Source organism: Trichechus manatus, unplaced genomic scaffold (assembly GCF_000243295.1).
Source record: "Trichechus manatus latirostris isolate Lorelei unplaced genomic scaffold, TriManLat1.0 scaffold00008, whole genome shotgun sequence".
NCBI classification, from domain to species: domain Eukaryota; kingdom Metazoa; phylum Chordata; class Mammalia; order Sirenia; family Trichechidae; genus Trichechus; species Trichechus manatus.
This window is the reverse complement of record NW_004443944.1, coordinates 19039681-19110140: the sequence shown is the minus strand read 5'-3', so window position 1 is coordinate 19110140 and position 70460 is coordinate 19039681. Positions and strand designations below refer to the sequence as shown.

The 70460-nt window shown below is 44.6% G+C and overlaps 3 protein-coding genes across 6 annotated transcripts in view; 2 read left to right on the top strand and 1 right to left on the bottom strand.

Moving 5' to 3' along the window:
• The first annotated feature begins 10354 nt into the window (after positions 1-10354).
• On the top strand, positions 10355-32604 carry YWHAB (tyrosine 3-monooxygenase/tryptophan 5-monooxygenase activation protein beta). Of its 2 annotated transcripts, none has more exons than XM_004370314.2 (6): positions 10355-10513; positions 25883-26185; positions 28364-28487; positions 29732-29895; positions 31335-31430; positions 31772-32604. In XM_004370314.2, the coding sequence occupies exons 2-6, from the start codon at positions 25886-25888 to the stop codon at positions 31826-31828; spliced, it is 741 nt and encodes a 246-aa protein (XP_004370371.1). In that variant the 5' UTR covers positions 10355-10513; positions 25883-25885; the 3' UTR covers positions 31829-32604. The 2 variants fall into 2 exon arrangements, with proteins under 2 accessions (XP_004370371.1, XP_023580279.1); XM_023724511.1 differs by lacking the exon at positions 10355-10513 and adding an exon at positions 25437-25741.
• Positions 32605-35631: 3027 nt separating this feature from the next.
• Positions 35632-64897, top strand: PABPC1L (poly(A) binding protein cytoplasmic 1 like). Of its 3 annotated transcripts, none has more exons than XM_023724501.1 (14): positions 35632-35824; positions 38272-38465; positions 45334-45449; positions 46930-47069; positions 47239-47333; positions 50060-50197; positions 52714-52809; positions 56974-57240; positions 59188-59278; positions 59895-60023; positions 60532-60638; positions 61921-62008; positions 63393-63523; positions 64392-64897. In XM_023724501.1, the coding sequence occupies exons 1-14, from the start codon at positions 35632-35634 to the stop codon at positions 64608-64610; spliced, it is 2004 nt and encodes a 667-aa protein (XP_023580269.1). In that variant the 3' UTR covers positions 64611-64897. The 3 variants fall into 3 exon arrangements, with proteins under 3 accessions (XP_023580269.1, XP_023580259.1, XP_004370370.1); XM_023724491.1 differs by lacking the exon at positions 64392-64897 and adding an exon at positions 63997-64385; XM_004370313.2 differs by lacking the exons at positions 59188-59278; positions 59895-60023; positions 60532-60638; ... (1 more) ...; positions 63393-63523; positions 64392-64897 and having other exon boundaries at positions 57032-57111.
• Positions 64898-67781: 2884 nt separating this feature from the next.
• The window catches only part of TOMM34 (translocase of outer mitochondrial membrane 34), a 13842-nt gene continuing 11163 nt past the window's right edge, over positions 67782-70460 (bottom strand). Inside the window, exons 5-7 of the mRNA XM_023724508.1 lie at positions 69920-70067; positions 68450-68576; positions 67782-68225 (exon numbers count right to left, since the gene is read on the bottom strand). Of these exons, the coding sequence (XP_023580276.1) occupies positions 68121-68225; positions 68450-68576; positions 69920-70067 (380 nt within the window). The 3' untranslated portion in view covers positions 67782-68120. The remainder of the gene's footprint in view (positions 68226-68449; positions 68577-69919; positions 70068-70460) is intronic.

The following is a 70460-nucleotide window of genomic DNA, read 5'->3' as shown; positions in this document are numbered from 1 at the left end:
GGGAAAAGTTGAACGGCAATGCACTCTCAACAGAGGCCTCGGCTGATGCCACAGGAAATATGGAGCTGCGATCACCCTTCAGAATTGTTTCAAACTGGGGCAAGAAGGCTGGACCTTGGACCCTCCCACAGCATCACTGGATGCAGACTGTCCCAGGAAGAGGGTATGACATTGGGCCAGGTTGCTCTCTTCAACTGAGGGCAAGGCCCCAAGAGGGACTCAGCTGAGACTTGTTGGCAGCCAATACTTCTAGCAGCTGGGAGAATGAGTGCCTCAGTCCCAGAGTGGGGGGTTTGAGCAGGGCACCACAGTATCTACTACAGAGCCCACACACCTGTCCCACACACATTGCTGCTCAAACAAGGGTAATGGCTTGTAGGTAGACAGCGTCAGTGTCATGGGTGGGTAGAGGGAGGATTTAAAAAGTGAAAATGGTTCTTCCTACCATTCACTCAAAGAACCTGTGACCTAGGCTATGCATGCCATCCAGCTAAAATAACCAGTGCATTTTGGCCAATTCATACACAAGTAATATATGGATTATTTTATGGGTTCCAAACCATTGACAAAGAAATAAAATACAATGTTCAACTGGTCTGGCAAGTGATGATGATGGATTCCTAGACATCCTTAAGTAACACAGTGAAGACCCAAGGGCCAGAAATTGACTAATGCATTAGAGTAACTGATTTAACAATCATTTTGGAGTAGATTAAATTGTTCAAAAACACATCACTCCCTCTCCCTCACCACACTCCAAGGGAGGAGTGCGTTTTTGATGTTGGGCTTCACTGATGTTGCACTTGATCATGTGACTTCTTTGGCCCGGTGGAGAGCAGAGCATATACTTTCTCACCTACTGGCATCAGGCTTTGCTATGTGACGTGCTTTGCCCAGTGGGCTGTTAGTAGTTGAGACTCAAGCACAGGCTTGAAATGTGCTTGAATGGGGGGAGACTCTTATGCTTCTACCATCACCACAGAACATGCTATGGCTGGCCTACTTGTCAAGGAAGGTGAGAGACACATAGAGCAGACCTTGACCCTACCTGCAGCTTGGAGCCAAGCCCAGCCAAGCTCTGCTGAGCCCAGCCTAGATTAGCTAACCTGCAAAGTGTAAGTGAGAATACATGATGGGTGTTTTAAACCACTGAGTGTTTGGGGAAGTTTGTTCTGCATCAATAGCTGACTGATACACATTTACAAAGCTATGTCATAGATGTGTCAAGGGTAATTTTAACTGTATATGATTTTTCCTTAAGAACTGTCTTTAGACCTAATCTCCATATTAGTTGTGACTCCTGTACTAATAGATACATGGGGGAAATTGGGACAGGTGTTTCTCTCAGCATCTGAGGCAGAGATCATCAAGTGTCCTCTAATATATATCTCCTTTTCTTCTGTAACACAACAAGAAATTCCGGGGTCCCTAAAACATCAGGAAACAGCGCTATAAACCTGTGCAGCCCCTAAGAAGGGGAAACACTAATCTCTACCAGATAATGCCCATGAGGATACTGGACAAGGAAGAGCCTCCTAGAGGGCAGAGCCAGGGGCCATGGAGGTCAGAGGGCAGGGACACTCCTCCCAGAAAGCAGGGACAACTCAACTGTCAGAGAAGGAGGTCTGTGCAATTCCTGCCCGGTAAGATATAATAGTGAACCAGTGATGGCCTTGGATTTCCCAGTCTCCCTTACACAGAAAGGAATCCTATCCCAGCCCTAGTTATTCGGTTCCTATTCCACCATTGTATATGGTGTGCTGGGGGCAGAGAACTTTGTCTTTTTATTCATAGGCCATCATAGTAGAGGAGCCACCTCCAGATCTGATGGACAGGACTCACAACCTAGATATCCTGGACTTTGAATGGTATTTGGAGGTCAGCTCCCTTGTGTGGGAGAAAGACTGCATAAAGGCAGACTGTGACAAAAACAACTCGTTTTCTCTATATACCCTGCCTCCCCTTGTTCCATAGTTAAGAAACCACCATTTTTACCTAGGCACATTGTCCCCTAGAATAAAGGTTAAATTGCACAGCCTCTCTTACAGCCAAATGTGGCCATGTAACTGTGTTCTGTCCAAAGAAATGTAAATTAGATAATCACATAGCAGCTTCTAGAAGCTTCCTTAAGACAGCTGGTTGCACCCTAATTCTCCCCCTTTTTTTCATGGTCTTTTCCTCCTTCCTGCTGGCTGAGGTGCAGATGTGGTGGCAGGAGCCAGAGCAGCTACTTTGGACCATGAGATGAGCTTAGAAATGGCAACTACACAGAGTAAAGTAACAAGACTGAAGGAGTCTAAGTCCAAAAGTCTTCATGGTACAAACGACCAAATCACCCCCAAACTTCCTATCTCCAACATTCACAGGAGAGGGGAAATAAAACATTTTCCAACTTGTTTAAGTCACTGGTATTTGGCATCTCTGTTATTTACAGTCAAACCTAATCCTATCTGATACGATATCCAACTATTAAGGATTCATAGTCTCTACATTTAGCTGGAAAGAAAGAGATCTTTCTTTTGTGGTTGCTGTAAGTAGGAACAATAACACTAAAATTTTATGTTTGGAAGTGATTCAGTGTACTTGAAAAAAAAAAAAAAAAAAGAATAGACTGGTGTTAGAAGACCCAAGTTCTAGTCCCAGTTCTGTTGCAAATTGTGTGCCCTTGCATAGTTCCTTCATCAGTAAAATGAGGGCTTGGGAGAGGAAGTAGAACCACCAATAAACATATGAAAAGATGCTTGCCTTCCATGGCAATAAGGGAAATGCAAATTAAAACAAACAGATAGTTTCACACAGATCAGATTGACAAATTCGAAATGGCTTTTAATTCCAGGTGTTGATGTTGATATGGGGAAAATAGGCGTTTTGCTACAGTGCTGGTGGGCATATTACTAGGTACAAACAATATAAATTAACCACTTTTAATAAAGCTGAAAAATGTGCATATCCTGTGATCCAGCAGCTCCACTTCTAAATATATACCCTAGAGACACTCCATGAGCCGCTTCAGGATCTTCATTGCAGCGTTGACCAAACAACCTATAACTTCAATGTGTATTACAGAAATACAATCGATAAATACACTGTGGTACATTCAGGCAATGGAGTAATATCACAACAGGAAAGTCAACCAGATTGGTAAATCCAAACATGTTTAGGTCTTAAGAACCTTACACTGAGTGAAAAAAGCCAAGTACTCAATGATCCATATAATAGGGTAGCATTCATATAAAATTGTAAAACCCACAAAGCAACTCTATGTATTATTCATGGATCTATACATATGTGGTAAAAATATTAAAATATGCTAGGAAAAGATACATAACCAATCTCCCTGGGGAGAGAGGGAGAAGAACGACGTAGAGAAGGATATAAAAGTGATTTCAACTTTACTAGCAATCGTGATGATTAAGGTTGTGTGTCAGCTTGGCTGGGCTATGAGTCTCAGTGGTTTGCCAGTTATGTAATAATATAGTTTGGCCGTGATGTAATGATGTAATTTGGCAGTTATGTAATGATGGAGTCATCCTCTATAATGTGATCTTATGTGATCAGCCAATCAGTTGTAAGGGGAGTTTCCTTGGGGGTGTGGCCTGCATCTACTATATATATACGGATGTTGTGGGAAAGCTCTCTTGCTTGCCCTGGATCCTGCACCTGGCTCATCGTCATCTGACCTCCAGTTCTTGGGACTTGAGCCAGTGGCCTGCTGTACTGCCTGCCAGTCTTGGGTTTTGTCACCCCCTGCAGCCTGTGAGCCAGCGGCCTGCTACCTGACCTGCTGATATTGGGTTCATCAGTCCCTGCAGCTACATGAGTCAAGACAGGCCTCCAGCCTGAAGCCTGACCCACAGACTTGGAACTTGCCAGCCTCTACCACTGCGTGAGCCATTTCCTTGAGATAAATCTCAATCTCTTTCTGTCTCTCTGTATATATAATTGATATAATTGGCCCTCTGTATCCATGGGTCCTGTACTGGCAGGTTTCAAATCCAGAGATTCAACCAACTGCAGGTCGAAAATATAAAAAAAAAGAAGTGTTGTGTAGGCATCCCCTGCTGTAGCCTCCAGCCATTTCACAGATCCTCAGTGTCTCTCCAACACTTGTTATTTGAGCGCTGTTCACCTCACGTCTGACATGTACTATGTAGTTAGGCCTATGATGCGTCTGTACTGAACATGTACAAATTTTTTCTTGTCATTTTTCCCTAAACAATACAGTATAACAACTATTTACATAGCATTTACATCGTATTAGGTATTATAAGTAATCCAGAGATGATTTAAAGTATACAGGAGGATGCATGTAGGTTATATGCAAATTCTATGCCATTTTATAAAAGGGACTTGAGCATTGTGGATCTTGGTATCTGTGGGGGGTCCTGGAACCAATCCCCCGTGGATACCAAGGGATGACTGTATATATGCTTCACTGGGTTTGCTTCTCTAGAGAACCCAGCCTAAGACGTTATATAATAAAAATACATTATTTGAAATGAGTACAGCAGGTGTTTTCCTACTTAAATGCTAAAAAATATCGCTCTTAAAATATACACATAAACACCCAATAAATTACTGGTTCTTTTTGCCCAGCTGGCACTCTGAAGAAGGAGACTGGAGGCGGATAGTTCTGTGAACTTTCCAAGGCTGGAGGAAGTACTGGAGTGTGACAAAGCCTTGTTGCTTTCTCCGCAGGTAGAAATTGTCAGAGCCTAGATACCTTGTGAAACTTATTTCTGGCTCAACTATCATAAAATTGAAATGCAGGTTCATAATATTTTCTCTTTTTTTACAGTAATGTGCCTACCTTTCCAATGACCTCATTTACATGAGAACAAAGGAGAGTATATGACCAAAATTCAGTTCAGTGAGTCCAGGAGAACTCTAGTACTCTTGACACAGCTTACCTTTGTCTGGCACAGTTAGTGAGAAGTATGGGAGCTCTGTTTCTGATTACACTTATAAACATTTCTGAGTCAGGATTTCAGCTCTGTTTCTTTAAAATGAAGTCAAAATTGGTTTTATGGATACCAAAGACCTCATGCGAGTTGCCATGTCAAAGACTACCCTGAAATTTCAACTTCTTATTCAAACCAAGCAACAGCCTTCTTGTCTTTGAACTTTATTTTGAGCAAACCGAAAGGGGCCAGACTCTGTGATTCAGTGCTCAGCCCCCAGCTTCACGTGTGCCAGGCAGTTATGGTGGCAGCAGTGGGAGTAGCAGTAGCAGCCCCAAGCTCTCAATCACAGCTATAGGGACTTTGAAACAAAAGTTCCGTCTGACTTCTGCTACTCTAGGAGCCCTGGTGGTGCAGTGATTAAGCACTCAGCTGATAACTGAAAGGTTGACAGTTCGAACCCACCAGCTGCCCTGTGGGAGAAAGATGTAACAGTCTGCTTCTGTGAAGATTTACAGCCTTGGAAGCCCCATGGGGCAGTTTTACTCTCTCCTTTCAGTCACTATGAGTCAGAATCAACTCAACACCAATGGGTTTGGTTTTTTGGTTTTCTGCTACTCTAGCTCTTCCAATCAGTTTGCAAGCGCCTAATTCCCTGTATTACCTTCTTTTCTGCTAAAATACCCACCATGGTTTCTATTTCTGTTTCCAGCACAGAACACTGACTGGATGCAAGTTTGAAAATAATATACAGAAAGTAGAGCCAAAGGCAAAAGATGAAAAATAGGAGAGAGTAAAAATAATAATAAAATTAAAGAACTAGTGCAGAAGGTCAAATATCTGAATAACTGGAGTTCCAGAAAGTGAAAATATAGAAAATGGGGAGAGGAAGGGAGGAAATCATAAAAGAAATATTTTACAACATCCCAGAACTGAAGAAAATTGGTTTTCTTGTTGAAAAGATCACTGAGGAACAATTAAGCATTATATGCCTCCTGATATGATGCAATAGGAAATATACAGTGACATCTATAAAATATGCTTGTCAAGAAAATTGAACCAGAATTTAATCAAGCCTCTAGATCTAAGTACCAGTTTATAGGACATATAAGAGATAATGTCACATTTTAAAAACACCGCTAGGATCCAATCAGCCACATCTACACTGTGGGAAACTCTGCAGAATACTCTACCCAGTTTCTTCAACAAATAAAGTATATGAGAAAAGGAGGAGCAGGGGAAACTATTACAGATTAAAAGAGAGTTAGCAACCAAATGCAACATGTAGACCTGGTTTAAATCCTGATTTGAATAAAACCACATAAAAAGATATTTTTGAGACAATCAGAAAAAAAAAGTAAGGAATTATCAATACTTTCCTTAAGTGTAATAATGGAATTGTGGTTATGTTTAAAAAAATTTATCTTTTAGAGCTACAAACTAAGGTATTTATGAATGCAATGATATGTTTGGGATTTGCTGTAAAATACTCCTGCCAAAAAAAAGGTGAGAAATTGATAGAATAGTAAAATGAAGCTGGATTATGGATACATCTCGGGGTTTACTGTACTTTCTACTGTACTCTCTACTTTTGTGTTTATCTGAAATTTATCATAATAAAAAGTGAAAGAAAGGAGGGAGTGAAGAAGAAAGGAAGAAAGATAAAGAAAGAAGGAAGGAAGGAAAAGAAAGGAGATTCACTGCCTGTCTCAAGATTATTCTTACGAGACAAGCTACTGACTGGGAGAGTATCTTCAGAGACCATATAACCAACAAGAACCTAAAAACCAATATATATATAAAACTTCGACAACTTAACAGAAAGACAAATAACCCAATTATAAAATGGGCAAAGGATTTGAATAGACATTTCACCAAAGAGGACATTCACGTGGCCACCAGCCATCAGAGTGATGCAAATCAAAACCACAGTGAGGTACCATTTCACTCCCACTAGGATGGCTAAGATAAAAAAAAAAAAAACACACACACACACAAAAGACAGAACAAATGTTGGTGAGGATGTGGGGAAATTGGAACTCTTATCCATTGCTGGTGGGAATGTAAAATGGTGGCGAGCTGGGTACATACTAACTGTTGTAAAACTGACTCTTACCTTTATGCCAAATGTTGTCATTTTTCTTTTTTTAAATTCTGCCTTAGACTGAATAAAAAAATCATTGTGGAATTTAAGGCTCAAGTATCACCTCTTTCAGAAAATCTTTCCTACCCTCCTAACACATCCCAAACTTCACCCAGGCTCCTATACCTTGCACATATATATTTCTATGATTTCATTTACCTCATTGTATTTTAATATATCTTTTATGTCCCTATCGGTTAATATGCTTTTAACTTTAAATTAAAAAAAAAAAAAAAAAACAACCAACAACAACTCTGCCACAGGTGACTTAAACTTTAAGGAAATTTGTTATTTCACATAAGAGGAAGTCTAGAAAGACTACAGTCTTTAGGGTTGGTCAATTCAGAAGTTTATCAATGTTAGCCAGTACCCAGATTCTACATCTCTGCTCTGCTTCATCATCAGGCTGGTAACAAGAAGGCAGCAGCATTTCCAAGCTTCATATTCAAACATAATAATGTCTGTTATGCATTGAACTGCATCCCCAAAAAAAATATGTTGAAGTCCTAACCCCAGGTACCTGTGAAGGTAACCTTGTTTGGAAATAGGGTTTTTGAAGATGTTATCAGTTAAATTAACCTGAGGTAATACCAGAGCAGGGGGATTCTAATCCAATCTGAGTGACGTCCTATAAAAGAGAAGAAACATAGAAAGACAAGAGGAAGACAACCATGTGCCAATGGAATTCTGCTGCACTTTCAAGCCAAGGAACGCCTGCCTGGGAGTACCAGAAGCTGAGAGAGACCAGAAAGGATCTTCCTCTAGAGCGTTTGGAGAACATGGCTCTTCTGACACCCCGAATTTGGACTGCTAGCCTCCAGAATTGTGAGACAATATATTTCTGTTCTTATAAGTCATCCAATTTATGGTACTTTGTTACATCAGCCCTAGGAAACTAATACCTTTCACCGAAAACACAACTTTTTCCATAAAAGGCCAGATAGTAAAAAGACTTTGTACACGATACCGTCTCTGTTGCAACAACTCTGCCACTGTAACACCAAAGCAGCCACTGACCATATATAAACAAATGAGAAAGCCGTGTTGCAATAAAACCTTATTTACAAAAATAGGCGCTAGGCAGAATTTAAGGGAACTTTGGAGGCACAGTTAAGTGTTTGGCTGCTAATCAAAAGGTAGGTAGTTCGAACCCACTAGCTGCTCCACAGGGGGAAAAATTTGGAAATTTGTTATTTTGATTTGCTCCCGTAAAGATTTCAGCCTAGGAAACCCTACAAGGCAGCTCTACTCTGTCCTATAGGGTAACTATGAGTCAGAATCAAGTCAATGTACACACAACAGGCAGAATTTAGCCTGCAGGCTGTTGTTTGCCCACCCCTGGCCTAGAATGCAGAGATGGTGAAAAGAGTTACTCCAGGCAATCCATTACCAGGCACCCAGGGATGCCTGGCAAAGGGCACTTCTGCTCCCTCAATGCATTGATGATGGCGTTTGTGGTGTAATCAGCATAAGCCTGCTGACCCACTAGGCTATTTTCTGGATGGGGACATGAGGCACAGTCATGTCACATTAAAACTTACTTCAATCTGAGCAGTCTTTGGATTACTGGCTGCCAAAGACTGATCATCAGGGAGAAGTTTTTGCACTTGGAAGCCTCACCACGGTTCAAATTTAGAGGTTTTGAAGTTAAATCCATGCTGTTTACATTACACAACGGTGTGTAACGTGGTGTAGTACAGGGGTCACTGACACAAATCCCTACAAAACAGGTAACATAAATGAGGAAAGCAGACTCAGGTGGGGAGGGGGACCTTTGGAAAGCCCATGCTCAGTATAGCAAGGGCAGCCACTCTTTGGCTTCAGCGAATTATTGCCACACAGAAATGTGGACACAGTGTTGTCCAACAAGGTAGAAATTGCAATGTCTGTGTGAAATCTGTTTGTAAAAACTGTTGGCAACTAATTCAAACTGTTTAGAAATATTGGGCATAGCATACTGGAAGGGTAAGGGGTCATCCAGTGGAACTGGGGTGTTTAGGATGGGGAGAAATAGGAGGTAAAGGCTGAGGTAAGGCAGCTTCTAGAGATGGTTTACTGTCACACTAAAGGAGTTTACATATTGTCTTCGAGGTCTGAGCAATCACCAAAGGATTTAAGCAAGGAAAGGACGCATTAGAATAGCATTTTAAAAAGATCACTCTGGCAGTTGATGAGAGCATGGCTGGGGGTAGGGTAAGGAATTTGGCGGCTGTTACTGTTAAGTTAGGTAAAGTCTATGGAGGATATAGAGGACAGTTCCATTCTGACTAGTTAATCAGTTAAGGGTAAGGGAGAGATGATGGGGGCCTAGTTACTTTTTACCTTCTCCTACCAGACTGTAAACTCCTGTGTATCTTATTCACTGTCACGTCCCCAGCGCTAAGCACCATACCTGGCAATATGGTAGGTGCTCCTTAAGTATTTGTTGGAAGAATGAACGACAGGGAGGGAGCGCAGGTGAGAGGAACTTTGAAGAACTAGGTGAAAGGGTCAACGGCCTTGGGAGGAAGAGAATGTTGCGTGAGAGCTGTCACGGGAGCTGGGGCCATGGGAGGCCCCTTTCCTTCTCTGGAGCTTCCTTCCAGAGCCTTGGGGAGGAATATCTCAGTGAAGTGATCGCGTGCACAGGCTTTAAAAAAAGACCTTCTCCATCGGAACCTGGCGTTTTACGTGGCCTCTTCAGTCTATGAAAGGGGGAATTAAGCACCTTGATGGACTGAAGGGCGGGTTAAGTGACAATTTAGGGGACGAGCAATTCCCGTTCTTCACTTAGTCCTGTCTTTCAAAAGCACTCAGCAAAAGGGGATGGGCCTCAGCTTCCGACCTCGTGAGGATTACTTTGAGGTGGAGTGGAAACCGATGACCGAGTCTCCAGGCTGGTCCTGGCGAATTCCCAGACTAGGCAGGCAAGAAAACCCTTATGCCCACATCCCACCTAAACCCAATCCCGTTTCCCAGTCCTTGTTCCCACAGATCCCTTTCTTGACCCCCGCCCTCAGCTTCGCACTCTACCCTCCCTCCCACTTCTTCTTCCCGCGCCCCTCTCCTCCCCCCATTTCCGTCCCCTTCACTTTCTGCCTCCTCGCTCCCACCCTCGACCCTCCGCACTTCCCCGCCCTGCAGGACCCCGCTCCTCTTCTTCCTTCCTCGAGTCAGTGCCCCTCTCGGAAAGCCGATGGAACCCCGTGCCCCGCTTGCCCAATGAAGAGACGGCGCAGCAGCGGGGCGGGGCTTGGGGCGGAGCGGAAGTGGTGACCGGAACGGAAGTGGAGGTGCCGCCACCCGCCGCCGATTCCGGAGCCGGGGTAGCTGCTGCCCCCGCCGTCGCCGCCGCCGCCACAGGAGTCGCCACGGACGCTGCCGCCGCCGCCGTCGTCGTCGCCGCCTGAGAAGCGGGGTTGGGAAGGAAGCGGTCATCGCGCTCTGAGCTTCGCTTGGAAGCGTCTTTGCTCCCTCCAGTCCGCCTACGGTGAGTGCGGTGCCGGGTCCGCCCAAAGCCCCTGGGAACCCAAGCACGAGGCTCCTCTTCGACTCCGGCGGCCCCGCGGGTGGGCTCCGGCGGGAGCGGAGCGGTGTTCTAGGCCCCGTGCGGCTGTCTGCGGCGCGGGCTTGGCCTCGCCGCGGCCCCTCCCTGTTTCCGGGGCCGGGCCCTTTGCCTTCTCGAGAGGCGCGGGCCTCCCTCGCCGCTTATGGCCTTGCCTGGCTGGCGGGGTGCGGTTCCTTACCAGGCCGGCAAGGACAGCCGAACGTGGATCCTGGGTCCTCCCTTCCTCTCACGCGTTGATCTCCGCACGACCCCTCCCTTCGTCTTAAGCGGCTAGAACGGTCCCTTTCGGCTCTATCACCCCCTCCTCCCTGTTTTCCGGTTTCCAGAAATTAAGATTTAACCAAATACGGGCGAGTTCTCGAGCCCCGGGGCCCCTGCTTGACTCTCTTTGGATGAGTAAGGGGGTTTAACCTTGGGAGACAAAAAGGGGAAAACCCCCTCCCACTTTGCAGTAAAGCCATTTCATCATCATTCATTGGTTATGGAGCCTGGGAGGACCCGAGATTACCTGGGAAGAACAGGGGTGAGTTTTGAATCAAGAAAATACATTTATTGGAACCGGTTACTGAGTTAGGCCGGATCCCCAGGGAAAAAAAAAATATCAAAGGCTGGGAATCGAAACATTTTCCCACAGCATTTACCTTCATTTAATGCGAGTATCTTTTGTGTCCTCTCCCGAAATTCCCCCATACTGTATCAGAGCAGATTTTTCGATCTGAAATTTGCTTGTTGGCCTCCCTAGTGGTGAGGAAGGGGTGGGCATGATTTTGTGCCCCTTTTTTTCAGGAAATGCATACACTGTTGTCTGTTGCAAATGGAGAACTCGTACGTAATGGGGCTTTCAAAGGTGTGGCAGTATTGGTAAGACAATTTGCCAACCTTTCTGTAAAAATCACGTCTCTTGTCCTAGCCCTCACTGCATTTCTCTTTGTTAAGGCTAGGTAGCATCAGCCTCTGATTTTACTTGCCCTATGGGGGAGATGGAATTTGGATGATGTTATGGTCATAGAATATCAGACGGCCACAGAAGCCAAAACAGAAAGGTGAAGGACGTAAGAATATGAAAATTACCTGGACTTCTCACTCTGCCTCAAATGTTCAGATGCAGTCTATAAACGTAATGCTGTTTATAGAATTGGACACATGGCTACTTAGCTTTTTGCGTTTTCTTGCTGGAAATTTATAAATAGTGGTTCTTAATGAATTTCTTCTTGACTGCTTCTAGTGCACCCATTTCTTATTTGGGGACGAACATCTTAGTTGTCTGAGCCCCTCATTTTTCTAGAATTCATGCCCTTAGCAGCCCATGTTGTGGTCAGGGGAAAACCTGTCAGTTTTATTGGACGCAAGTGAGAATTTAAGTGTGGCTTTCAAAACGGAAGGCTGATAATCCAGTAGGAACTGCTGAATTATTTTCTAACTTCTCCTTTCAGTGAGATAAGAAACCATTCACCCATCTTACAGATGCAGCCTTTATGAAAAGAGCAGATTGGGCCTAGACCACACACCTAGTTTTTAGATTGAATATCCTTATTCATCAGTAGCAAATATTTATGGACTGTCAGCCCCTGGAGTATGGCTCCTACCCTATAATTTTCTGTCCGTTTCCCATCATGCAGTGCTTGTGTTAAGTTGAAGCCATTTTAGAATTGGAGCTCTAGAGATCAGGGAGACACACTCCATAAAACCAGCCTGGGCAAATTCCCATAGTGCTACTTCCCAAGGCTGTGTCTCCAGAGATTTGGGACTGCAAAAAGTGCGTTTTGCCTGTTTGGCTGTGTGGATACAGAAGCGGAAAGAGCAGTGGACCTGGAGTCAGATAAATCTTATTCAGGTCTTGCCTGCAGCATTTTCTAGCTGTGTGGTCTTAAGCATATTACTTAAATCTCTGGTTCTTAGTTTCTCTTATCTCCAGAGTTGCCATGAGGCCTTTTTACAACCTGTCAATTGTTAAATACAAGCTTCTGATTTTATTTTCTAACCACAGTGTTCACTATTAATGGCTTTTTTCTTCAGTTGTAAACCGATGCAACCAAACCCTCTTGTACACATGTTGCTTTCAAAAAATGATATGTGATTGTAGAACTTTATTTTGCATATAGCATCTCTAGTCTTTCTGAGCCCATCTCCTCATCTGTACAATGGGAATGGGAATGTAGTCTTTGCTGGGTCGTTGTGACAAACTCAATAATTAAAATAAGCATCTGCCATATAGTGTTTGATGTTATTTGATTATATTCATGAACACAAACACAGATATAGATGTATATATGTATGTATGCATTCCATCCATTTGAGATTTATTTACCAACTGATGAGGTAGCATCAGGCAATTAGCCTATAATAATAATAGCTACCACTTGTCACTTACTATGTGCCAAGCTTTGTTGTAAGCACTTTACACATATCAACTCAGTCCTTGTAACAACGAACAATAGATAATTCTGTTAGCCTCATTTTACAGATGAGGAAACGCAGGCACAGAGAAGTTAAATAATTTCCCCAAGGTCACACAGATGGTAAGTGCTGGAGCCAGGAATCAAACCCACGCAGTCTGGCTCCAAGGAATGATAGATTTCGAAGTGTGGTAGAACAACACATGCATTTCTTTCATGTGAACACTTTTTAGTCCTTAGTTTGTCTTTACATGTATCCTATTAAAATAAATGTGTTTGAACAGGAATTTTAACTATTTTTGAGGATAGATATAATGTAATTTATTGGAAGGAAATATCTTCATCCTAAGGAGCCCTGGAGGCGCAGTGGTTAAGCGCTCGGCTGCTAACTGAAAGGTCAGCGCTTTGAACCTACCAGCTGCTCTGCAGGAGAAAGATGTGGCAGTCTGCTTCTGTAAAGATTACAGCCTTGGTAACCCTATGGAGCAGGTCTCCTCTGCCCTATAGGGTCTCTGTGAGTCAGAATCGACTAGATGGCAACGGGGTATGGGTATCTGCATCCTGGCATGTAGTGATTCCTTGATACTGCTGGTGTACATTAGGAAGCAAGCTTGTGAAAAATCCAGTACTTGCTTCAGACTAGGGAAAAAGGTCGTGAGTTCCTTTGTGGCATATTGATTTATCCAGCCCTGGTTTCTTCAGCTTATGGAATTTGGTCAGGATCATCATTATTAATTTCTATTTATTATATTGCTTCCCTGTAGACTTTTAGATTTCCCATATTTTGTTGGGGAGGAGGAATGAGGGACTATATCTACATAAGTAGAGAGCAAGTTCTAAGTTATAACATCCTGTTATGCCACCTGCTCTTTCAGTGGCATCAAACTAAGTAGTTGTCCTTTAAATGAGGATACCTGAGAGCATGAATGAAAATTTACTTCTAGAGGTGCTTTAAGTTGCTTGGTTTCTACATCTTTCAAAGGGAGGAGGCAATTCACACTAGCCCGGGGTAAGAAATTATATAATAGTAACTTTCAAGCTTTAAAACCATTTGGCTCCCTACATGAATATGATCCTAGTAGTCATCTACGTGGAGCCCTGATGGCGTAGTGGTTAAGAGCTCGGCTGCTAACCAAAAGATTGGCATTTCGAGTCCACCAGCTGCTCCTTGGAAACCCTATGGGGCTGTTCTACTCTGTCTTCTAGGGTCGCAGTGAGTCGGAATCGACTCAGCGGCAACGGGTGTGGTTTTTTGGTTTAGTCATCTTCATGTCTTGATGGAGAAACTGGCAGTTGGAGCTGCAATCTGAGGGAGTTTTTCTACGGTTAATACTAAAGGGGGAGAATCAGACTAATGTGTTGTATTTTGTGATGTGTATGCTAAAAACCACTCATCCTGCTGCTTTCTCTGCTAAAAGATCTAATGTCAGCATAGTTATGTAGTTTTAATACTTGTAATGAGATGAAAATGATCGGTGGCCTGTTTTGCCTCAAAAGAACAAGTCATTCTGAGCTGACTGTAGGTTAGTGAAGATGATTTAAAAAAAAAAAACCTGGCTAGTCCTCTATTATGTAAGTTTTTTCCTGTACTGATTAGTTTAGTTCATTGTTTTTCCAAACAGACCCAACAAGAAAAGTTACTTCTGAATGGCCTTGATGCCTTGACAAGGACGAGGAGCCCTCGTGGCGCAGTGATTAAGCTCTTGGCTGCTAATCGAAAGGTTGGCAGTTCGAACCTACCAGCCATTCCGTGAGAGAAAGATGTGGCAGTCTGCTTTAGAAATCCTGCGGGACGATTCTGCTCTGTCCTATAGAATCAGTATGAGTTGGAATCAACTCATTGGCAATGGGTTTGGTGTTTGTTTTTGACCAGGGCAAAGAGAGCCAAGGCTCCAATAAAGTAGATATGAGCCCTCTCGTTTGTTATTGTTTGCCTTAAAGCTTGTTTGACAGTTGGATAAGTTTTTGGCATATGCTATTTTTAACTTAATTTTATTTTGATTTTTTTAAAGCTAGTTCTACTGTCTTAAGGCCAGCTCTAAATCCTCAACTATACTAAACTTTATATGACTCTCCCAAAAAAATTGTCTAGTCTGTCTTTTCCTTAAGTAAGTATTGGAATTATAATTGCTGTTTAGGAAATAGTGCTGCATACAGAAAGGAGGATTAATTTTATAATGAATGTTGTTTTAGATCCCAGCTCTGCTGTATATGGCTGTGTGTCTGTGGGCAAGTTACTCCTGGCATCTGTAAAAGGGGACAGCATACGTCCCTCCTAGATGCTCAGGATTACATTATTTGATTGATATAAACCCCTCAGCGCTTTGTACATTTAGGCAGATCGTACATGGTGGATATTTTTGTTGTAATAATTACTAAGCCAGTTAGTTAATATGACTTTTTGTATAGCTATAGTTGAATTTGGTTTTAATTGTGGTAAAACATACATAACAAAACATTTGCCATTTTAACTATTTTTCAATGTATAATTTAGTGACACTGATTACTTTCATCGTTTGAGCAACTGTCACCAGATGTTTTCATCATCCTTGACAGAAATTGATTGGATTTTTGAATCTGTAAATATAAGGATTAGTAGCTGAGAAGTATTAGTCTTGAAAAAGTATAGTGTTGTCTCCTGACTAGAGCTGAGATGGCTCTTCTCAAAAAGGAGTCTAAGACAGACATTATATATAGTCTGTATTTTACTGATCAGCTGTGGTCTACCTATCTCTGTCTACATAGGAAATATCAGCCTTTTTCACCTTTTAAAAAAATGCATCGGTTAATCAAATAGTTTTATATTCAGCTGGGGCAGGCATTGTGCTACACATTGGGTGTTCAAAGATGTAAGTCCGAGTCCCTGCCTTAAGCCCACAGTCCAGTGTGGGAGCCAACAAAAACATTTAAAATAAACCGATAAGTGCTGTTTTACAAGTAGGCATAGATAAATTAACATGTGTGTCTTTTAAAAATCTTTTAAAAGTCTTTAAAGAAAGCAGTCTGGATTTACAAGAAAACGAGGTATGTAGTTAAGTGTCCCTTAACTGGGGCTGACCATTTGTTTTGTTAGCCTTTTGTGTGGAATATACTGTGGCTGCCATTTATTTGAGTGCTTACAGTGTGCAGAGACTGCATTAAGTGTTTCGCATCATGAACTCATTTACTCTTTCCAAGAATCCTCTTAAGTAGATAGGCCTGTTTTATGGATGAAAAAACTGAGACTCATAGAGGTCAACTATCCTAGGCTACCTGGGACTGCCCCATATAGAAGCTGGTGTGTGGTATTGGTAAATGGGACAGGGTCATTCCATTATGTTGGTGGGCCTGAGTTTTTTTTTTTAAATTGGTTACTCCCTCCCCCCCACCCCCCCATTACTGCACAGGGTTTATTTGTTTATTTGGGCCCTGAAGCTTTTGAAACCAGTTCACAAGGTCAACAGATGGGACTGTTTTATGGATCGCAATGAGCCTATTGTCTTTTTGGATTGATCACTTCAACCCAGGAGATCAATTTATTGTCATATCTGTTATTGATTCCCATTGTGTGACCTTGGCAAATCACTTAACACCTCCACCATTGTTTTAAGTTTAATCTTGACTATTAGGGCATCCTTTTAGCAATGATATTCAACAACTGATGTAAAAGAGGTCAAGGAATTTTGAAAGAGAGGTGCAGTTTGCCTCCACAATTAAGTATCCATTGGATATAAGTGCTAAATACTCTGTATTTCAAGTAAGTTGTATCTTATTTTCTAATAAAGGGCCTGCAGATGTTTGAATGGAACTAAATTTATTATTAAAAAAAACAAACAAACCCATTGCCCTCAAGTTGATTCCAACTCATAGTGACCCTATAGGACAGAGTAGAACTGCCCCACAGGGTTTTCAAGGCTGTGGATCTTCAGAAGCAGACTGCACATCTTCCTACTGAAGAGTGGCTGGTGGGTTTGAACTGCCAACCTTTCTGTTAGCAACGTAGTGCTTAACCACTGAGCCACCGGGGCTCCTCAGTTTTTCTGTAGAATGGCACACAGACATTTTTAGAGTGGACGTTTTTCAGTGAGTAGTTTTCTTTGAGAGCCAGGACTACTTAACTTTTTCTGGGTAACACCCACAAACCACCTGGTCCTACTTACTTTCTCAGTCCTCCTGCAGTAGCCTGACATCTGTTTTCTTTCAGCAGAGTGACTCCAGAACTGTAACTTTTTTACTTTAAGGCACTATGTATGCTCTCTTTGGAATGGTACGTCTGTGAATGCTGTTGAGAATTTACTGTCATCAGTTCCTTACCCTTTTGAAACTTTTGAGTCTGGGTTTTTAAGATGCCCTGTTCGGTTTCCCCTCTCCAGTTGATAATTGTTCTCATTTCTGTATTTACTTTGGGTTTTGATTTCTGTTCCATCTACAGCCACAAACATGTACTTTATTCATACATCTGTTTTTCCTGTCCCAATCTGGAACTCCCTTTTTCTCTCCTATACAGAGCCCTGTTGTTGGCGTTAGTTGCTGTCGAGGTAATTCCGACGCATGGTGACCCTGTGTGTGCAGAGTAGACCTGCTCCATAGGGTTTTCAAGGCTGTGTCCTTTCAGAAGCAGATCACCAGGCCTGTCTTCCGAGGTGCCTCTGGGTGGGTTTGAACTGCCAACCTTTCTGCTAGTGGTCAAGTACTTAACTGTACCACCCGGGGACTCCTATCCCATAAAACCAGGCACTTTTAACCTTAAACCTCTTCCCTCTAATTTTAGTTGGTTGCTTCTCCAAGGGAGAGCTTTGTAACCCTTAAATGGGTTTGTCTTCTCATGTTCCTGCCATTGGAGTATAAGCTTTGGGAGTGTGTAGGACCACACTGTTCTGCTTGTATTTCTTTTCTACTCCTCTCAGTGAATAATCGAAAGACTTCTTGGAAAAATTGGTAGCGTTTCCATTTGCAGTTATTTCAGCACACATTATATGCATTACATTTTTGTCAAGTAGCTTAAGAGTAAGAATATTTGCCTATTGAGCCTTTCTCAGACCAGCACTACATAGGCATTTTATGTACATTCTCTTAATTGATAGCTGTTAGTGTCCCCCCTTTAACTTTTGAAGAAACCGAGATTGAGAGAAGTTATAATATGAAGGAGCTCGGCTGGTAACCAAAAGGATGGCCATTCAGATCCTTGGAAACCCTGTGGGACAGTTCTACTCTGTCCTATAGGGTCACTATGAGTCGGAATCCACTGGATGGCAACAGGTATAATATGAAAATGTGGAGAAATCACTTAATTTCTCTTGAGAATCCAGATTTGTTACATACTGAGCTTTCCTAATGCCGGGTTCTACTCGTGTGTTTTGTACAGTGCTTGGGTAATTTCTGACGCGTGATTGATAATGCAATCCTTGTTTTAAGTTTCTGACAAATTATTAAACTCAATTAAAGCTCATTATTTTAGAATTAAGTGTGTTCTTTTTCTTGAAAACAAAATATAGCCAAAAGTTAATGCTCCAAAGGCTACAGCTGCCATTTCTTTAGCAGTGCTTTTAGAATATAAATTAGGAATGGTTAGTCTTTTTTTATCCTTGGATATTTGCTTCTGTCCACTGGAAAGTGGCCTCTGAGAACTTGGAGCCCTGTTAGGGAAACATCCCTTAGTCAAAGAGTTGAGAAAGAGGGGCTAGGTTGATTCATAGATACTCTTGGTTCAACAGTTACCGTGTGACTTAGGGTTTCATTTTTTTGAAGGAAATCCTATTATTTGGTAGACACCATTAGAATTATTTTTCATAACTTCCTGTTTATCTGCAGCAATGACTTCTCTTTAAAAATTTTTTATTAAAAAAATAGAAAAAAAAATTTTTTAAAGTAGTACTTAAAACCAGAAAACCAAACCCATTGCCGTTGAGTTGATTCTGACTCATAGCGACCCTATAGGACAAATAGAACTGTCCCATAGGGTTTCCAAGGGTGTAAGTCTTTATGAAATCATATTGCCACATCTTTCTCCTGTGGAGTGGCTGGCAGGTTTGAACTGCCAACCTTTTAGTTGGCAGCCGAGTGCTTTAAACACTGTGCTGCCAGGGCTCCTAAAATTCAGAAAATAAGAAAATGAAGATTATTATAATGTTATCACCACCACAGGGTTGGCGTCAACTTTTCTATTCATGTTTGTATGCTCTTGAGGGGATGTTTTACAAAAAAGAACTGTTGTGCAGCTTCCCCCTCCCCCCATCTCCTTAACAAATCTTTCCATGACATTAAATCCCTTGTTTTAGTGGCCGTGTAATCTTGTATCATCTATCTTTATTTTTTTTAAACCGGAGCCCTGGTGGCGCAGTGGTTAAGAGCTCAGCTGCTAACCAGAAGGTCAGCAGTTAAAATCCACTAGCAGCTCCTTGAAAGTCCTGTGGGACAGGTCTCCTCTGTCCTATAGGGTTGCCATGAGTTGGAATTGACTGACGTTCCCGTTTTTGAATAGATTGTTTCCAGTTTTTCATTAAGCAGTTGCTGTTTTATCAGCAAATGCTTCCCAGTCCTCTGATTTGCTGCGCCCAGTGGTTTAAAACAGATTGACACCCATCAGGTGGGTGTGCATACACTGTATAGAGCCTGGTCTCAGCCATAAAACGTGTCAGTGTCTTCCTGATGTACGCTCATATCAAGGAAAATCTCTTGGCTCACCTCAGGGCTAGACTCCTGCAGCCTCTAATGAGTATTTGTCTGCTCTGGTATCCTGACTCTTCGTGCTGTGTTAGCACCAGACCTGATTAGCAGACTAGTCTTTTACGACTTTAAAAGACAAAGACCTTACAGCCATTGTTTTTCTTGGTGGGATCTTCATTCAAAGTCTCAGAAGAAACTTAACAGTTACATTTACAGTCAACGTGTGTCCATTTTGAGGACATTCAGATCTGGAGTCTTATCTAGCAATGTTAACATTATAACATATTCACTTCCTGTACAAGATTAAGCTAGACTTTTGCTCTTCCTTTTCATGGAATTGGATATTAACAAAAATCCAAGCTCACATTTTGTGGGCTAAATCAGTGATGCTGTAGGTACTACAAGGGGAATAATAATACTTCAAATTTATTTTGCACTGTATTTTTTTAAAAAAGATTTCCACATTTACAATTCTTTAATTCCCTGTCCCCCATCTTCACAGCAACTCCTCTGAGGTAGATGCTGTTACAGTAAAACCTGCAAAAGCCGGCACTGGTGTAAGGTGGAAAATGCAAATATTTCCACTAATAGCGATAGAAAAGTGGTTAAAACCTTACTCTGTCAAAGGTGGAAAACTTAGGAGCCCCAGAAAAACAAGGCAGTCCCATCGAATTCCGGCTTTCACAGATTTCACTGTATCTCCATTTTATAGATTGAAAGACTGAGATTTAACAGGATTACTTGGCTAAGAAATGGTAGTTTGTGTTCTTACGCATAGTCCCGTTGCCTTTCTGCTGTACCAAATGAAAGTAGCCTGTGTTCTTTCTGCTCTCCAAGGAATGATTTGTTGAAAAAATTATCAGATACTTATTTGAGCATTAGTTTTGTGCTTGGGCACAGTTTTAGGTGTTAAGTGAGAAACAAATGTGACACTTTCCTTTGTGGTCATACACTTGAGAAACAGTGGTCAGTGGTACAGTCCTCACTGTAACATAGAACAGCATAAAGAAGCCCTAGACTGTGTAATAGGCTACAAGTGTGTTTGAATTCATACGCAGGGTAGATTACTAGGGACTGGAGTAGTCAGGGAAGGCTTTCTAGCCCTAGAAGGATGGGGAGGGCTTGCATAGATTGGCAGGAGGTAGATAGAGCATTCTAGATGAGGTAGACTCAGGTATGTTTGAGCGTGGTGTTCATAGAGCATGTGGTAATGGCCAGCCTGAGAGAACGTTACATGTTGGAAAACGGTGGGTGAGAAAGCCTAACGTTATGAAGGACTTTGAAAGCCAGATAGAGTTTAGATTTGATGGAGTAGCCAAAAGGGGAGTCATTAAAAATTATTGAATAACGGTGAAGGCATGAGTAAAGGAGTAGTTTAGGAACAGTAATTTTAAAGTAGTGTGCAAGGAATGAGGTATAAATGTAATGAGAATTTAATGTACTTTTAGAGAATAGGTGCTTTGAATTATTTGAGTAAAGAGAGAACTGTACCAGTGTTCAGTCATATTATTCTTTCATTTCGCCATTTATTCATTCAGCAGATATTTGTTCCTACCAATTAAATGCAAGGTACTGTGGGAGATACGCTTTAAAGGAGCTTATGGTGTAGTAAGTGTCACTGAAAACGAGGGAGACTCAATGAGATGGATCTACACAATAGCCAAAACAATGGACTCAAATGTACTGATGATCCTGAATGAAGAGCCAACTCGATGGCAACTAACAACAACAATAGTGTAAGAGAGGATACAGTAAAGTAAACTAACATATCAACTCAGGAAATTAGAAAATAAGGTTACGCTGAGTTGAAGCCAACTTGATGGCACCTAACAGCATCAACAAGGGACTTAAGATACATACAAATACTTGTAGTACTGAAGAAATGAGATAACACATTGAGAGGTATAGGTGAAATGCATTGAGATTAAATTTAGCTTAGAATAGTACTGTCCAATAGAAATAGAACGTGAGCCACATATAATTTAAAATTTTCTAGTAGCCATGTTAAAAAAGTAAAAAGAAACAAGTGAAGTTAATTTTAGTAATATGTTTTACTTAACACACTATATCCAAAGTACAGCAAAACCTGTGAAAGCCAGAACCTGTGTAAGATGGAAAACTGTCAGAGAAGGGGAAACCTCAAAAAACATTTTTCACTAAAAGGAACAATAGAAAAGTGGTAAGAGTGCATCCTGTCAAAGGTGGAAAACTTGAGACACCCAGAAAGACAAAGCAGTCCCATCAAGTTCCAGTTCTCAGAGGTTTCATTGTGTTACGATTTCAACATGTGGCACTAGCCGCATTTCAGGTGAATAGCCACATGTGGCTGGCTGGTGGCTATCAGATAGTGCAGACTTAGTGGTTTAAGAAAGGCTTCATGGAGGGGATGGCATTGGAGCTGTGGCCTGAAGAATTTTTTATGCAGAGTAAACGAGAAAAGATATTCCCGGTAGAGGGAGTGGCTCAAGGAGCAAAGACAGAAGAGCACACTTTGAGTGTAAGACAGCATTTTGGTAGAAGCACATTGTATGGAAGGCATTTTGTGGGAAAGTCTAGGGTGAGAGGTTGGTTGGGAAGCTTTCACTACAGGGAGGAAATCTGACACTCCATTGTAATGAAAACCCTTTGGATCACAATGGTCCAATTCATAACTGACCAGGAGGATGGCACAGGACCTGGCAGCGTTTTGTTCTCTTGTGCATGGGGTTGCCATGAGTCCAGGATGGCTAACAACAACTTCTGTGGGCAGCAGGGAACTTGGAAGAGGAAGTGTCTTGATCAGAGCTTTAAGAAGATGGTTCTGATAGCAAAGACCTGAAGGGGCTAGAGATGAGAGACTGAAAGCAGTAAGAAGAAGGAGAGTAGTGGATGGAAGATGTATTGTCCATGTAGACATAAGAACAGTTTCATTTCTCCCTTGCTTGCTGCCTTTCTCTAAACTGCTGGGTGTTGTGTAACCGATTTCCTGTTGAAATTGGTCTAGCTGCTTCAAAATCCTCGTTATATAAGTCAAAAGTTACATAAGTGGTAGGCGTCGAGCATTTAGCATGGATTTTGTTTATTGTGAGTTGTTTTGGTGTCTGTGTGTAATTAAAAAGAAATAAACCAATTATGGATACAGGTTTTTTAAGGTATGCATCTCCAAGAGTTCTTGTAATGATCCCAGAAAAGTTGAAACAGTTGGCCCCATACCAGAAAGGCCACATTTTATTTTGGGAAATAGGGTGTGTACATTTGGACAGTTCCAAGGAGTTGTCAAAATTCTTTGGAGAGGTATGATGTAACTTTTAATGTTTTGGAAGGAGAGAGGAAGTGGGGGAAGGATTTTTAATTTGGGACCTAGTAGGACCAAAGAGTTTCTTTGCATCTTTTAGCTGTGTTGATCCTTTGGTGATCAACTTTGTTGATCCTTTACTAGAATACTGCATGGGATGGCTTAGCTCTGAATTGATTTTTGGCCAGCACTTTATTAATTGGAACCTTTCATAGGTAGAGTTGCACAGGTGAACTTTGAAGAGGGCCACTAAATGAGTGCTAACATTGAAAAAGTCTATAGACTGGAAATTTTCTAAAGTTTATTGAGTTCTTGAAAGTTGACTTCTCTCTGCTGTTGCCTGGCACTTTCAGGAACAATGAAGTAGGGTTATTTAATGATGGAGATATTGTTCTGATCTCAAAGTCTTTATGGTCAAAAAAGTTAGACATAACTGAGAGAGTATATAATGTCAAGATGATAAATAATGCATTTTTTATATACTTGTATTAAAGTAGACTAGTTTGTGCTATGGTAGCATACAACCCCAGCATCTCTGTGGCTTCCCCCAGCAAAAATTTATTTCTTTTTCACATTGCCTGTCCAGTGCAGGTCTGCAAGAATCTCTGCATGATGTACTCAGGAACTCCACCGTTTCGTGACTGTGCCACCTAGAACACGTGGCCTTTTAGGTGGTGGCTGTAGAAAGAGACAGACTGGAGAATTGCACATAGGCTTTTCAGTTTTAGCCTGGAGGTAGCATCACTTCTGTTTATGTTTTATTGGATGGAACTACTACATGGTCCCTCCTAACTGCAGGGGGATTGCTGGGAAATGTAGGGGAGCAATTGGAATGTTTCATGAGGATCACTGTCTCTGTTGTAGTTTCAGTCTAGTGAAGTGAGTGAAGGCGTCAGATGGATCATGGTGAGACTTGCTTCGCTGAGTGTAAACTTAGAATTGGTGAGGCTTATATAGGACACAGCTCTGAATATGATTTAGCTAATACATGTTGGGAAGAAAAATTGTAGTTCTGAACTGGAGGACTCACTCTTGCTAAATTCCCAAATTTTGGGTGAATCTTATCATTATGGTCCATTTAATAAAAACATTTTTATGTGGTAGAGCCCTGTCTGTAAAATTTCTCCCTTGAACATACAGAAATGACTTTTGAGAAAAAACCATTTTGTGAGTAGGGGTTTTACTTTCTTTGCTATTTTTAAATTATTAATCATTTTTAGTCTTACGTAGCTAGTAGTGAAAAAATATGCTTAAAAATACCGACATTCCTACTACTGTTTAAAGTTGTATTTCATCTTTTTATGTCTTAAGATATTAGCATATTTTTACACTGTGTGGCACAGATGGATGTATTGAAATTTTAAACAGACAGTACATATAAACTGCCTCTGATTATTGGTTAATAAATAATTTTTTAGCTATGTATTATAAAAAAATTACTGCACTCTATAAATGGTGACTATTGTAATGGAGAATTGACTAAGGCGAAGTGAGGGATTTCATTGGTGTGGAAGAGATTTTATAAAATGATAAACTGAAGTCACAAAGATTTATTTCAGAACTTTTAAATGGAACTCAGTTATGGTTTGAAGTTCTGTTACTGTGCATCTTGTGGAGTATACACATATCTTTTGCAGCCTTTACCCATGTGCAAAATTATTGCCTGGTATTTGTATATAATACTTTGAACTTTTCAGAGTGTCTTCACTTCTGTCAGGTCATTTGTTCCTCACAGCAGCACCATAAGAGAGTTGGTAGTGTTCTCATTTTCTGGGAAGCAAACTGAAGCTCTCAGAGGTTAAGTATCGTACAGTTAGTAAGTAGCAGAACTTGTCCTAGACGGAGCTCAAGTCTGGCTGCCCTTAGTTTATGTTCTTCTCCTGCAGTGTGTCTTTGTAACAAAGTTAGCAAATTTCATAAGATATAATAGTAATGGCTCCCATTTTTCAGGTGCCTATTGCTTGATGGGCACTGTCAAATATACCATTTAAAATCATATCTTTTGTTTAAGATCGATTGAAGCCATAATCATATTTAGTATTTTTTTTTCCTATTTGATGGAGGAAAACAGATTTGGTCAAAATAAGACAAATTTTGAAAGCAGTAAAGGATGTACATTTAGCATAAGCTTCCAATGAAATAGTTATTAAGCTATCCCTGTGTGTTGGGGAGACAGATTAGGATAGTGGAGAAAACAAAAGCTTTAGAGCTAGACAGACTTAAGTTTGAATTCTGGCTCTCTACCATCTACTACCACAACCCGTCTGACAGTTTTGTTGTACTGTGGTGGTTTGCGTGTTGCTATGATGCTGGAAGGTATGCCACTGAAATTTTAAATACCAGGAGGGTCACTCATGGTGGACAGATACCAGTGGAGCTTCCAGACTAAGGAAGAAAGGCCTGGTGATGTACTTTTCAGAATTAGCCAATGAAAACTGTGGATCATGACAGAATATTGTCCTATGCAGAGCTGCACGATGAGCCCCCTAGATTGGAAGGCACTCAAAATACAGTGACCACAGCAGTGGACTTGAGCATACCGGTGATCAGTCATGAAGATGGTGCAGGACCGGGCAACATTTAGTTCTGTTGTATGCGGGGTCATCATGAGTCGGAGCCACCTCAACTCAACTAACTACACCACCATCTACTAGCAGGGTTGACCTAGGCACATCTCTTACCTTCTCTGAACCTCTATTTCTTCACCTCTAGAAAAGGAGAAGAGGTGGTTGTGAACATACTTACCCTGGAGGACTATTGGGAAAATTAATTGACCAAAATAATATAAAAGCCTTACTTAGCAACATACCTAACCCTGTAGGTGCCCAATACATGGTGAGTATTGTTGATGGCATTTGGAAGTAGAAGTAGATATGCATCTTTCCAGATGGTTAGAAAAAAATTCCCTCATGCATTTCTTGGGCCCTGCGTGACATTTGCTTTCTTTTTTTTTTCCCTCTCTTGCTCTCATTCTAGGGAATGACCATGGATAAGAGTGAGCTGGTACAGAAAGCCAAACTTGCCGAACAGGCTGAGCGCTATGATGATATGGCTGCAGCCATGAAGGCAGTCACGGAACAGGGGCATGAACTCTCCAATGAAGAGAGAAATCTGCTCTCTGTTGCCTACAAGAACGTGGTAGGTGCCCGCCGCTCTTCCTGGCGTGTCATCTCCAGCATTGAACAGAAGACGGAGAGGAATGAGAAGAAGCAGCAGATGGGCAGACAATACCGTGAGAGGATAGAGGCGGAACTGCAGGACATCTGCAATGATGTTCTGGTAAGAGGCCAGTGTTTCCATCTTAAACAGTGCTTTCTAAATAGTATTAATTTCATGTACAAATGCAAACTCTGAAACAGCTTATGAGAGAGAGAGGTGGAGGTGTCTAAATATACTGGAAAGCTACATACTATTTGCAACTAATTTTTAAGCATAGGATGTGATTTTCTCACCTGCTTCATCAGAGCTTACTCATCACTTACGGAGTATTCTCTCCCATTAAAGAGATCTGTGAGAAACAGGAACATTTAGTCATCATCCCTCCATCTTTTCTTCAGAAATTGAGGCCAGACGGGCAAGATTTTAGAGAGACGCAGCCACGGACAGGCTATTTATTCTAAATACTGGTCTAAGTAGTGACATCATCTCCAGTAAGGAGAGGCAGGATCGAGAAGCTGAGCTGCCTTCCAGCCTCTCCCCAGTCATACCTTCACTATAATTCACAGTATGAAGTCCTGTTTTTGTCTGAAAATTAGGCACATCCATTAGTTTGGGCATGTATCCCAATTCCAGATAAACGATTGAGGATTCTGCTCTTCTGTGTTTTATATATGCCTTTGTCAGAAGATTGATTCCTAACTGCTTTCCCCTGGCCACAGTCTGGGGTTGGGTGGGAGGGGTGCAGTCATACAGCAAATCATGATCATATTGTCTTTCCCTCACACCCTGAGCCCACTGGGAACTTTTTTTTTCTTCCAGGTGAAATCAGGTAAAAATGAACGGTAAGGCCTGCTTTGAAGGGAAGAGGAATTCACACTTGTGGATCCACCTCCTCCCCTGCTGGCTGCCTCTCTGAATTACTGCCCATGATACTTTTCTTTTGAAAACCAGTATAAAACTTGTCAGCAACCCAGACAGTATTCCTCATCCCTAACCCATAAGGAGTTACCCCTGTCTGTCTGCAAAGAATATTAAAATGACTACTGCTCCTTGCATCTTCTCACTGTAATTGATTAAATCCCCATATAACTAAGCTTTTGCATTGAGCTTCTTTTTATTAGACTGATGGTATAAGAGTGTCATGGCTAAACTTGTTTCCTGCTGGTTATTTGGGGGTTTGTTAATGGTGCACTAATTCCTGAATGTTAGGTACATCTGGTATTCAGATGAAGTATGGCATGCATTCCAAGGGCAAGAAAGTTCCATAATTCCTGAAATCTAGACCAGCTTTTAAGAGCATCTGAAAGAATGTGAAGAGGAGCATGGTACTTACTGCCTCTTAACCAGTTTTTCAGGATGCCACATTCTAAAACAACTCTTCGAAAATATTGCTCTGTATATGAAGCGTGGACTCCTTCAGAACTACTTGTGTTGTAAGCATAAATGTTTAAAGGAATTTATTATTAATAATAGTATTAGCTACTCTCTGAGTGCTTACTACATGCTAGGCACCTTTTGAGCACTATATGTATGTTAGCTCATTTATCCTCATAATTCTTCTAGAAGATGGCTGTTAAGATCCCCACTATATAGTTGAGGAAACTGAGGCTCGGGGTGACTAGGTAATTTGTCCAGGGTCATACAGAGAATAAGTGGCAGGAGGAGGATTTGAACCCAGGTCTTTTTGAATCTAAATGTAGTGCTTGGCAGTTTTGTTCTATTAGTATCTTTTATTCCACCCAAGATGGAAATCTTTTTTCCCCCCTCTAGTTACAGAAATAATAAAAGTTCATTTAAAAAAAAAAAAAAAAAGACAAGGTAGAAGAGTATAAAGTAAATACCACTTCTAGTCTATTACTCAGAGACCATTGTTAACATATTTGTGTGTCTGTCCTTCTATTGTTAAGTATTAGATATTAAGACAGGGTTCATGTGGCATTTATAATCTGCTCTTTTTCACTTGGATTTCTTGTGAGAGCCTTTCCGTGTTATCGGTGTGGTTCTGCATTGTCATTTTCAAGGCCTACATGGCATTTCATTGTCTGGCTACTTTTAATCAATCCCTTATAGATGGTCAAAGTGATTTTTAACAGAAGGATACAGGCATGTTTATTATGACCTGGGCTAAACAGCATTTAAAAGCTTTGGATGAAAAATACCTGTTTGGTTTTGATTTAAAAAAATATATATTATTTAGAAGTGGTAGTGTGTATTTTGAATCTCATAGGTTTTTTTTTAGCATAACAATTTAAATAATAAGATTTCCAAATTCTTAACAGAATGTTAATCACTTTTTAGGAGCTGTTGGACAAGTATCTTATTCCTAATGCTACACAACCAGAAAGTAAGGTGTTCTACTTGAAAATGAAAGGAGATTATTTTAGATATCTGTCTGAGGTGGCCTCTGGAGACAATAAACAAAGTAAGTAGTATTTTTTAAGGAAATTTGACCAAAATTTGACCAGTTTTCCGTCATAATGACTGTAACAGTTTTTGCTTTGTCTATTCACCGTAGACACTAGCAGCACAGCACTCAGAATTGAAAAGACCACAGCATTGTGCTGACCTGTGATGAACGGGGTTGGGGGTTTGACAAGTCAGAATGTTTCTGAGGGGCAAAGTATGGAAGTTATTAAAAGTCTAGTGTAGTCGTGCATTTAAGAAGATCTTTATTTTTGTTGTTGTTATTGTTGAAAATATACACCATGGTATTCACCAATTTCTACATGTACAATTCATTGACATTGATTACATTCTTCAAGTTGTGTGAGCATTCTCACCCTCCTTTTCTGACTTGTCCTTCCCCATTGACATAAACTCATTGAGGAGAACTTTAGCTTAAGGATTATTTGGTAGTTCTCTTTTTAAAGGTGAAACTTTAAATGTTTGATGGTATAAAACTACTACCATAATGATGTACTTTTATCACACATTATTGTGATAGTGATAATTATAGCTACACTTTATTAAGTGCCTAATATGTGCCAAGTACTTTAGAGCCTCATTTGCGTCTCATTTGTCCTCACACAGCCCTAGGAGGCTGCTCATTTTCTGATAAGGAAACCAAGGCTTATGGAAGACTTGCTCCAGGCCACACACCTAGTGATTAAGAGTTGGGAATTTAAGTTTAGGTTTGAGCCTTGTGTCTCTAAAGCCCATGATCTTTCCACTAGAACATAATGATTTTCACATTCTATCTTGTTAAAAGGAGCCCTGGTGGTGCAGTGGTTAAAGCGCTCAGCTGTCAACCAGAAGATTGGCAGTTAGAACCCACCAGCCACTCCATGGGAGAAAAATGTGACAGTCTGCTTCCAAAAAGATTTGCAGCCTTGGAAACCCTATGGGGCAGTTCTACTCTCTGTCCTGTAGGGTCGCTAGGAGTCGGAATCGACTCGACAGCAGTGGGTTTGGTTTTTGGTTTTTATGTTGTTAAAGTTTATTTCTGTATTTCTTAACTGCTTTAGTAGACTTACTGTCTTTGTTTTCCTCCAAAGCATACTTGGGTTGGAAAAAAGCATTTAACAAATGTGTTTTAATTGAATGGTGGAGACACTGACACCCCATTTGATAGGTCATTTGCTCCATCCCAGTGTGGTAAAACCATTCGATAGTAGAGCCAGTGTGCGATGCAGCTTATAGCCCTAACGTTGTTCATCTTTCCTGTAGCCACTGTGTCGAACTCCCAGCAGGCTTACCAGGAAGCATTTGAAATTAGCAAGAAAGAAATGCAGCCTACACACCCAATTCGACTTGGCCTGGCACTAAATTTCTCAGTCTTTTACTATGAGATTCTAAATTCTCCTGAAAAGGCCTGCAGCCTGGCAAAAACGGTGAGAAAGACCTTCTCTGTGGTTTCTGCTCTGAGTAAAACCATGCTTGTGCTTTCTAATGACTTCTTTTTATAATCTGAACATAACTCATTGTCTTGGACTTTTTAAAAGATTTTTATTGGCTTGGCAGTGTATCTCTTAGGCAATAAATACAGACCTATTACTTTTTTATTTAGGGGAGAGACTGTAGAAAATTCAGGGCAAAGGTAGAGTAGTGTGCTTTTTCTTGTCAAGCTTGGGCTGTGGGCCTTGGTTATATACTGTCATCCTTATATCAAGATTTGAGGTTATGGTTGGATAAATGAAAGACATCAGATCGCTTTTTTCTTTGTGTGCTGGATTACCTCCTATATTCTTTTTTTGGTAACCCAGCTGCCTTTTTAACATATTTTTATAGTTTTTCAGCATGTACACTTTTAATTTTTTTTATATTTTATTTTGTTTTTGTTGAGAGTATACAAGCAGAACATAACACCAATTGAACAGTTTCTTTCTACATGTACCCGTACAATTCAGTGACATTGATTACATTTTTTCAGTGTACAACCAGGCTCATCCTCCTTTTCTGATATGTTCCTCCTGCATTAACATAAACTTTTTGCCCCTAAGTTTCCTATCTGATCTTTCAAGTTGCTGTCATCAGTTTGATCCCGGATAGATAGATGTTAAAAGAGCTCAATGCTCAAGGCAGATTCTTTACTAGTTAAGCTAAACGGTTGTTTGGTTTTAAGACGACTTCAGGGGATATTTTTGGTTTAAGGTTTAAAGATTATCTCAGGGCAGTAGTTCTGGGGATTCATCTAGCCTCCATGGCTCCAGAAAGTCTGGATTCCATGAGAATTTGAAATTCTCTTCTGCATTTTCCTCCTTTTGATCAGGATTCTTCGATAGAATCTTTGATTAAAATGTTCAGTAATGGTTGCTAGGCACCATCCAGCTCTGGTCTCATAGCAAAGGAGGCAATTGTTACTTTAATGTTTTTTAAATGGAAATGGTGTCTTAAATGAATTTTCAAAGTTCCATCACTTAATCAAATCAGATTTAGTGATACGAGCTTCTCTTTCTCCCTTGATCCTTTATATCCAGAGCTTTTGATTATTAGTTTTTTTTAAAAAGTGATTACTTACGAGAAATGTCTTTGTAATTAAAAAAATCATGTGAATTTGCCTAGAATGTACGTTCTGGGTTAACAGTAGTACCTGCTGAGTTGTTGGATATAGCGAAGTTCTTATTTAGGAATTTTGTCATTGTTGGTGGGTGCTTTGTAAACATACATGATAATGTTTGCTGAAATAATTAGCAAGTAATTTAATGATAGCCTGTGTTTCCCTAAGTATTGTATAGAAAGAGAAATTACATTTACTTGTTAGTAGGAAAAAATTGGACTTATCTTGCTCCAGAGAACCTGTGAATTCTTTACTAAAGGTTCTTTGTTTTAGGCATTTGATGAAGCAATTGCTGAATTGGATACACTGAACGAAGAGTCTTACAAAGACAGCACCCTGATCATGCAGCTACTTAGGGACAATCTCACTGTAAGTATTGCTAATCTCAGGGACTACTTCTGGATGGTTTGTATTCTCTTTCCTGTTCACCTATTTAATAACTTGCTGTTATCCCAGGTTCTAGAGGGGATTTGTAGCCTGTTAAGTGTATTTATGAGTCAGAATCAACTTGATGGCAGTGGGTTTAAGTGTAATTAAAACTTTAAATTGTTTAAATAGCTTATAAATATGACAGCTAATGTTTTGACCAGTGATACAGGAAAAATTTTAAACAGTTGTGTGAGTTAAGACTATACCGACCTGGCCACCTCTCTCAGCAAATTTCAGTAGCCCTACTTTGATGATATTGTAGCTTTACTTTTCTCTTGCAGCTGTGGACGTCGGAAAACCAGGGAGATGAAGCAGACGCCGGGGAGGGAGAGAACTAATATCTACCGTGCTTCGTGAGCTGTTCGGTGTCACTCTGTACCTTCCACATATATCCCTTTGTGCGATAAAAAAAAAAAAAAAAAAAAAAAGAATCATATGTCGATTCTCGATTTTTCACAGCCTCAGCCTAGAAAAATGGTCCATGGGATAGATAGCTGGTATTTGTATCTAAAACTCAGATTGGTCACATAAATGCCACGGCATTCTGAAGTTTTGATTTTGATTAACATTGACAGGATTACCGTGTGTTTAATTTTTTTTTTTTTTTTAAACTGAACACTGTGATTATGGGGTTTTGTAACTTAGCAGAACTCTTACTGGTAGAAAAAACAGACCTGAATTATGTGTAACTTTTTGGGATGCTTAATCTGCTATCAAACAGTCACTGAAATACAATTCCATTGTAAAGTTGTACAGAAAGTTATAGAGATTATATTGTGACGCTGGGACTTGGAGTGAGACACCTATCATTTGGTATTTGAGTTGGTAACTCAGTAATTCTGCCTGTTGTTCAGGGCTTACAGACACTTGACCAGTCTGGGCTGTTGCCACTCACAATCGCAGATGTCCATAGTGTCGTCTTCTGAGGAAACTCGAAGCCTGAAATTGAAATTCTTTGTGGCAGATAACTGGGTTATGACACCCTTCAAAGGTCCAGTGCTCACATAACACACGTGACTAGACCCCTCTCCTACTGCACTGTGTTATCGGTTTGCAACTTGTGCTTCAGTAGTGGAAACTTCTCCTTGTAACCACTGAGCTTAAAAAAAAAAAACAAGCTGTGTATCTTACCAATGGCCTTATCTGTTTACTGGATAATTCCCTTAAGAATAATGTTCTGCAGAAATTGCCTTTCACTTGAGAAGTGCTCAAATCGTTGGGTTCTTCCTAGTTGGGGGCTTTTAAATTTTGAAATCTAAACATTCTTTCCCACTGTCCTTTTTTTGGGGGTGGGGGGCTGTAGACGTTGGCTTTCTCTTCCCTGTTTAAATCTCTGTCCTCCTGCCTCCTTTTTTTTTGAATTATCTTTGTCTTTTGTTTACTGTTTAATACTATATGGGCAGGGAAGGGGGTCTGGAGGGAGTAAGAGAAGTTGGTGAGTACCCTGGTGAGCAGGCCTTGCTTCATAGAGTTGAGAAGAGCTGCCGGCACCCTAGCTCTGTCTTCCTCCAGTTCTCAGCACGGTTGTTGCTCTTCAGTCATACCAAGATCTAAATCAAAAAAGTATTTTCAAACATCCCATGATTTCTTCCTATAATGCAGCCAGCCCTGATAATGCTTGTTAGTACTTGTCACTGGATCTCCCAAGTGTAGTCATCCAGCTAAGTTCCCAGACGTGTTTAAACAAGACCCTATAATGCAGGGGAGTTGCATGGACACTGCAGTGGAGAGAATCAAGAATAGCCAGGCCTATCTGTCTAACAGTGTCACCCCTCTACCCTTAACATTCCATGTACCTGTAGAGTCCATCTGTTTGTCCATCTGCTGAAACGAGAAAAGAAAAATTCATGCACTGATTTAAAACAAACCAAACAAAAGAAAAAAAAAAAAAACAGCGACAAAAAAATTCCCCCCTCTCCTTCCTAGCTGAACAAAAACGTGCAGTTAATACTTGGCGCTTGATAAATGCAGTAGTGAATGTGGAACCGAGCCTGTCTGTATATCTGGTAGCTCTTTCTTGCTTTGTTTCTCCTTACCAGTATTCTGCCTAACGTTTGCTTCTGTGATGGTTATATTGCCTAGCAAGCACACCCGTGGTTGTGAAAATAGTATAGCAAAAAATAAAAATCCCTGGTTATTGATGTACTAGATTTGTGTATGTCTTTAAACAGTTCTAGTTTCACCTTACATGGAATAATCAGGAAAAGTGTAAAAATTCAAAAGTGAAATAAAAAATTTTATCAGTTAGTTGCCTGTGAGTCGGTGTGTCACTCCGTCTGTCACTACGAGAACTAGCTAGCTATTCTGATCACACTTATTTTTGGCTCTGCCCTTTCTTTAAAAGTAGGCATCAGCTTTATTCCACCCTTTAGAACCAAGTCAAGGTGTTGTAAAGAGGACAAAATTACCGTCAGTTAACACAGAACCTCTTTCCACCTGATGGTGCTTCACCTTCCCCTACAAACCCTCCTGCTGTTAAGTCCTCTTTTGTGGCTTCTAAGATTTGGTGTGGTCAGTTATTTTGCATAGCATTCAAGAGCCCTACCTCAGGCTCTCCCGTGAGATGTAACCAAGCAGTGAAGATGGCTGCACAGCCTCAAGGCTTAGTCATCTCCAAGGTTATACCAGTCTGTCATAACGCTGCTTATGATTAGCTTGCAGCTCTGTTTCTTCATGGGATTTGCCCTCTCCTAAAGACATCCACTCCCATAAGGAGAGAAAAAACAAGATAGCTGCTGTTTTTTAGCCCAGGATCAGAACTGATTGATGCTTCCTTGCTGCTGTGAGGCTGGGCAGCCTGACCAGCTAGCTCTTCCTCCTGGCTGGGAAGCTGCCCAGCTGTATGGTAAGATCACACCCAGTGGGAGCCTACCTGTTGTGCTGCAGCTGGGAGCCAGGAGAGTTCCCCATGACAGGCAAGGTGAAGTATTGGTCCACAATGGATTAGAATGTTTAAAAATGGCCCTACACTACAGATAGTTTGAGGTGGCAAGTTTCTCAGCTGGCAGGGGAGTCTTGCTGCTCAGCCCTGGGGCCACTACCTCGGTCTTGCTCTCCTGTTGGGCTCCTACTGTTCCCATACAGGCTGGTTCAGAAGTAACTGGTGAACCTTTTTGGGTCCCCAAGTGGAATGAATGGCTTAGCCAAGAGAAAGAGACAGGGAATATCCCAGGAAGGTCTCAGCAATGTAAGAACCAGTGCTGAGGAAGGAGTGCTCTTGAATGCTCCTCACATAGAGACTTCTCCCCTTACAGCCCCAAGTCATAAAACTTTTTCCACGTTGGTACAGAAAGGTGGAACCGGATCTGGGCTCTCCACAATTAAAAGACGCCTTTCAGGGGCAGGATAAAATTATCTTTAACACAAGCTTTGGAAGGGTACCCATGTCGGGTTTCTACCTGAGCCCTGGTGGCACAGTGATTAAAGTGCTCCGCTGTTAATCAAAAGGTCAGCGGTTCCCACCAACCAGCTTCTCTGAGGGAGAAAGATGTGGTAGTCTGCTTCCAGAAAGATTACAGCCTTGGAAACCTTACGGGGCAGTTCTACTCTGTCCTGTATGGTCGCTATAAGGCAGAACTGACTCGAGGGCAGTGGGTGTTGTACTTAAGACATGCACAAAAACGACTGTCTCGTTTAGTCCTTGCGAAGAGTGAATCGTCCGTGTTTTACAGAAAAAGAAACGGGCCCAGAAAGGTAATGACGTATTCAAGGACTATAACCTCAGTCTCCTGCCGCCCCAGTCCCCCGCCCTTTCTGCGCTCTCTGAGAGGGTCTCGGAGCCCACCCAGGTCCCCCCCAGACCTACTCGGCCAGGCTGAGGGTTTTCCCCGCCTCCCCCGGCAGGGTCGGAGAAACCCCCACCTGAGGCTTCTAGAACGCAGAGGGGTCCCAGGTGCGGTAAAGGGGAAAGGAAGGAGTTCCGGGGCGGGTGCGCCCGTGATTGGCCTGCAGGCCCGGGGGCCTTAAAGAAGGGGCGGGCCAGCCCTCGCGAGGAAGAGCCCCCCGCGCCGCCCTGCGCTCCCCGCTTCCCAGGCTTCCGCAGGCGTGAGCCGACACGGGCGCCGTCGGGCAGGGGGCGGTCCCCGGAGCGCGGGGTTCGCTCGGTGACCCGGCGCCTCCTCGCCCCACTGCGCCGTCCGCCATGAACGCCAGCGGCCCGGGGTACCCGCTGGCCTCGCTCTACGTGGGCGACCTGCACGCCGACGTGACCGAGGCCATGCTCTATGAGAAGTTCTTGCCCGCCGGGCCCATCCTGTCCATCCGCGTGTGCCGCGACGTGGCCACCCGCCGCTCGCTACGCTACGCCTACATCAACTTCCAGCAGCCCGCCGACGGTGAGCCCGGGGGAGAGGGGACCGACCGACCGACAGACAGACGGCATTCGCGGCTGGCTTCCTGCCTGCCTCGGCCACTTGCATCTCTAGCTTCTCCTGCAGCTTCCATTTTGCAGCTAAGGAAACTAGGTCGAGATACCGGGCGTTGGAAGGGGCCCTGCTCCTGAGACAGGAAGTAGCAATTAGTGGGCTCCTACTGTGTGTTTTGTTGGTATTGCCCCATTTTACAAATGAGAGACAGGCCGACGGAAAACAAACGAGAGCGTCGGAGTCAGGCAGGCCTGGGATAGAGACCCAGCAGCTGTGTGAGTTTGGACGGGTTACTCGCCCACTCAGCCTTAGTTGCTTCTCTGAGAAATGGGGGCGTCGTAACTGCCTCGTAGAGTGGTTATGAGGGTAAGAGATGCAAAGCATCTGGTGAGGAAAAGGCCCAAGACGACACAGCTGGCGAGTGGGGACGCCAGGAGAGCTGGGCCTGGGGCCTTTAGGGGCAGGGTGACCTGAGAGCTGCACCTGGTGCCTCCACCTCCGGAGCCTCGAACAGCCTCCTCTGTGTCCGGGCTCCAAAACGCGTTTCTCAGAGCTGATAGAAGAGATTACAGTTTATCGCATGGGCTTGTCTACACTTCTGTTGAGAGTGGGAGGATAAAGATTAAGAGCACCCGTTTGGGTTCGAGCTGTACCGCTAGGGTGTGATCTTGAGACAGACTTTACTCTGGGCACCTTAGTTTCTTCATCTGTAAAAAGGGGCTATGACTTACTCCCCAATGACATGGGAAGAATGGAGAACTGGTGTCTGTAAAGTATCTCCTATATCATTTGGTAAGCTGTCAATAAATGTTAACCTCAGAAAAATAACAGTAGCTGTAATGCACAGACGACTAAAGATTTCAGAAACATAACCAAAAAAGGCTTGTCCAAGCCAAGTCCAAGAGAGGGCGCCCTAACTCCATGTCTCCTGGGTGGATGAGGAGGTTCCCCTGAGTTGGGTGCTTGCTGAGGGGAGGGGTTGTTCTGCAGAGCCTGTTTCCCAGCAGGTGACTGGATTGGATTGCAGGGAGCATTCCCCTTGGCTGTGTTTTCCCGCACCTCTCCCTCCTCCCTCCTTCAGAGCCCTGTGAGTGAAGCAGGACCTGACCTTTTTGCTCCATTTCATAGATGGGGAAACTAAGCTCCAGCAAGGAGGAGGGATTTTGCCCCTATGGTTTATCGCAGGACTAGGCAGAGAACTCAGACTCCCTGAAGCTGGCTCCACTGGGTTCCCCACAGCCCCGTTGCCTGCCTCCAAAACGACTGGAGTCCCTGGAGCAGGGAACAGCATATTTCCTGTGCTTACAGGGCAGTGGGAGAGGGGACAGGCTGTAGCAGTGGCGGAAGAATGGGCATAAGCTGCTGGTTTCAGACACACTACCTGGAGGCACAATGGTTAAGTGCTCGGCTGCTAACCTAAAGGTCAGCAGTTCGAACCTACCCAGTGGCTCGGTGGGAGAAAATAAGTGGTGATCTGCTCCCATAAAGATTACAGCCTATGAAATTCTATGGGACAGTTCTACTCTGTCACACTGAGTTACTATGAGTCAGAGTGGACTCAGTGGCACAGAGCAACGGTTTACCAAGAAGTCCCTGAGTAGTGCAAACAGTTCACACACTTGGCTGCTAACTCAAAGGTTGGAGGTTTGAGTCTATCCAGAGGCTCCTCAGAAGAAATGCCTAGTGACCCACTTCCAAAAAATCAGCCGTTGGAAACCCTGTGTAGCACAGTTCTACTCTGACACGCGTGGGGCTGCCGTGAATTGGTGTGGACTTGATGGTAACTGGTACCATTTACCTAACACCTACTCTTGTGCCAAGGTGTAAAGCACCTTGCACACCTTATTTCATTTTTAATCTGTCCAGCAACCTGGAGGTAGGTAGGATACCCTTTGGCAGATGTGGTAAAGTAGGTAATGTCATCGGCTCAACTTTACAGGTAAGGAGATAGGCTAAGAGAAGTAATGTTCGTGTCCCCAAAGCCACTACTTAGGATCGAATCTCAGCTCTGCTGCTCAGTACCTCTGAGCTTTAATTTTCTCACACTGCTGCCACCCCATGTCATGTAGCCCTTCCTATCTACTCAGTATGCTTTAGAGGGCAGAGCAGACCTAGTTTTGCCACTGACCTTTTGGCTCTCTGAGCCTCAGTTTTCCCATCTGTAAAATGGGGATAGGAATCCGTGCCCATGTGGCTACAGTGAGGAGTTGAATGAGATCGTAACTGGGAGGTGGGAGGAGCACCATATACATTAATTTTTTTTCTGCTGATCCTTCCTGAGCCTTCAGGCTCTTACCTCAGGTGAGACCAAAACAATGACTTTTTCTTGACTCCCAGTTAAGCATGAAGGATCACCTTGATGGCTCAAGGAAAGAAAATCCCCTTAACTTGCTCCTTTCTCTCCTCCTCCTGCCCAGCGGAGCGGGCCCTGGACACAATGAACTTTGAGGTGATCAAAGGCCAGCCCATCCGCATCATGTGGTCCCAGCGAGACCCAGGACTTCGCAAGTCGGGTGTGGGCAACATCTTCATCAAGAACCTGGAGGACTCCATTGACAACAAGGCCTTATATGATACCTTCTCTACCTTTGGGAACATCCTCTCTTGCAAGGTGGGTGTACCTCTTTGGAAGGTCCTCTGCCAGATACCCATACAATAGTGGGATGCCAAGCCACACCTCACTTTATTTTTCTCTTGTGGTTCTCACTTTCCTTTGCAGTGGTTTTACACTGTCCTTTGCAGTGGTTAAGAACTCGGCTGCGAACTAAAAGGTCAGCAGTTCAAATCCACCAGCCGCTCCTTAGAAACTGTATGGAGCAGTTTTACTCTGTTCTGTAAGGTCGCTATGAGTTAGAATGGATTCGACGGCAATGGCTTTGTTTTTTTTTGTTTGTTTGTTCTTTTCTGTAAAGCTTCAGGTATAGCAAGCGCTTGGATAGTAGTTGTTTTTTCAGTATTCATAACACTGTCAGAGGTTACCTGTGTATCAGTTAGCTCTCACTGTGTAACAAACCACTCCAAAACTTAGTGGCTGTACTCAGCAGCCATTTATTTAGCTCATAATTCTTTACTTGGCAATTGGGGCTAACTTCAGCTGGGTGGTTCTTTTAGTTTTGGCTGGGCTCTCTCATATATCCACCAAGGTTGGCTGGATGGCTGTGCTTCTAGGGATTGGCTGGCTGTCAGCTGGGACATTTGGCTTTCCTCCCTGTGGTCTTTCCTCCTCCAGCAGACTAGCCTAGACTATTCTCATGGCAATGACAGGGTTCCAGAAGACAGAGAGTAGAAGCTCACTAGGCCTCTTGAAGCCTAAGCTTGGAATTGGCACACCCTCACTTCCTCTGCATTCTGTTGGCCAACACAAGTCACAAGGCCAGCCCAAATTCAGAATGAGAGGGGAGTAGAAAGTTACAGGGCAAAGGATATGGATATAAGGAGCCCATTAATTGGGGCCATCAAGGCAATCAATGAACCATACCTTTTTTTAAATATTTCTCTTGTACTAGAACATAAGCTCCATGAAAGCAGTGAGCTTGTTCTTATTCATCATTGTATTGCTATACCTAGAATAGGACCTGACACATAGGAGGTGCTCAGTAAATATTTTTTGGCCAAATGGATGTGTTATCATTTGAGGAAAGCTCCTGTGATTTCTCTGACTTTGTGTATGAGGAAGGTGGAATCAGATCATATAGCAGGTTCGTCAGTGCCTGACCAGAGGGCTTAAACCTGGATATTTTGCCCATAGATGTTGTGAGAATGGCCAGTTCCCTTGTAGCCCTTGGAGTGCCCACCCTTCTGGGGAGGCCTGGGGGACTGATGGTGACCTCTGTGTCAGATCTCCTATTTGAGCACCAACTATGTGCCAGGCATAATTCTTAGAGTTCTCAGCTAGGCTTCACAGCCTCCCTTTTGTTTTTGTTTTGTTTTTTCAGCTGTTGACCAGATTTCTTTCTTTTTGTTTTTAAAATATTTTTATTGTATTTTTGGTGAAATTTTACATAGTAAGTTAGGTTCCCATTTGACAGTTTCTATACAAATTGTTCAGTGACGTAAGTTATATTTTTCACAGTGTCAACATTGTCTAATTGTGTCCTGTTTATTCCATTTCCAGTACTCTAGTTTCCCTGCCCCCTTATCTTCTCATTTTTGCTTTAGAGTAAATGTTGATCTGTTAGTCTCATGTAGATGGTTTTTTAGTAGAGTACTGTAGTTAGGGATAATATCCTTTATTTTGTGTGCCACTCTTATTTTGCTAAAAGGTGATCTTGGTTCAGGGTTTAAGGAGTATCTCAGGGTAATAGTCTCAGGGAGTCCTCTGGTCTCAACTGATCCAGGAAGTCAGGTCTTTTTTAAGTATTTGAATGTTGTTCGACATTTTTCTCCTGTTCTGCCTAGGACAATCTATTTTGGTTGGTCAGAACAGTCGATAGTGGTAGCCGGGCACCATCTAGTTCTTCTGATCTCGGGGTAGAAGAGGCTGTGGCACATGTAGGCTGTTAGCCCTGTATACTTGTTTCTTCTTGAGCCTCCGGTTTCCTTCTTACTCTTTTGATCCTGACAAATAGAAACCAGTAGTTGTATCTTAAGTGGCTACTCGCAAGCTTTCAGACCCCAGGCGTTACTCATATCACTAGAATGTAGAACATGGACTTTGTGAACTATATTATGCCAGTTGACTGAGTTGTCCCATGAGACTATGGTCCTAAGCTTTCAAACCTAGAAAGCCAATTTTGCAGGGTATTTATGTCTGAAGAGTATCTATGATTGTGTCTTCTATGAATGTATGTGCCTGCACACAGGTATCTGTACTTAACACGTACATATGGAAACTTCTGTCTATGCACACATAATGTATACACCTGTACCTACCCATATACCTATATGCCTATACATATTCATGTAACCATACACTTGTTTTTTGGTCATTGTTGGTGTTGTTGCCAGATGATATATGTCAAAATCTTTAGTATAAGCATCCTTTTCTTTTGAGTGCTTCTTAGTGACACCATTTACTTTGGTCAAGCTGTGCTTACTACACCCATATTCGATGCTACTTTTCCCATCACCAAAAATAGTAAGTATCTATGATCTAGAGTGTGATTCCTCTCCCCTCATAATCCTCTCCCAGGTAACCACAATGAACATTGGTCTCTATATATCTATTCTTGTCTTTCTGTGGAAACCCTGGTGGTGTAGTAGCTAAGAGCTATGGCTGCTAACCGAAAGGTCGGCAGTTCAGATCTACCAGGCGCTTCTTGGAAACCCTGTGTGGCAGTTCTACTCTGTCCTATAGGGGCGCTATGAGTTGGAATCTACTCGACGATAACAGGTTTGGTTTGTTTGTTTTTTTTAATCTTATAAAAGTGGGATCACACAATATTTGTCACGGCCTCCCTTTGAATGAGGGACTGTCCCTCTGACTCAGAGGAGGAGACTGAGGCTTGGAGAGGTACAATAACGTGTGAATGGTTCTCCGTGATAAAGAGACATAAAGGGCTGTCTCGTCTCTTTGAGGACCAAAGAAGAGAGAGACTCCTTAATTGGTAAGTTCTTAACAAAAATAGCAGATTTATCAAGTACTTCCTGTGTGCTCAGTTTTCTGCATACATGACCACATTGAATTCCTCACAACAGGCCCTTAAGATATAAATAGAAGGATCCCTGAGTTACATTTGAAGACCAAGAGGCTCAGCGAGGTGGAGTGACTTGTCCACAGTTACACGGAAGGGGTGGAGGAGTGGGAGTGGTAGAGCCAGGATTGGAACCAACACATTTGCTGGCTTGTTACTTGCCATCTAGTATGTACGTATGTATGTCATGTATGACAGAACAAAATGTTACCCAGTCCTGTGCCATCCTCATGATCCTTGGTATGTTTGATTCTAATTGCTGGCTTAGTTGAAGCCAGTTTAACAGGGAACAGTATTTCTTTTCCTCTCATCCAGGCCTTGAGGCTTCCTCTGGGCCATGGAGGGTTGGACAGAAAGCCCGCATTACCCAGGCAAGTCTTCGCAGGTCTGATGAGGCCCTGTTGCAGTTCCTACCCTTGAGGTGTTCTCGGGCAGATAGGAGGTGGCAGGACTTTTAGGAATAACCAGAAATTGGGCCCTGAGGGAAAAGCATAATGATGAGGGTAGTCAGAGGCACAGGAGGGAGAGAGCCATGTGGCTGGTCAAGAGAGGTTTCTGTAGCATAGTGGGAAGTGGACCAGACCAGGGGTCAGGCCACCCGAGTACAGATCCTAGCCACTTAGCAGAGAGGCAGCATGACATAATGGGTCAGACTGTGGACTTTGGGGCCAGACTTCCTGAGTTCAGATCCTTCTTCCACCGGCTGTGTGACCTTCGGTTAGTTTCACATCTCCATGCCACCAGTTTAAAAAAAAAACCTACCACTTGCTGTCAGGTAGATTTCAACTCATGGTGACCCCATGTGTGTCAGAGTAGAGCTGTGCTCCATAGGGTTTTTAATGGCTGATTTTTCAGAAGTAGATTGCCTGGCCTTCTGAGGTGCTTTTGGGTGGACACAAACCTCCAACCTTTCCTCTAAAAGGGGCAGTGATAGAGCCACTTTGTAGGGTTGTTGTGAAGCGATTACCTGAGTTAATCCACGTATAGCCCTTGAAAGGGTACCTGGAACACTGTTAAGCATCTAAAAAATAACTATCTGTGGTTGGCTGACCTTGGACAAATCATTACTCCCACTTTTTCACCAATAAGGCAGCTGAGGCTTAGAAGTTAGAATTGCCTGAAAGGGTTATTATGGCAAATATGACAAGATCAGTAAGTGATGCCCTTAGCGGGTGCTTGACCCAGAGTGGGGACTCAGCCAGCATGCAGTAAGTCTGAATAGAACAGCTAGGGCTTGGGTTGAAAGTGGGGCCCCTATGTGGGGCTGGAGAGGTGAAGGGGCATGTGATGGTGAGGGTTTGGAAGTAAAACTTGTTGTGTGGGAAAGTCTTGTCTGGCCAGTTGGTGAGCCTCGAATGCCAAGTTGATATAGTTCTGTAGATAGTACAAGCTACTAGAGGTTAAGTCTTAAAGGGATGTGGTCAGATTACATTTTGGAAAGGGGAGCCCAGGAGTCAGCGTGGAAGCTAGATTGGGAGACTGGTATGGTCTTCTAGGCAGAAGATGCCACTTACGTGAGCTAGGGCAGTGGCTGCAGGCACCGGTGGGAGCCGTTGACACATTGAAAAGTCACTGAGATTGGGGTTAGTGGTCTTAGTGCATGTTCAGCAAGAGGGATGGGAATGAATTACGTGAACTAGAAGGTCCTTGTAATTCTAACTTGAGTCAGGAGGGTTGCAGAATGGGAGTAGGATGTTTGCACATCTTTTGAAAAGTTGAGACAAATTTTTTGTTGAAATAATACATCAAGTGGTAAAGTTTAAACAACGTGAAAGGCAATAAAGTAAAAAGAAAAGGCTCTATCCCTTTGATTTTTCTTTTTTTTTTGTCCTTGTCCCCAGAAATAATTGCTATTAACAGTTTTGCATGTGCCTGTTTCAAAAGTTCCCACTTTAGCCTAGTTGGGCTTGATTTTTTTCTTCCATGTAACAGTAACCTGATAGATAACTCCACACCAGCTGTGTAATCGCATAGCCCTGTAATCACATTCTCTTCAGCCATGCACATACAGTAGAATAGTATGAATGTGCTGATATATAACCAGTCCTCTCTGGGTGGAGACTCAGGTTGTTTCTAATTAGCTGTTAAAAACAAGGATGCAGGGGCCCCGAATAGCCAAAGTAATCGTGAAAAAGAAGACTAAAGTAGGAGGACTCACACTTCTGATTTCAAAACATATTATAATGCTGTAATAATCAAAACAGCCTGGTACTGGTATAACGATAGACATATAGACCACCAGAATAGAGAGTCCAGAAATAAACCTATATGTCTATGGTCAGTTGATTTTTGTCAGGGGTGCTGTCTTAGTTATCTAGTGCTGCTATAAAGAAATACCGCAAGTGAATGGCTTTAGCAAAGAGAAGTTTATTCTCTCAAACAGTTTAGGAGGCTGCAAGTCCAAAGTCAGGGCATCCACTCCAGGAGAAGGCTTTCTCTCTGTTGGCTCTGGGGGAAGTTCCTTGTCGTGAATCTTCCCTGGTCTAGAAGTTTCTCAGCGCAGGGACCCCAGGTCCAAAGGATGCACTGTTCTCCTGGCTCTTGTTTCTTGGTGGCATGAGGTCCCCCTGTCTCTCTGGTCATGTCTTTCTTTTATATCTCAAAAGAGATTGACTCAAGATACAGCCTAATCTTGTAGATTGAGTTCGGCCTCATTCACGTAAGTGCCTCTAATCCTGCCTCATTAACATCATAGAGGTAGGATTTACAACACACAGGAAAATCACATCGGATTACAAAATGGTGGACAATCACACAATACTGGGACTCATGGCCTAGCCAAGTTGACACACATTTTGGGGGGACACAATTCAATCTATAACAGATGCTAAGTCCATTCCATGGGAAAAAGAGTTTTTTTTTTTTTTATGGTTGTAAAAATATATTTAAGATAACATTTGCCAATTCAACATTTTTAGGTGTACAATTTAGTGATATCAATTACATTAATCATATTGTGCAACCATCACCCATAACCATTGCCAGATGTTCCTTCACTATAAACAAATATTCACTGCTTCAGAAACAATGGCTCTCCCTTTCGCCCTCCCTCCTTTGCCTGGTAACCACTAATAAACTTTGGTCTCTGTACCTTTGCCTCTTCTTTTTGTTTCATACAAGTGAGATCATACAGTGTTTCTCCTTTTAATGATTGACTTAATTTCACTGAGCATAAGGTTTTCAAGGTTCGTCCATGGTGTATTATGGCTCAACACTTCATTTCTCTCGATGACTGAGTCGTATTCTGTTGTATGTATATACCACATTTTTTGTTTGTTGATGGACATTTAGGTTGTTTCCCACATTTTGGCTACTGTGAATAGTGCTGCAATCAACACTGGGGAACAGACATGTCTGTTTGTGTTGCTGCTTTCAGTAGAGTCTCTTTAATAAACGGCGCTGGGAAAACTGGATTTCCATATGCAAAAGCATGAAGTCTATCCATACCTCGCACCATATACAAAAACTAATTGAAAATGGATCAGAGATCTAAATGTGAGAACTAAAGCCATTAAACAGCTAGAAAAAACAAGGATGCAAGAATGTGGGAACTGAATTTAATCCTTTTGCCCATCGCCTGAGAGATATACCTGACTGTGGTCTAGGCGAGACCTGTGCTCAATGTGAGGGCTCTATCACTTTTTACTGTGTGATCTTAAGCAAGTGAATTGACCTGTCTGAGCTTTGGTTGCCCGTCTGTAAGTTGGGGTTGTTATACATGTGACATAGGATTGTTTTTCATGTGCACATAGTGAGTGCTCGGATACCTGTCATTATTCCCTTTACCACTGTTTTCTACCTGAACTCTCTGTCAGATGCTCTCCCTGCCCTTCTCCTGTGGCCCAGGTGGTGTGTGACGAGCGTGGCTCCCGGGGCTTCGGATTTGTCCATTTTGAGACCCATGAGGCTGCACAGCAGGCCATCAGCACCATGAACGGGATGCTGCTGAATGACCGCAAAGTGTGAGTGGTCGGTCCCAGGAGAGGGCCCAAGGCAGAAGGGACGGAATCATAGCACCACCGAGTGGGGACCGATGCCACCTGCCACTCTCTAACAGGCACCAGGCGCTGAGCAGCAGGTGGTGTGCCCGGGGCAGTGTAGCCTTGAATAAGTCACTCAATCGCCCCGGGACTCGTTTTCCTCACGGGAAAATGGGGCTGATATGCCTTGGAGGATGGCTCGAGTAGAAGGAATGGCTGATGGCTAGGTCATCAGGGGACACAGTGATTTCACCTGCTGTCCAGCCATCTCGACATGGCTGTGAAGTTTTTCTTAAACCTTTTGTGTCATTTCAAGGGATTTTGTGATGGGAAGAAAGCAGACCTATGCTCCGCCTGTCATCTTCAGACAGTTAACTGTGGTATCATCCCCATTTCACGGATGGGAAAATTGAGACGCAAATGCTCAAGGGAATCTGCTTTGGCAGTTCTCCCCCAGTTTTTATTTACTTTTTAAGTTTTATTTTTTTTCTTGTGCTAAAATATATTTAACAGAACGCTCCCAGCTTTGATTCTGCCCATGTGATGCCCAGCCTCATGCCCAGTGCTACAAGTGAAGGAGGCTTTGAGCTGGGAGAGGCTCCGAGAGTCATTTTGTCCAGGGTTTCTCAGGGGAGGCTCCTGTCCACTAACCTGAATCTCAGTGGGCTTTTTTCCCAGCTTTCAGGAGGACGCCAGCTTTGTGAACTGGAGTTTGCCCAGGCTTACCTTTGCCTCAGTTTCCTTCAGTTTTTGGTGGCTGCTACAACTTTGTGCTAAATGTGCTGGAGATAACCATGAAAATTTCTTAGGCTTGATTTTTGTCTTAATCTATGATACTATCCTAGGTGTGTTTACATGAACTTGGAAATTACAGACAATTTAAAAAATTAATGTTGTATTTAAGTGTTTTCAGGTCCCCCTTGCCCTTACCCTCATAGTAACGCTGGCATGGACCCTGTGTGGTTTTCTCTCTCCTGCTTCCCTAGTGTGCCCAGTACACATTCAATGAATAAACCAATCCACAGGATGTGAATTTGATTTCCAGTTTCGCAGGGATAAAAACTGAGGCTCAAAGAGGTTAAGTGACTTACCCAGGGCTGCACAGCTAGTCAGCTGCAGAGCCAGTATTCAAGCCCTCGACTGCCTGACTCCCAGGTTCATGCACCTGCCTCCTGCTCTCAGCTGCCTGGAGTACAGGAGGAGTTCTGTGTGCATTTGTCGCAAGAATGGAGTCTCCTTGACCTTATGCTGGGGGCAAGCTCTGCAGCATAGAATCCTGGCTGTTGGAGGGAGGTGCTTAGGCCTTGGATGTGCTCCCTGTAAGGAGGATTGCCCCTCTATCCAGTTTCCTCATGAGGGAGATAGAGGCCTGGAGAAGGGGCCGAGGGTGGCAGGGGTTGGAAGAGGGGGTGGAGATGGCAGCTGATGGCTGGCAGCTGCCCACCTTGTCGTTTGTTCACAGCTTTGTTGGCCACTTCAAGTCCCGACGGGACCGGGAGGCGGAGCTGAGGGCTCGGGCCATGGAGTTCACCAACATCTATGTGAAGAACCTCCAAGTGGATGTGGACGAGCAGGGCCTGCAGGACCTCTTCTCCCCGTTTGGTAGGCATGCTCCCTGAGGCCTGGGAGGAGGGGGCATCATTATCTCTTCTTCCACCCCCAGGTCTGGCTGGGAAGAGAGCCCCCTGTGGCTTCCTGAGGACTTGTGGGAAGGTGGGGAGACCTCCTAGGGCTTCCCCAACTCTCCTTTGAGCCAGGTTGATCTTCCCAGGGAAGCTGCTGAGTGTGAAGGTGATGAAGGACAGCAACGGCCACTCCCGGGGCTTTGGCTTTGTCAACTTTGAGAAGCACGAGGAAGCCCAGAAGGTAGGAGCCTCCCCGTGACCTTGTTCCAGGGAGGAGGCACCAATCCAGGACTAGGAGGAATGGAGATCAGGAGTAGGGTGCTCCAGCTGCCCATGCAGGGGAAGAAAGTCCCTCCCCAGCCTGGACACAGAGGAGTGGAAGACTCCCACACACAGCCAGGGCCCTTCCTGCCTGTGATGCCAAGCCAGCAGGCTTCATCCTCCTTTGGTTGCTACTTAACCCTACCCCTAAGGTTGGCTTCTTTTCATAACTCTTGCCACATGGGAGCTAGGAGGGCCTTTGAGGTAGCCATTAACCCTTTCCTTGGCGGGACTGAGGCCAGGGAGAGGAAGTGCCATATTATTTCTTGTTTCCAGGCCTTTGCAAATGCAGTTTTCTCAAAACACTTCCCTTCTCCTGCTTTTTAGACCAGTACAATTTAATAGAAATGTGAGTTACATATATAATTTATAATTTTCCAGTTAGTCACATTAAAAAAGGTGAAAAAGAAAACTGAAATTCATGTTACTAATATTTCTGAAATATTATCACTTCAACATATGGTCAGTACAAAAATAGAGATATTGTACATTCTTTTTTCTGTATTCATTTTTTGAAATCTGATACAGCATATCTCAGTTTGGACTAGCCACATTCCAAGTGCTCAGTAGCTGCCTACAGCTAGTGGCTAACATATCGGACAGTGTGTTCTTGGGTGCCATCGAGTTGATTATGACTCATGGTGACCCCATGTGACGGAGTAAAACTGGCCCATAGGATTGATTTGGCTGTAATCTTTACAGAAGCAGATCACCAAGTCTTTTTCCTGCAGAGCTGCTGGTGGGTTTGAACTGCCAACCTTTCAGTTAGCAGCTGAGCGCTTAACCGTTGCAGCATCAGGGCTCCTTATTGAACAGAATAGCTTTAAACTATTTAATGTCAACGCTTTGGGTCTCAGCTTATATTCTTCGTTCTGCAGGAATCTGTGCCTTCCTGTCTTCACACACTTCTGATGAGATGTGCTTTGTTTATCCCTCTCCATCATTAGCACAGATCACCATGTGTACAAGTGAGGGGAGGGGCTGTGTCTTGTTTCACCATTAAATCTCTCATACCATGCCTGCCACTAGGTATATTATTTGCTGAACAAGTGAATGGTTCAGGGTCACCCGGTTAGCAACAAAGCTGGGATTGGAATGTCAGCCCACCATAGGGCTCTTTCCATGGCTGCCATCCTATTAAGATCATTGGACACAGAGGGTCTCAGCTATGGTGGATTTGGCTGGAGACCTGGATCCTGCTGCCATCTTGATTGTAGCCCTTTCTCCTTGAGCACTAACCGTGGGCCAGGCAGCATGCTGCGTATCTTGTGTACGTTCTCATTACTGTTCCCACCAATGTGGGCTCTACTGTTATTATTGACCCTACATTATAGATAAGAAAATCGAGGTTCCACAAGGTTGCAGCAAGTAAGAGATAGCTGGGATTAGAACCCAGGTCTTTCTGACTCCGAAGCTTTGTTCTTAACTAGATGGCTCCTTTGAAATATAACTTCTTGTGTGTCTTTGGACAAGTCCCACCCTCTCTCCAGACGTTGGTTTTCTCAGCTGTAAAATGACAAACTGGAGGAGATGGGCAAAGCTGTAGGGGTCCACAGACTCCAAGGGTTTAGAGACTTCGGTAATGACCTTTTAGGACTAACGTAGAGCAGGCAGTCCTGAGTCAGCAGGCTTGCGTATGTGGGTAGGGAGGCAAAAAATCATCATATGAAAATAGTTACTAATGTGTTAATCACTTGAAAAAATCAGTTTCCCTGCAAATATTCCTCCTCACTACACCAATGTCTGATCCTAACCACTGAATTAGTGTGCATGTGGATCTACCTTTTGCTGATTTTGGCAAGTCGATGTAAATTCAGTTCAGTGAAAATTGATTGCAGGGAGAGGTGACAGGCTTTGCAGAAGATGCAGGATTTTATGCGGTCAAAACCACTGACAAATTAGGATTGGGCAGGGTTAGGCCGCTTAACTGAAGAAAAGAAAAATCAGCAAGGGTTAAGGCACAGATGTTTCTAAAAACATGAATTAAAACCCTGTGTTATTGTGTGCTGTCGAGTTGACTCTGACTCATAGCGACCCTATAGAACAGAGTAGAATTGCCCCATAGGGTTTTCTGTGCTGTCATCTTTACAGGAACAGATTGCCAGGTCATTTCTCCTGTGGAGCTTCTGGTGCATCTGAACCACCAACCTTTTGGTTAGCAGCCGAACGTTTAACTACTGCGTCACCAGGGATCCTTAATGAAAACTTAACAGTTTAACAAAAAGGATCTTTTGTGCTGCGAAATCAAACATGACCTGAAGGCTGTCAATTATGCCGTCAGGCAGTTTGGAAAGAACTATGCTTGCTGCTTCGTTCAAATCATCAGCGTGTAGTTATGGTTAGAACCTAAATCTTAAATATGGGGCATTTTCTGAATTCCAGAAAATTTCATTTTTTGAAGATGGAGCCCCATTCAAATGTTTTTATCTGCAATCTACTCTGCAATTTTGCCTCATGTTTTTAAAAAGGGGGTTCACTTTTTTAAGTGGCCCTTTTCCTGGTAGTGATGATTCTCAGTGAACAAGGCCATCTTGGTTTACAGGTGACCCCCTCTTGGTGGTGGCTAGGGCCAAGACTAGCATCCGAGTCAGAGCCTCGGCCACAGCCAGGGTAGTTACCAAGCACACTCTCCCCTCCTCACTGCAGGCTGTGATGGACATGAACGGGAAGGAGGTGAGCGGGCGGCTCCTCTACGTGGGCCGGGCCCAGAAGCGGGTAGAGCGGCAGAGTGAACTGAAACGCAAGTTCGAGCAGATGAAGCAGGACCGGCTGAACCGCTACCAGGTGAGGGTCAGGCCTCCTGGTGGCAGCTGCGTCTGTGTGAAGGTGTCTGTTTACGGACCACCATGAATGTGACTCCTTTCTCTAGCAGTCCCGTTTCCTGGAACTTGGCTCAGGACTGGGATCACACGAGCACTGGGATGTTCTCCGCTGTCTTATTTGTAACAGTGGGGAAACTGGACACAGCCCAGCTGCCCATCCACCGGGGGCTGGTCGGGGTTGCTACTGCCCTTTTATTTGGAATTATCCTTTGTGTGGGACCATTTAGCATCCCTAGTCCACACTCACTAAATGCCAGTTGCCGCCTCCAGTCATGAACAACTAGAGTGCGCTGTTGTTGTGTGCTTAGTGATCCTGACTCATAGCGACCCTAAAGGACAGAGTAGAACTGCTCCATAGGGGTTCCTAGACTGTAATCTTTTCAGGAGCAGATTGCCAGGTCTTTTCTGCCACAGAGCCACTAGGGAGTTTGAGCCACAGACCTTTCAATTAGCAGCCAAGTGCTTAACCATTGTGCCACCAGGGCTCCTTCAAAGCTCCCTACATATTTCTAGATGCCTCTAGGGAAAGTCCTACTCCCAGTTGACAATAATTAGGCCAAATAGGTTTAATCCAAAAGTCAGACTATTGTACAACTATTTAGTTAAAATAGTACATTAAATTAAAATATTGCAGATTAGTGATTTAACCTTTTTTCAGAAACCCTGGTGGCATGGTGTTTAAGAGTTACAGCTGCTGACCAAGAGGTTGGCAGTTCGAATCCACCAGCTACTCCTTGGAAACTTTATGGGGCAGTTCTGCTCTGTCCTGTATGGTTGCTATGAGTCAGAATCGACTTGATGGCAATGGGTTTGGTTTTGGTTTTTTGGGAAATGAACTCCTTTAAAATATTTGATAGAAGTTCCAGAGCTCCCATGGAGAGGTGTGTGTATACATGTATACTGTGTTTTTTTTATATATCAGATGGAGTCCCTGGGTGGTGCAAACAGTTAATGTGCTCAGCTGCTAACTGAAAGGTTAGAGGTTCAAGTCCACTCGGGTGCCTTGGAATAAAGGCCTAGCGATCTACTTACAAAAAATCAGCTGTTGGAAACCCTATGGAGTGAGACAGATGGGGTAGCCATGAGTCAGAATTGTCTCCACTGGTAAATTTATCAGATATCAGTGGTTCTCGATGGGGTGAGGGAGACATTGGCAATGTCTGGAATTTTTGCTTGTCGCATTTAGGGAGGGCGCTGCTGGCATTGAGTAGGTCTCTACCAGCTGTGGTTGCTGGTAAACATCCTACAGTGCACAGGACAGCCCCATACTAAAGTATTATCTGGCCCAAAATGTCGATAGTGTCAAGGTTGAGAAACCCCTGTACACACACACATACACACACACCCTGGTTTGCACGTACAGCATTTTCAGGGAGCTTCTAGACTTTCTTACAGAAGAAGACGCCTATGATGTGGCCTGTTGTGCCTCCCCACGTTTTCGTGCACTGGAGGCTGGGATTGTGCTGTGGCTAGGAACACGGACTCTCAAGTTAGACTGCCTGGGTTAGCCTTGTCTCTGCTACTTAGGGGCTGTGTCACCTTGTTCACCTAACCTGTGTGTGCTTCAATTTTCTCACCTTTTAAAATGGGGATTGAAGTTTTGTGAGGATTAAAAATTAAGTGCATAAAGGGTTCATAGTGGTCCCTGGCACCGAGTATGAGTAGCATACAGTAGCCCTTTCACCACCACCACCCCGCCCCCACCATGGTTTCACTGTCTGAGGTTTCAGTTACTTGCAGTCAACCATGGTCCGAAAATGTTAAATGAGTAGCATGATAAAATCTCACACCTTCCTGCTCTATCCTGCCCAGGGACCACATTCATATAACTTTTAAATACAGTATATTGTTACCATTGTTCCATTTTATTATTAGTTGTTGTCGTTAATCTCTTACTGTGCCTAATTTATAAATTAAACTTTATCATAGCTATGGCTGTATGTATAGGTCAAAACATAGTATACGTAGGGTTCGGTACTATCTGCAGTTTCAGGCATCCATAGGTGAGTCTTGGAAAGTGTCCCCTGCGAATAAGGGGGGGACTACCATACAGTGTGCCTGAGGTTAGTCAGTTGGCAGTCTGTGGAACGGCAGCTTGTGGTCAGACTCTGGTCCGGAGCTTGGGCTCTTAATTGCTGCTCTGTCCAACCTCCGCAAGACTTGGCCCAGGCCTGCCAGGAGCTCTGCCTGGCTGTGGGACCTTAGGCTTCTTCCTGTGGGTCCCATCTGTGAAATGGGCAGAGGCTTGTGGTGAGGCTAGGATGGGCGCAGGTGTCTGAGAACTGCCAGGGGTTTAGGGATGGTGGGGTGGTAGCTTCCAGGCGATGGGGTGTGTGGGCGCCATGGGAGACTGAGAGCAGGAGGCTTGGCTGCAGGGCTTCTGATGCTCTTCACATCTGCGTCAGCCCCCTGCTCTGCACAAGGCAGTCTGGGGCTTGGAGGGGGAGGGGTGTATCTAGCAATACCCCTACCTTCTAGGGCGTGAACCTGTATGTGAAGAACCTGGATGACTCCATCAACGATGAGAAACTGAGGAAAGAGTTCTCACCCTACGGAATGATTACCAGTGCAAAGGTGAGGGCCAGGAGCACCTGCAAGAGGACAGCCTTCCCTTTCTCTCCTGTCGCTGCCCCCCGAAACCCCTTGACACGCTCAGGGGCTTCCAGGGCGTTGATGCCAAGCTACCCCATGGGGGCTGTGTCTGAGCCAGCTGGAGCTCTTTGTCTACTTGCATCCTTATATGAAGCTCTGTTCTGGGCTGGAGGGCGAGCGGGTTGGGAATATACTACCAGTCACACAGCTGGAGTTGTTGGGGCTCACCGTAACCTTGGTTCATTCAGCAAGTGTTTATTGAGTGCCTACTGTATGCCAGGCTTCAGAAATTCAGCTCTCGGTAATTGCCACTGACTTTTGTTGTATGGCCTTGGCCAGCGACAGTCTCTCCATCTGGAACATGAGAGAGTTGGGCTGTATCATCATTCATTCTTCCCCATTTATTGAGCACCTACGTGTGCCCAGTCATATCTCACATTAGGCAGCTGAGATATGACCCTCTGGCTATTCTATTTAGTAGCTCTAACCTTGGGCAGGTGTCTTAACTTCTGAGCCTTCACTATAAAATGGGGGTGGAGGTTGGGCTCTCTGGATGATTCTCAACCTTAGCTGCTCAGTAGAATCCCCTGGGGAGCTCTTAAATACAGATGCTCGGGCCAGATAAATTGAATGTAGATCTCTGGAGGTACCAAAACCAAACCTGTTGCCGTCAAGTAGATTCTGACCAATAGCGACCCTATAGGACAGAGGAGAACTGCCCCATAGAGTTTCCAAGGAGCGCCTGGTGGATTTGAACTGCTGACCTTTTGATTAGCAGCCATAGCACTTAACCACTACACCACCAGGGTTTCCTCTCTAGGGGTAGGGCCTGTCATTTTATTTTTAAAAAGTGCCCCAGATGATTTTTAGATGATCAGTGTTCCTTCATTCCTGCTGTTTTACAGGCCCTGTGGGAGGCAGAAGGAACAAATCAGATGTGGTCCCTGCCCTTGAGTAGCTTATAGTCTAGTGGGGAAGTCAGACATATCACTAATTCACATGTATTCTAAGGTAGAAGGAATGAGTACTAGAGGCAGGGCTGCCGGAGCTCAGTGGAACAGTAGAGTGGGCCTCCTGGGAGGAGTGGCAGTGGCAGCAGCATTTGACATGGCTGTGACTGTAGGAGGTAGGGAGTTGCAGGTGAGAATACAGAACTTTCCAAAGAGATCAGTGTGGGTGATGGGGCTGGGAACCCGTGCTTGTGTTGTGACAGCTGGATTCTTAGGAAGTTGTCTGACATTCCTTTTTTGCCCATTTAATCCAAATGTAAATGTCCTTCAGGAGCCTGGTGTTTGAGGAAGAGGTTGTAACATTTTTTGGGCTGGGGGCCTTTTGGAAAATGTGACAGAAAGCTATAAACCAAAAAAAAACCAAACCCACTGCCATCAAGTCGATTCAGAGAGCTATAGGGACGTGTAAATTGAGCATCAGTAAATTTGATTAAATATTTTAAAAAACTGTGAGCCCTCTTGTACTTCGTGTAATGTTACAGTTGGAAGCTGGGATTTTAAAGTTACTCAGACCTAGATCTAAATCCCAGCCCTACCATTAACTAGCTTTAGTACCTGAGGCAAGTGATGTTTCCCTTAAGATCCTGTGCTGTCAAGTCAATTCTAGCTCTGACTCATAGAGACCCTATAGGACAGGGTAGAACTGCCCCATTTATAGGGTTTGCTAAGCTGTAATCTTTATGGAAGCAGATTGGCAGGTCTTTTCTCCTGCAGAGCAGCTCATGGGTTCGAACTGACGACCTTTAGGTTAGCAGCCAGGCACTTAACCACTGAGCTACTAGTGCTCCTTTACCCACCTGTAAAGTGGGAATAACATTACCTGCCTCTAGAGAGGACCTGGGAAGTACTCAAGAGGCTGCTGTAAAGCACCTGCACACAATGAGTAGTGAAATGGTGATTGTTAGAATTACTAGTGGAGCCGCTGGATGGCACAAATGGTTAATGCGCTCAGCTGCTAACTGAAAGGTGGGCGATTTGAGTGCACCCAGAGGCACTCCAGAAGAAAGGCCTGGCAATCTATTTCAGATAAATCAGCCATTGGAAACACTAATGAAGCACAGTTCTATGGCAATTGGTTATAATTATTAGTAGTCACACCAAAAAACTAAACCCATTGCCGTCGAGTCAATTCCGACTCATAGCGATGCTATGAGACAGAGTAGAACTGCCCCAGTAGGGTTTCCAGGGAGCGGCTGGTGGATTCAAACTGCCAGACCTTTTGGTTAGCAGCCTGTAGCTCTTAATCACTGAGCCACCAGACCGGGCTCCAGTAGTCACACAGGTGCATGTAATTTCACGAGATTCACAGACCTCAGATTAGAAACTCATGGAGACTCCTGGAATAAAGAGAATTGTATCAATCTGGATGGCTTTGAGTTGAGGCACACCTGACGGTGTGCCTCCTGTTAATGGGCTAAACAGGTTATAAACGGGGATTTTATATAACTTTATACATATTTTGTCTATGTAAAATAGATGATTATACAAACCAAGTTAGTTAATGTATGTAAGTGTTTATTACAGCACTTACAGTACGCTCTGCGTAAGTGTTAGCTGTGCTAGAAATGGACCTCTTTGTCAGAATATTTTTAAACGTATAAAATAAAACTCATACCACAACCCGTTGCTGTTGTGTCAGTTCCAACTCAGTGACCCTATAGGACAAAGTAGAACTTCCCTATAGGGTTTCCAAGGCTGTAATCTTTATGGGAGCAGGCTGCCACATCTTTCTCCTGCGGAGCAGCTGGTAGGTTCAAACTGCTGACCTTTTGGTTAGCAGCCAAGTGCTTAACCACTGTACCACCAAGGCTCCTTCATAAAATTCATAGAATTACAAAAAATAATTATAATGAAATACAATTATCAAAATACTAAAATGACAGCAGTTTGTGCTTTGTTAATGCCATTAAACAATAATTTCTGACAAAGTAGCAGTTAAGTGATATTTTGAGATCTGTTAATGCTGTAATGTTTTTATTGCCCACATTCGTAATCAAAACCCGAGTTAGAGGTTAGTGAAAAATAAAGATGTCACTTCTATCCCCATCAAAGTTCACAGTCCCCCTGGATTCTGTGAGCATCCCCAGATTAAGACTTCTGTATTAGTGGGTAGCAGAAGTGCAGTTTAAAAACCACTGATCAAGAGCATGACCCCTCGTAGGCAGATATTTTTATATCTCAGCTCTAGTTCTTATATACTAGAGGTAGGGCAGTGTCTTGACCCTAAAAAAAGACTAAGAACCCAAAGTGCAGTGTGGATTGGATCCTGAAATAGAAAAAGGACATTAGTGGAAAAACTGGTGAAATCCGAATGAAGGCTGGAGTTTAATGAATAGCATTGTAGTTAATAGTATAATAGTGTTGTACCGGTGTTACTGTTGTTGTGACAAATGTACCATGTTAACATTAGGGGAGGCTGCGTGATAGGTATATAGCCACTCTGCTATTTTTGCAACTTTTCAATACATCTGAAATTATTCCAAAATTTAAAAAAAGGTTATTTTAAAAGAAAAAGGTTTAAGACCCTCTTCCCCAAACACCTGACTAAAGAACTTGGCTCAGTGCCTTTCAGAGGCAGTATAGGCTTACCAGGAAGTAGTGTTGGGTTTGGAGCCCTGGTGGCTTAATGGTTAAGAACTCGGCTGCTAACCGAAAGGTCGGCGGTTTGAGCCCACCAAGTGACTCGAGGGAGAAAAGACCTGGCGATCTGCTTCCATAAAGATGACAGCCTAGGAAACCCTGTGGGGCGGTTCTCCTCTGTCCTACAGGGTCACTGTGAGTCAGATTCGACTCAATGGCACACAACAACATGGCTGAGTTTGAGTCATGGCTGATGTGACCCATTGGCTGGGTGACCTGGGACGGGTGACCATCTCTGGAGCCTCACTTTCTTCACCTGTAAGGTGGGAGTGGCAGTGCCTCCCTCATGGGTAGCTGTGTGTGTGAGGTGAGAAGGTATGGAAAGGAGCTGGCATGCAGTAGGCCTAAGTAAATGTGGGGCTGACGGTGCATCCTTCAGTCCCAGGTTCCTCGTGGGCTCGCTCAGTGCCAGGCTTTGCCCTGGGGGAGGAGGGGAGCACTGCCCCAGGAGTCTCCTTTCCCCACCCCCAGCAGTCCTTGTCTTTCTTGCTTTTAGGTGATGACAGAGGGTGGCCACAGCAAGGGGTTTGGCTTTGTGTGTTTTTCCTCTCCAGAAGAGGCGACAAAGGCCGTGACAGAGATGAACGGGCGTATCATCGGCACCAAGCCACTGTACGTGGCACTGGCCCAGCGCAAAGAGGAGCGGAGGGCTATCTTGTCCAACCAGTACATGCAGCGCCTCTCCACCATGCGGGCCCTTGGCATCCCCATCCTGGGCTCCTCCCAGCAGCCCACCAGCTACTTCCTGCCTGCCGTGCCCCAGGTCCGCCTGCTCACAACTCCCGCCACACCCCCTCCCTGGCAGCCAGGTAGAGCAGGAAGACTAGAGCTTCACAGGCAAACGTAGGTTCCCAGCTTGCATCTGCCAGTTAGTCCCTAGGCAGGCTGTGTTAACTTCCTAAGTCTCAAGTTTCCCCCTCTGTAAAACGGGGTAATAATGTTGCTGTCAAACAATATTTCCCAGTCAGAGAGATATGTAAATGTTACATTGAAAAAGGATCCTCTGTAATTAAATAGGAGCCCTGGTGGAGCAGTGGTTAAGAGCTTAAGAGCTCAGGCTGCTAACCGAAAGGTCAGCAGTTCAAATCCACCAGCCACTCCTTGGAAAACCCTATGGGGCAGTTCTACTCTGTCCTATAGGGTCGCTGTGAATCAAAATCGACTCAACAGCATCGGGTTTGGTTTTTGGTTTATGATCAAATAGAGGGCAGTGGTAGTTCAGTGATAGAGTTCTCGCTTTCCATGCGGGAGCCCTGGGTTTGATTCCCAGCCCGTGCAGCACATGCACACCCACCACCTGTCTGTCCGCGGGGGCTTGTGTGTTGCTTTGATGCTGAGCAGGTTTAGCAAAGCTTCCAGACTAAGACAGACTAGGAAGAGAGGCCTGGAGATCTGCTTCCAAAAATCAGCCAGTGAAAACCATGTAGATCAAAACGGTCCAGTCCGCAACCAATCATGGGGAGAGGTGCATAGGGTGTCATGAGTTGGGGGGACCACTCGATGGTAGCTAACAACAACAGCAACATGATCAGATAAGTTTGAGAAATAATTGTGATCAACAAAAACCCTAAATTTATTATATGTTGTTATTGTATGTATGTTTGCCATTGACATATGGGGACCCCATGCACAACAGAATCTGACTGTTGTGATCCACAGGATTTTCATGGCTGATGTTTTGGAAGTAGATCACCAGGCCCTTCTTCTTAGTCTGGAGGCTCTCCTGACACCTGTTCAGCCTCTCAGCAACACGCAAGCCACAGGTGGTAGCTGTGCTTGAGGTGTATTGCCTAGGAGTTGAACCTGGGTCTCCCCCTTGGAAGGCGAGAATTCTACCACTCAACCATCACTGCTCCCTATCACACATTTGGAAAAAAAAAACAGTGCTATTGAGTCAAGTCTGACTCATGATGACCCCATGTCAAAGTAGAACTGTGCTCCATAGGGTTTTCAGTGGCCGATTTTTTTCGAAGTAGATCACCAGGCCTTTCTTTTGACTTTCTTATACTTTAACCCAAAACAAAAAACCAAGCTTGTTGCTGTCAAGTTGATTCTGACTCATAGCAACCTTGCAGGGCAGAGTAGAACTGCTCCGTAGAGTTTCCAAGGAGCAGCTGGTGGATTCAAACTGGTGACCTTTTGGTTAGCAGCTGAGCTCTTAACCACTGCGCCACCAGGGCTCCGTGTTATACCTTACTGTACCCAAATATGCCAGTATGTATTATGACTCTCCAAAACAGTCATAGAGTATGTAGCACTTCCCAACTTAGATGGTCACCTTTTGTGGGATGCTTGTTACCATCTCTCTTGGATGTTAATGTTCTGAGGAGCCTGGTTTGGGAAAGGAATTCACACAACCTAGTAGAAGTAGGATGATGTAAGCCATTAAAGGCTGCTAGGATGGGCACGTTCCCTCTCCTTTTAGCAGTTGTCCAAGCTGGGACAAGTTGGAGTAAGGTGGGTCACCTTTTACAGTGTGTCCGGTTCAGTAGGCTGGCTCTGATGAAATCTGAGATCTTGCCCTGAATGAGTCACAGCTAATGGCCATTCTGAGATGGGAGGAACGAGCCTTTGTCCCAGCTTTGCGGGTCTTTACTAACCAGGCCCCTGGAGGGGACAGTGGAGTTCCTGCTGTGGTGTCCCCAAGAGGGTGCAGTTTCTCCCCTACCCCGCAGCAGACCTGCTCACTAGGTCCTCTTCTCCCACACAGCCTCCAGCCCGGCCTGCATACTATGGCTCTGGCCCTGTGGCCCCCATCCGGCCTGCCCCTAGGTGGACAGCCCAGCCACCTAGACCATCATGTGAGTGACCAGCCCCTTTCACCATCAGCACTTCGGTGTGGGCCTGCGGGGCAGGGTGTAACATAGCATTTAAGAACACAGGCTTGGGGGTCAAATCTAACGCTGCCACTTGCTAGGATGTGAATTCGGGCAGGTACCTTCACCTCTCTGTTGGTTCTTCTGTAATATGGGCCTGAAGGAAATGTGTGTAAAGCACCAAGCCTGGTGCTGGGCCTTCAGGAGACACACAGTGTAGCATCAGCTATAGCCCAAGACTTGTCTGATTTGTGACTCTGAAAATTCCTACAGAGCTGAGAAACAAACTCCTTTGGCACTACTGCTGATGAACAGCCCTTCTCTGTGAGAGTGCAGTTCACACGCCATCTTGGAGGACTGGGTGTATGATCATGGGGCTGTGTACCTCGGGGCTCTGGGTAGACACGAGTGGGCTTTGTAATCACAGCTTTCCATACCCCTATCCCTAGAGTTCCAAGTTTGCCTGACTAGGTGAATTCTCTCATCCTTGTGCTGTGAACTTTCTAGTTCCCCTTCCATGCCCCAGATCCTTCAGGGAGCAGAGTGTCACTCTGATTATTCTGCCCCCACCTCACACTCTCTATATTCTCCCCACCACAAGCTGCCTACCCTCCAACTGCCTCAATGGTTCGGCCACCAGCCACGCCTCGGCGCCCCCTGGCTCACCTCAGCACTGTCAGGCAGGCCTCCACCCAGGTGCCACACCCGGTGCCCCACACTCAAAGAGTGGGTGAGTGTGGGTGGGCCAAGAGGGATGGGGAAGTGAGGAGGTCCTCGCTGGGGTTGGCACTGGAGGGGTGATGGAGTTGGCCCTGTGGCGACCTTGTTATATGCCCTCTTTGGAGGCCATGTTGCATAGTGAGTAGTTTAGCAGAAGACTCGTTTCTGGGGGCTAACTCACTCTGCGGCCTTGCTGACTACAGTGTCTGATTGCCTTATCTTCAAAATTGAGATAAAAATTGTACTCCTGTTTTGTTGTGAGGACTGACAAGATCACACAGGCAAGGGCTTCTCACAGGACCTGGACCTTAGTAAATACTGCAGTGGCTGTGAACAAGGGTGTAGCTTTTGGCTGTGAGGCAAAAATGCATCCCTTCCTTCATATGGCAGCTATTTTGCACATCTACTACGTGCCAGTCCTATGCTCGGTGCTGGGGATTCTGCATGACCAAGCCAGACCCAGTCCCTGGCCCTCGGTCGCTGCCACATCCTGAAGTGGTTGTGCTTGTTTCTTACAGCCAACATTGGCACCCAGACCACAGGACCTGGTGGGGCAGAAGGCTGTACGTCAGGCCGGCCCCTCCTGCCATGCAGATACTCCTCAGCTGCACACAACACTCACCGGGTAAGGGTGGCTCAGCTGCCCTGGCAGCCTGGGCCCTGGGCGGGGGGCGGGGAGACTGCCTCCGAACTAAGGTGTTGACCCTCCCTGGGCCTTGGCTTTCCATCTTTCTTTTCTTGGCTTACGATGTTTTTTTTATTAACGTGCACCATCAGTCAACCACCCAAACAGGAGGGGAAAGGGGCCTGGATCACATTTCGTTGACTAATTTGCTTTGCCTGGGCTATTGCCAGAATTTATTTGGGTTTCCTTAATATTTATGTGTTTAGCAGCAAGGAAAGGTATTCTGAGAATCTGCTGAGCGGTAAACGGATGCGATTAATCCACAAAACAGCTGAAAATACCTACTGCAATTAAATAAAAAGGCTGGGATATTTTGTCACATATCCTCCCCCGCCCTCCCCGAAGAGTCTCAAGTTCAGCATTATTATGTCCTGTCTAGAATCTCAGTGCGTAAACTTCAAACTATTTCTCACAGTATTAGCAAGAAGCAGTCTTTTTTTTTTTTTTGATGGCAATATACACAACCATATATGCATTCACAATTTCTGCATGAACTGTTGAATGACGTTGGTTGCGTACTTAACATTGTGCCACCATTTTCTCTATCTCTACCCATACTGTTTCATCACTGTTAATTCAGACTCTGCCCCTTTTAAAGTACGCATCTGTGCTTTTAACTGTTGTCAGCTTAAACTCATAGATAGTTCTTTATAAGAGCACAATGCTAAAGGCAAACATTCTTTATTGATTGAAGGCAAACATTCTTTATTGATTGAGCTAGAACTGTTGTTTAGTTTAAACAATGGCTTCATGGAATAGTTTCAGTTCAAGGTTTAAAGATTATTTCCAGGCATTAGATCAGAGGTTTCCCCAGTGTGGATGGATCCAGTAAGCCTGGTTGCAAGAAGTAGTCTTTAAACAGCAAAACCCTTTTGAAGTTACCAAGATGTGAAGGGGTCAGAAGTATACAGGGATGTGGCCATAAAGCTACTGGATAAAAACTGCTTTATTTGGCACGAAGTGACTATGGTAGAGTGTGGCTTTCATTTGGTAATATTCATAGCGCCATGAACAACTTGTACATCATATCTTCACTTTGTCTCCTGTTCCACTGTGCCCTTCTTAGGGACTCTCTACCCTATCTGCTCTTCCAGCCCTTGCTCCTTGCTCCCCTCCTTCAGGGAGCCTACCTGGAAACCTTGTGCTCACTAGGGAGGGTAAGTGCTTTAAGGCCTTGCCTGTCCTTAGTGGTTGAGGACTGTGTCCCTGGCCCCGTGTGCAGGTCCTGGAGTCACCTCTGCATAGACAAGAGCCCCTGACCGCATCCATGCTGGCTGCAGCCCTGCCACACGAGCAAAAGCAGATGATTGGTGAGTGGCTGGTGCTCTTCCAGAGCGGCAAGAGGAGGGCTGGGAGGTGGCTAGTCCACTGGGAAACTCCGAGTGGAGGCCAGGAGGTGTGAGGACACGGTCCAGCTTTGCCGCTGACCAACCTGCTGAGTGACCTTGCACAGGTCACCTCTAATGTGCTAGACCCTTTGTCCCTATTTTTTAGTTGTTGTAAAAATATAACATTTGCCAATTAAACGTTTTTCACGTGTACATTACTCATGTGCAGCCATCGCTGATATCCATTGCCAAATTTTCCATCACTGTGTACAGAAACTCCGTGTTCCCTAAACAGTGACTCCCCCCCTTCCCTGTTCTCTTAAAACACTAGTCAGACCAGTGGTCCCAGGGTTCCTCCTAGCTCTAGTCTTCTTGGACTTGGCCTTACTCTGGGAGAGACCCCGGATGTGGGGAGATTGGGGACCAAAAGGAGAAGTGAGGGTATGGTCTTGGATTTCTGCTGGAAAATGGCCCATGAGGTGGGTATTGGCAGCTCCAGGCACCTGTCCTGAATGGGAGGAAGCTGTTACCAAATTTCATGCATCTCCCAGTGCCCACTGCAGGGAGGTGGGAAATAAGTGTGTGCTGGGTGAACAAATGTTTCCCACTGGACTCTGAACTTATCGCGCCATCTCTGTCCCCAGTGTCTAGGACAGGTCCTGGGTAAGGATGCCACTAACTGCTGAATGAATGAGCAGGCTTGTTACTGATTGGCAGATCATTTTCCCTATGGCCACCACGCTCTCCGGGCCCTTCCCTGAACGCTCCCATGGCTGCCACCCCCTTGTCTCAGCTCACTCAGGTTTTGCCGCTTTTCTGGCCCCCTGGCCCCTCCTCTTGCCCTCACCAAAGAAAATTTCTAAGTGGGCTTAATGGAGGTTAAGACTTTGATAAAAGCTCTCCATAAACTACTTTTGTCATGGGAAGACCATTCCTATCCCACCTAAGACACCCTGTCCTGGCTAGGGCCACCACCATACGTTGCTGAGGTGGGCTGACCACCAGCATCATGCCCTGCCACTAGAAATCCTTGATGGTGGAAGGTGACTCTGTCCTGATGGAGAAACCAACTTTGTGTCCGATCTTATGCATATTATTTCACATATGGTATCAAAGTCAGTTCTTTTTTTTTTTTTCCCCAAAATCGATTGTTTAGACTGTTCTCTAACGTGGGTTTCCTCTGCCCACTTTACTTACGGTTGGGAAAGAGGCCCCCAATAAGGGTAGGTGACACAGGCTTGAAAGAGCAGTTCTGGGACAAGAACCCAGATGTCCTCACTGCTGCACTCCACGATACCACCCTGGGATGCCAGGGTATCAGCCATCCCAGGTGTGTGCGAAAGCCCTCAGAGTTTGTTCTGAACAGGTGAGCGGCTCTACCCCCTTATCTACGGTGTCCACGCCCAGCTGGCCGGCAAGATCACCGGCATGCTGCTGGAGATTGACAACTCGGAGCTGCTGCTCATGCTGGAGTCTCCAGAGTCTCTCCATGCCAAGGTAGGCTGGAGCCTGGGCAGCGGGGAGTTACGAGTGTGAGTGGGCAGGAGGAGAGCTAGCATCTTGAGATGAGCTCATGTGCTGCTGCTTGGCCAGGTGAAGTTTATCTTCTTGCTAATACTGGACCATCTGCTGAATCTTGGCTTGGGAGAGGCCCTTAATTAAGGCTCTGCTACTTCAGCCCTTTAGCAGTTGGATTGTTTCACTCCAAGGTTTGGGTGCAGGAAACTGTGTTCTGACCCAGTGTAAGGGTTAAGTTTCTTCTAGCTGTACAGAAATGTATGTCTGTCTTGAGAATGTGACAGTGGATTTCTGTCACTGGAACTTGCAAGTCGTAGTTGGCTGATGGTTCTGCAGAAATGCCATGGAGGGAGGGGAGTCCTTGTATCTAGCGTGGTGGGTGGGGGTGGGACAGGGACCAGGCTCTCCTGGGACCCCACTGGGCAGCTGCACAAAGCCCCTCTGCCCCACAGATAGAAGAGGCAGTGGCAGTGCTGCAGGCACACCAGGCCATGGAGCAGCCAAGAGCGGACCTGCACTGAAGCCAGGTGGGTGGGGTGACAGAAGCAGCCGGGCACAGAGAACCAGGCACGGATGATTTTCACAAGTTCACCAAGCACCGTATCATGTCCCTGACTTTCCCTGAGGCACCGAGAGGCGTTTGGAGGAAGTGTGAGCATCAAAGGAGATGGCACTGTGCACTTGGGATGGCTTTGTTAGAGTGCAGAGGGGAGGGAGGTGCCCTGTTGCCAACTGTCCTGCCTGGCCTCCTTCAGAATGAGCTGGAGTTTCCCTGGGCTAGTCTACAATTGAAGACTGGGTATCTACTATATTTTTGAAATGTTTATTTTTACCATTTGTTCTCCAGAAAATGGAATCCTCATTCCCATGGCTGGCAAGAGAACAGTGTCTCCTGCTGTTGGCTATGGGGGCTGTGAACTGTGACTTGTTTCCCAGTTTGGCTGTATCTGTACTTGAGCTGTGTGTGTGGACTGAAAGCTTGTCACTCAGCCATGCTGTTATCTTTGCTTTGTGTATTAAAAGTGTTGCAAAATCTGTCTCATCTCCCTGGAGGCCTTGTGTCTGAGGTGGGTGGGGCAGAGCAAAGAGTACATTTGACTGGCTTGGTGCTTTAGCTGTAAGGAACAGAAACCCAGATGAGCTCAAGTATAAACGAAGGTATGTACACTAGATCAGGAACTGAGCAGGACTCTGTAAAAGCCCCAGGCTAGAAACTGCCCGCTCTCAACAGTGCAGTGGGTGAGTAAATGAACATCATCATACAGTGAACTCAACACTGCATCGAGAAAATGAGTGAAAGCTACAGGCGCCCAGATTGCTGGGCATGGGGTTCTAGACTCCAGGCAGCACCCTGCAGTGCAGGTAAACACCCTGGAATCAAGCAGTAGCTTCTAGGCCCCCAGCTTAGGAGTTGTGTAATGAATGTAATTAAAGAGGAACCTTCTAGAAATGCTTTAGAATACCTTCCCAGGTCATGGTTTTCCTCCCCTACAGGGAATGGGGGAGGCTCTCAAATAGGTTCTTCAGGTGAGTTGGTGCTCACTTCACATCAGGGTCTATGTCCCAGCTCTCCACCCTCCCCTGCACCTGAGCAGCCAAGTGACAGTGGAGAAAACCACAACCCAGCAGACTGGTCCTGCTAAGAAGTCACCATCCACAAAATTCAACTAAGCCCTCAAGGTTGCTCTGCCATCCCACCTCTACTACCCATGCTTCCCATTCTCCACAAGTATTATTTCAGACTCTTTGCCACTCAAACTTCATCCCATGGTCACTTAGCTCCCTGCTGCTTTTAACCTGTCCCCTCTGCAGACTCATCTTCCCCCCAAATGCTGAAAGCTGACGTTTCTTCAGGCTTGATCCTGGGCCCTCCCTCTCTCCATGTGCTCTTCCTAGGCTAATTCACCACCCCATCTTCAATTGGCACCTGTTCCCGGATGACTTGCGCATTTTTTTCAGCCCATTCTTCTGAGCTCCAGGCCCCTGTATCGCACTGCCTACCCATCACTGCCTCTTGGTTAGCTCAACATTTCAAACTCCTGTCTAAAACCAAGCTCATGATTTGAGTGTCCTCCCCCGCCGCAGTTTCTCTGGTCTTCCGTTGTCCCTGTCTCAGTAAGTAGCCTATCCCTCTAAGTCAAAACCTGAGCCCCACCCCTAACCCCACTTCACTTTCCCTCTCCTCTCCCTTGTGAAATCCCTCACAGTTTTACCTCCTGCTCTCAAATCGTTCTGCTTCCTTCCTAGTCAGAGCTCAGCTGGACACTGGTTTAACTGCATCTACTCTGGCTTGCTTCCAGTCTGTCCTCCCACTGCAGTCAAAATGCTTTCCTCAAAATGTAAATCTGATGTCTCACCCTTTTATAAATCCCCCAGAAGCTTCCCATTATCACGAGAGTAAGGACAAGACTTACACGGCTTACCAGACCCTGCGTGATCTGGTCCCAACACGGGTCCCTGTCATTAGCGTATGACTTTTTACCTTCCTTTGAGAGGAAATGGAATTCAGTCATGACCATGAAGACAGTTACATCAGTATCTGGTGCCCCTTTCCTAGACATGGTAACCTATGAGGAAGGAGAAATTTTAACACTCATAAAATGGCTTGCTCAAAGCCTCTGGAAATGACACAACTGTACTAAGTTTCAAAGATGGGTGATGGGTACAGGGAAGCTTGGTACACTATTTGTGTTTCTTTTGAAATTTTAAAAGTTAACAAAAAGCCTCTTCAAGGTGGTGCTGGCTCACTTGTTTTCATTAGTAAATCAAGCTACTTGTCTTCTTGGGCCCGAGAAGCCGAGGTAAGTTGACCGTGCCCGGATATCCCCCACTTAACCCTGCCTCCAATCAGGTGAGAGCCATGGCTGCACGTCACAGTGGTCCTCCTGCCTATTACTAAAAGGGGAACAGCTCTGACTGCCGTGGTCCCTTGGGCATACCCATGGAGTTTGTCTCTGGACTCAAACCCACTTCAGCTTGGAGGTCTGATTACTCGGACAGCAAGACTCATCCTCAGAGAGGTTGGGAGCAGGGTGGTTAACAGCTGAAGGTTGCTTAGCACTATGTGACAGGGAGCCAAGGGACAGTAAGAACTCCATCCACTTTAAAAGGACACAGCCCAGGAAGGGCAGGCAGCCCTTAATTGTGGCCAGATTGTAAACACTCTCGAGCCTCACCCCATACGATACTTTGTCTCCTTGAGCTGCACTTGGCCGCCTTTTGGTCCCTCATACTCATCCTGCTCTGCCGACCAGGGCCTTCCCGAGTTCTATCTGCTTGGAATGCCCCCCGCCCTCCAGCCAAGTGCACTCCTGCTTATCCTTTAGAACTCAAGCATCACTTCCTCAGGGACCCTTTCTCCTTCGACTGGGTCAAATCTCCCACACAGGCAGGTAAAGCGTTGACTCCTCCAAAATGCTTAAGCCACCGCAGTTCTGCAGTTTTACCTTTGTTTGTGTGATTATCTGATTGATTTCCTGCCTCAGCATCGGACTGTCAGCTCCCTGAGAGCAGGGACCAGGTCTACTCATTCACGCTTGTCTCCCCAGCACTATACATAGTGACCGGCCCATGCAGACATTTCAGTAAATTTGTTTAACGAACAGATAAATGCTCAAAAGCAGTAGCTTTCGTTATTTTTACTACAAAGTTCCAGGCACAGAGCTGAGAAAAGCACAAATGAAAGTACAACGGACATTTATGTGGAAGAAAGACTTTTAATGCAATAGCTTAAACACACAGTTCAACAAAATCAGAGTCAGTTCAGTTCAAAATAACATCAACATATTACAAAGAACTAGGAGGCCTGGAGGGGGCAAGGCCCTGCCCAGAGCGGAAGGGCACTGACCTCAGGGAGGCCCTCCTTCCCCTCCCACCTCCCGGGGGAGCAGCCACAACCATGGACTCTGGAAACAGGCACCTCCACGCAGGAGGCAGCAGCACAGAGAAGGTCAAAAACAAAACCATCAAGGGTCAGGGCTCTGCATACCCATCAAATGAGGGCCCAGACAAAAGGCACTGGGGCTCAGAACACAGGAGACTGCCAAGGGCAGGGTGGGGAGGGCAGCCCTGGAGAACCAGCTCAACCGGCTGCTTGGGAAGTGGTGGGCCAGGGTTTTCTAGCACATCCCTCGCCTCTAACCTGTACTCCTGCCCGGGAGCTCAGTGCTGCTCTGATGAAGCGATTAATCACAGTGAGGCGAGGTCTGGCGAAGCTACAAAGGTGCACTCAGCTGGAGCATGCTTGGGGCAGGGATAAAGCCGGGGCTTTGCTAATGAGACCTGTTTGTGTAACCTGCTAGCTGTCTGAGGTAGGGAGTGGGCGACAGAACATGGACCTCATCTATCAGCTCTAGTAGGGACCTTTTCCAGCAAAACTACACTGCACTTAATTTGAATAAGCAAAGCCTCTTAGCGGGGAGAAGGGGTAAGGAGGCTGTGGCCTCTTAGAGGGGAGGAGAGGGTGTTCAGAGCTTGCTCTGGGGCATGCTGGGTCCAGGAGCAGGCATACAGGAAGGAGGCCCCTGGCTTCTCTGGGTAAGGTCAGGCAGAGATTTCCTGCTGCCCTTCTGGGGTTTTATTTTAAGCTCTGGTTAACTTCCTGCTGCAACTTCTGTGCAGGGCCGTTCTTGGGCTCAATTTGCAGGAGGCTGCTGATGTCTGCAAGGCTGGATTTATAGTCCTAACGGAAGAGAGGAGAAGCTTGTGGGATCAAGATGGGGTGGGGACAGCTGCTGAGACAGCACAGGGGTCTCAAACCCCAGTCTGCAGGCCTTGCCTGAGCTACTCTGGGGCCCCTTATAGAAAGAAGTGGTGGATACCCCTCACTTTGACTATCCTTCAGAAATGCCACCACAGGCATACGATCTGTAGCTACATTGGTGCCTTTTCTCAGGATCTTTTTACCTTGAGTGCCTTGTAAGCTTGAGCCCGTCTGTAAAATGCCTTCACATTCTTTCCATCCAGCTTGAGGGCATCTGTGCAGTCCTTCACTGCTTCCTTGTACTGCTTCAGGGCCAGATAGCAGAGTGCTCTGATGGGGACAGACCATCTCAGAGATGTCAGTTGCTTCCCAGGGGCCACCCACAAGCCCCAGAGTAGTTGGAGGAGTGATCTAAGATTTGCTGAACACCTACTCTGTGCTGGTTGCTTTGTATGTTCTGTAAGCCCCAAAACAACTGCAGCCCCTTCTTAGAGGTGAAAACGCTGGCGCAGAGGAGGGGTGAAAGGACCTGCCCAAGGTACCACCACTAGGATTCAAACCAGGTTGTGTGACTCCGGATCGTATCTCATTTGGTTCTATCATTCTACTTCACTCTCACATACTGTGTTCTTTGAAGCAAAGGAAAGGCTTCCTGAAGCTTTCCCCTTAACGGATTAAAAAATTATCTACCTAAAAAAAACAAACACAAAAGCAAACACTGAACTCTGGTTTGTGATACGCATGCGGACATGTTAGGGGTGAAATGTAAAGATGTCTGCAACTTATTTTGAAATACAGGGCACAAAGAGAACTGAAATAAGTCAAAGATTCTGCACTGTTCCATACAGATACATACGCACAAGGCTGAGCATGCATTAAAACAGAGTCCCCAAGATGTGGTATAATTTCAGCCATAATGGACGGAAAATTCTGTTTTGTATGAAGTTATCAGTCCTCTAAATTAAATTTATTTCTAAGTTCAATGCAATCACAACCAAAAGCCCAACATGATAATCTTTTGGAACTTATCAAAATGACCCTAAGGTTTAGCCAGAAGAGCAAACATGGGAAAATGGGAGTCAAAGCTCCAGGCCCTCCTCTGACGGTAGGAAGAATCATGACCACTGACAGCAGCTCCCGGGGCGGGGCCTTTTACAGTCTCTAAGGCTAACCTCTCAGCCAGACTGGCCACCTCTCTCTTGCTCGCAGCCAGCAACAGGGACTCCACACCCCGGTTCTGGGCCAGTGCTCTGGGAGAAGAGACAGTGCCAACATTTCCAACAGGAGACTGTGGGACAAGCCATGGGGTGGGGAGCAGGGGAAAGTGGAGAGGCTAAGAGCCGTGTGTTAAGGTTGTGTCTGCACAGCAAGCCTGCTGCTTTTACCTAGATTTATGCTTATTTGGGTGGTTAATGAAAGTTCTGGGCAGGGGGGCCAACAAAACCCCAGGCTACAGTTTGACATCCCTCAGTTTCTACCCCTTTAAGAGAGCCTGAATGCCCCTGGCAGTACCTACCGTACCGTGACTGACACGGATGAGAACGCATATTTTGACTTGTAACATACTGAATAACTGCTAGGAATGGAGAGCCTGCCACAGTCCAAGTGAAGACCATGGGATGAAAAACCCAATGCCCTGGCATCCCCCAGGCCAGCAGCTGTGTAGACGATACCTGTTGGTATAGGTGGCGGATTCCAGGTGACTAAACGAGAGGCTTTCGCTGTACTTCTCAATAGCTTTCTTATGGTTTCCCTTCTTTACAAACTCATTGCCTTCTTCCTTCAGAACTTTGGCTCTCTCCACATCCCCAGCGGAAGGCACTAGACAGAAATTCAAAGAGGAAAAACACATGGCGCAGGTACCAAGTGAGATCAATGAGATCTCTTCAGCATCATCTCTTCCAAGCCGTCTCCAACCCCCTCTTCCCCAGAGGTTTGCTACACTGTAAAGCATCTTCCTGATTAATGATTTCTCCCCAATTAATGGCTTCTGGGAAATTAAACGCCGTTTCTCATTCAGAAGAGGTTGGGAACTCTTGATATACACACCTATTTATACCTGCACACAACAACCTACATGTGATAAAAAGCAGCCCAGGTTCTAGCCTTGGTACTGCCACATAGTAGCTGGAAGATGTGTGACCAACTCAGCATTTTAGACTTGAAGCTCCTCACCAATACAGCTGGGGACGACACCTATTCCACACAGGGCTG

Excerpts from the sequence above, each read along its gene's own strand:
- YWHAB (XM_023724511.1), top strand. Across the intron at positions 28,488-29,731 it reads CTCTGGAGACAATAAACAAA|CCACTGTGTCGAACTCCCAG; the intron begins GTAAGTAGTATT and ends TCTTTCCTGTAG. Across the intron at positions 29,896-31,334 it reads CCTGCAGCCTGGCAAAAACG|GCATTTGATGAAGCAATTGC; the intron begins GTGAGAAAGACC and ends TCTTTGTTTTAG.
- PABPC1L (XM_023724501.1), top strand. The coding sequence starts at position 35,632 with ATGAACGCCAGCGGCCCGGGGTACCCGCTGGCCTCGCTCTACGTGGGC. Across the intron at positions 38,466-45,333 it reads GGAACATCCTCTCTTGCAAG|GTGGTGTGTGACGAGCGTGG; the intron begins GTGGGTGTACCT and ends CCTGTGGCCCAG. Across the intron at positions 59,279-59,894 it reads CCAGCCACCTAGACCATCAT|CTGCCTACCCTCCAACTGCC; the intron begins GTGAGTGACCAG and ends CCCCACCACAAG.